Raw genomic sequence first — 72089 nt, 5'->3', positions numbered from 1 at the left:
CATAATATCTACCTTCTTCTCCATATATTTATTTGGTTAATTCAATTCAATTCAACTCATCTAGTTATTTATATATTTATCCATTAAATTATGTAATTGTATATAGATTCATATGTATTAATCTATCATTATTTATTAATTTAATTATCTATCTACACTGTTGGTCATAGTGGTGGAATAATTATTTTCCCTCAATTTATGGAATGATTTTGACGATGATCTATTCCTAATAGATCTAGATAATAGTATACATTCTCAGATTTTATTGAATAATAATTATTTGTGAGTGTTTGTTTTGCGTGACTGCTAAAGCATGTGTGTGCTACTATGCTATACCTAGCCCCCGCTGCGCACAGTCATGATTCAGTGGCTAAGCAATGGCCTCATTCCTGTGAGCCCCCAGGATCAAAACCGTGTCGATGTGCTATATTAGTGCCCTTTTATTAGGCATTAATCCTCATTACTGCCAGTTATGACCTAAGGACGTAGGTCCCCTAGTTAATTAGCATAGTAGCACACACAATCTTTAGCAGTCACGCAAAACAAGCACTAACACATTATTATTCAATAAAATCTGAGAATGTATACTATTATCTAGATCTACCGTGTGAGTCAAAAAAAGTTTACACCAAGAAAATGGCTAATTATTTTAAAAATCTTCTATGAACAGTAAATTATTATACATTTTATGAAAGAGTGTTTTATCCCAACTCATTTGGTACCATTTTTGTGTGGTATGTGTACACGCTTGGATGAACAGGTGGCATTGTTTGCGAGAGTGCAAAAATCAACTTGCGCCAAAGTGATGCCTTCAGTATGAATTATGTTGGGATTAGCGGAGTGAGAGAATGGATTGAATGTATCAAATGAAATGCATTGCATACGTTTTTTTGCAAAGGGCAAAGTCACACACACCCACACACACGCCCACAAATGTTCGTTGATATTTGATATTCGATATTTGATATGTGTGACATGATTAGTTTTGTTAGGGGTGTTATTTGGATGTGCAAAGACCGAATTAAAACCCAAATCCCAATTGTTTTATTCAAACATCACATAGGCAACTTTGGCGCAATTCGATTTTTGCACTCTCGCAAACAATGTCTCATGTTCATCCAAGTGTGAACACATACCACACAAAAATGGTACCAAATGATTTGGGATAAAACACTCTTTCATAAAATATATAACAGTTTAATGTTCATCTATGATTTTTTGAATAATTAGCAATTTTCTAGGTGTAAACTTTTTTTTGACTCACTCTGTATTAGGAATAAATCATTGTCAAAATCATTCCATAAATTGGGGTAAAAGATCTGAACACCATGCTGAAGTATGGGGGGAAATGGGGTAATTTTATTCCACCAAATATGACCAACAGTGTCAATCTATCTGTCTGTCTGTCTATCTATCTATCTATCTATCTATCTTTCTGTCCATGCATCATCGGCTATCTTTCACCCGTCTCTGTCTCTTTTTCTCTCCCTCATTATGGGGTAGTTTTGAATGATATATTCTCGCCAAACTCTATGCAGGAAATAAGATGCTCAACAGGCTTTGACAAGTAGAACAATAGAAGTAGAAGTAGACCGGTATTACCACAAATCAATCATTCTACAATGGAACCTAACTACTTCTTTTTTTCACGGTGGTGGCGTTGTCATGCTCTCAGAGCAGGGATGTTTGCTCATACATTGTCCTTTTTGTTTTATAAAAATACATCCTTTAAAGGGGTATCTCACTGAGCGGTGAATTTCGCCAGGGTTCTTTAAGACTAATAAGACCGGGGGGGGGGGCATTTGGTACCCCCTCCACGATTTTTCTGATTGTTCGGGAACGCATATGGATGGCGCCCCGCCGTTCGCTAACTCAAATAGCCTGGCCCCTTTAAGGTTAAAGGTTCCAAAAGTTTCGCAAAATTCCGCAAGCAGTTGCAAGCGTTTGCTAAAACAGTCGTAAGCCTTGGCAAACGGTTGTAAGACGGTGTCGCTGAAGTTCTTTTTGATTCGCCAATGCTAGCGACCATGTTACCAAATGGTTCCTTTATAAAATTGACCCATTGAGTTAACCGGAGTGAGCAAAAGGTCCCAAACATTGAAGAATAGTGGCAAAGGGTTGGCAAATAGTTGCTAATCTTCGCAAAAACATTCGCTCAAATGTTGCAGAGGCGAACCCTGATTTTCGCCAACATTCGTCAGAAAGGTTAGCGAATCCAAATTCGCTACCATTCGCAGCTCTCTCTTTCTCTCTCTCTTCCCCCCTCTTCCACGCTCTCTCGATCGTTCACTCAATCTACACCTGATGATTTGTTTTGTGATAAGGAGCTTGTGACTTCACTAAATTGTATTTCTCCTCAAATTTCTGATTGTTATTAAGAGTTATTTACACATTTGTATTTTTGTTATTAAAAATTTATTTATTTATTTATTTATTTATTTAGACATTTGTATTCTTGTTGTTATTTCCACATTGTGTATTCTTGTTATTTTAATTTGTATTATGAATTATATTTGTTTTGTTTATGTATATTGTGTGAATGTTTTTAACGGACTTGCTGAAAAACAGCCTTGTGGCTGATAGCAGGTGTTTTTAACCGTGGATAAATAAAACAAACAAACAAACAAACAACAAACAAACAAACATGGTTCATCGTGATCAAGATCAAGATATTTCCTTATACTGGAACTGTAATGAAATATTGTATAATATAGATTATTCTCTCGCTGTTACAATAGCGTTTCGGGGTGCCTATATTTAATGTTTATTTTGTTTAATGGAGGACTATATGAGGACACTGAAAGAGAATAATGGAGGACCAAAGACGTTGGAATGAAGACGTAAATATTTATTTCAAGAAATTTCATAACCAATATATTCATTTCAATAGACAAAACCATTATAAAAACACCTTCAATCATCATGATGCGAAAAATATACAAAATATATACATATATGCCTGGATATCAGAGGATTATTAAAACAATATATACTCAATCAACAAATATTCTAACAATAATAATAATAATGTCAGGCTTATATAGCACATGATATGTTGCCATCTATATGCGCTTAAAGGGATAGTTGAGTTCTGATTTCAGACCGCAGATGCTTTCAAAGTGCATGGTTATTGCTCTTATTCTTATCTATGACATTTATAGTGCCCTTTTATCACCTAAAATTGCTATGAAGGTAATTTTAGACCCCAAAATGTGTGAAATTCAGCCAATACGATCATACCAATTCAGCTCCATTTTTCGAAAAACACGGTGCCCGTTAATTAATTATTTAATTAAAAATAACAATACATGAGCCGGCTAATAGTAGTTAATATAAGCAACACGAAAATGACAACAAAAAAGCCAACATCGGCTTTGACTGAAATACGACGTAAAAGGTGTTATATCGTTTTTTTCAACGGTTTTTTCAATTTTTTTCAAAATATCTAATATTTGTGGTGGTACACAAGTATTAGAAATCGTTATATTTCAGCCGTCTCTGAACCGATTTTGATCAAACAAAGATAATTTTGTCATTTAAATATTATGTTCTTTCAAATTTGACCCTCAGTTTTTCATTATCTCACCAAAAAATTATTTTGTGTAGCCCCCTCTGCAACAGAACTCAACTATCCCTTTAACAAAACCAAAAAATAACAATCTAATATAACATATGAAATAGCTACAACGACTTAATTACATCAATTAAGAAAGTATGGCAATACATACACATTCCAAACACAATACTTAAAAACAACGAACAAAACTAAGATTAAAGATTCTAAGGCATCGTCGTAGGTTCCTCACTGTAATGGCTTGGTTTAAGACGAATTTAATTGAATGTATACGAATATAGATTACCCCATTTTCTCCCATACTTCAGCATGGTAGTGATTCAGATTTTTTTTTTTGCACCGGTATAGTGTTCTGCGTATAGTGTAGGCGTCGCCTGGCTGGCAGAAGGACGTTACCTCTAATTTCAGGTCAATATTGAAACATTAAGCAGAAGGGCATTAGCACTAAATCGCCTCAAATTTGTATAAAACTTATTTATTTTCGAGAAGAAAGTTGTGGCTGTCATCTACTACAACATTTCTATTAGTCTTTTATGTTTTAAACCAATTTTCCGGACGGAAAGCAGTTTAAATATAAAACAAATCTTTAAATGCGAATAATTTAAAAAGTAGTTTTCGAGTCGCTCGCGCGCTAACGCCCTTCCGCCACCTGGCCGACGATTTACCTATAAACATAATCATTATGTATATTCTTCTGAGTTAGAAGTATAAGTGCCCAATCATACGTATATACATCATGTTACTACATTCTATAATATGTCAACCAATGCATTATGTTTCTTCCATGCGTTCAGTATATAATTCCTGGTGTAGTCAAATCGTCAATAATTATTCATCGCTTTTCACATTGTCTCTGCCTTTCATTGGGTCTCATTTCTTTAAACCTGTATACCTGCCTTTGTTATACTACTATCGTAGTCGTGATATTTACAACATGAATGAGAATCATGCACACAAAAAAAGAAAAGTTAATCCAACAAAATCTTTATATGAGCATTAATTAATAATTAGGGTCTATTTCAGATTTCAGTTGAATACATACATTCAGTCAAATATTAGTATAGAAAATCATTTATTACGACGGACATCAGAACATTATGCAATAAGAGGTTAATAGTTTGATCTGGATTAAAAACTTACAGAGTGTTCATGGAAACTTTTTGATGTGAATGTTTCCATCCTCAGGTTCCACACAACATTGGTCTATACGCAATTGGCTCCAAGCTCACATAATAGGGCTTGGGCTTGGATCTGGACCTGGACCATGAGGGGTTAGTGACTCGGGATTAGGTTAAGGGTTAGGTTTAACGTTAGTCTTCGCTTTATCTATTGATCCCCTCAGTGATTCGATGGTTTGTTTTTACCTGGCTGTTAAGAAAGCATGTGTATGCTTGTAAGTAAGCAGCCAGGTAACCGACGGCTTTATGTCTTCTCCGAGGGACTAAGTAATGAGGATAAATGCCTTACCAAAGGGCACTAGCGGTTCGACTTGGTTTCGAACCCGGGACCTCACGGTTACAAGACCACTGACTCTACCACTGAGCAATCGCGTGTTTAACACGGAAACAATCATGGAAGCATGAAACTAATGGAGAGAAATCATACCGAATATTAAAACAACAACAACAACAACCACATTCATTCTTTATTCAGACTGGCAGTATGCTACGTCAAATCAAATAATGCACTTTCTCATATAATCCCGAATGTACAACCCAAAAAAAAATTCAGCGATAAATATATAAAAACAGTACATTCTTCAGATGAGTACTTGCAAAGGCAAGACGTGTATATGGTGCCTGATGTAGTCGATAGTACTTTTTATTATATCTACAGGAGGAATTATGGTCTCGTATATTCTCGTCCGGCAAGGATACATTTTCCTATTAATGAAATCAAACTATTCGCTAATAAGAATAGACATAAATTTGATGTAAAGTAAGAAAATACATGGGATGTCTTTAGACGTATAATATGTCGATTATTTAACACTCTTTCGTACAATAAATCCGAATTTTCAATGACTTCCGACTGTCCCGAGTTTATGTATCATAAAGTGACATTTTCTTTCAATATGAATATATTCTGTGCTGAAACGACTATAATCCAATGTACACGCCTGTCATGTATCACTCCATTACAACAGTTAATCAGTTAAACATAATTATAGTCATATGAAAATATTTGACGGCACAATGTGTGCAAAAGCATATTTCTTGTTTTCCTTTTGAAAGCATCCCACTACAAATTTGTCCAGATAAACTGGCTTAACTCATATGAGGCTTTACAATAAATAATTTCCAGTGAAGTGATTTCTTGTTTGATAATCATATTTAACATCTTTTGTTTTTATAGAGTATATAGCGATTACAAAAAAAGAAAGGATGAAACGCATCATCAACATAGTATTACGTGATTTGTTGTGGCCGCTTTAGCGCATTTTTTGCTTTGATTTAATATGTTGGCATCACAATTTTGAAGCAAGTGGCTTTATACTCCATTAGTCATTGGAAGGAGAGCTGTAAGGACTTCACATAATCGAACAGATGCCTGTGGATTCTTTTTTCTCCTTCTTCCGGTGTCGAGGTTGTTTCTTAAAAGAGAACCGACGTGACAGACTCCTCTTGGTATAACGCTTGGGTCTGAAGGGGGCGTGCGTCAGCTTGGAACGAGCATCAGCAGGGTTCGTTCCGTTCGCTGCTCCCGCCGGACCGTCTCCTTCAGTCAAACTTGGAATTGCGTCCATGGGATCAGCCTCGGGGTACCGGATGTGATAGACAGCTTCGTAAGGTCGCATGAACCAGATCAAATCCGGGTCACCTATGCTAGGTCCGACGGTATCAACCATAACTTCTGGAGGGAACTGGGTATTATTAAAACAAAGAATACAACAATAATCACTTTAACAATCACCTCATATTTTGAAGAAAAACAAAACACAAATTCCTTTGACAATACCCTTTGATATGCATTAAGATAATTATTTCATTATTTTAAGTGGCGGGTCTGGGAGGTGGGACACAGGAGACATTTGTCCCATGCTTCCTTGCCAAAGCTATACACAACAGTATACAAATACAGATTTTAAAAAAACTTTAAAAAAAAACTCGTGGGCTCTCACATGGCCAAATGTTAGAGCCCTTTTTTGTGTGTGTCATCATTTTCTTATAACTGTGCCCCTCTCATCTATCAGACACGTTTAGATCCGCCAAAATATGACACTTTAATAATATTTGCTAGTGGAAAGGGTATCTTATCTTTCAGAGCCTAAAATTGTGTCACACACTCACCTGACATTGATGGCCTGCCTCTTTCATCAGCTTTGTACTTTGATCAAGAAACGTCTGAGGAAAATATGAATGAAAACGAAAGTCACATTTAAAGGATCTTGTGTTTCTTCTAGTTCTATACTTCTTCTTCTTTACCCCCCTTTTCTCATTCTTATTCTCTTTTTTTCAATCTCCTCCTCTGTTTCTTCTTCCCTTTCTTCTTCTTCTGCTTCTTCTTCCCTTTCTTCTTCTTCTGCTTCTTCTCTTTTTCTTTTCCTCATCCTCTTTTTTTGTTCTTCTTTACCACAACTTCGCTCACAGATCTTTCTTAATCATGCATAATAACTGCAATCATAATTTTAAAATACGGCCCCCTTGTTGAAATACCTTGCAAGTTGCAATCAGGCGCGTACGCGGGGGGGGGGGGGGGGGGGTTGGGGGTCGTACCCCCTCATTTGTTTATTATGTGTGTGTTTTGGAGGAACCCCCCCCCTCAAATGTTTTTAATTAACAAATTTCAAAAAATTGTTTGTGCTAATGGGTGACCACAAAACGGTGACCTTACCCCTCCCCCCTCCCTCAAGTGAACGAAATATCGGTCGGCCAAATTTTCAAATTTACGGAACAAAAAAAAAAATTAAAAAGTGCCCCCCCCTCCCCCGCTTATTTGACGGCTGGCTGAGTCGTTGCGAAATTTTCGGCCCGATTTCCAAATTTTAAAGCCCCTTTAAATCCTGCGTACGCCCCTGTTTGCAATGATAAACATTTAAGTGTGTGTGTTTAAAGAAGCCGGAGCTTTAAAACACTCACCTTATAGTGGGTCCCTGATGCATCCCTATCCTTCGTTTTGGGGCCGACGTAAGGACTGGGAGGGGCGATGAACCTGCCCTCTTTGAAGGTAGTTGTTAGCAAGCTATCCCCTGCAGGTGATATAGAGGGCCTTGCCTCTTCCTGTAGGGTGCCGACGTATTGCCACTCCGATGTGATGGGGTCAATTGTGTACTGAGACAAAAAAGAGGGGAAAAAGCTAGCAATGAACACAAGATGAAAGGAGTCTAATGGAGGCTAAAGAAAACCAACTATTTAAATCCAGAACATAAAATGCAATTACATTTTTAACCAAGAATATTACTGAAGCATAAATTATGTTCCTTCTCCATTTTCTCTGTTGCTCCCTCTCTCTCTCTCCCTCTCACTCTCAACCCCCCCCCCCCTCTCTCTCTCTCTCTCTCTCTCTCCCTCTCTCCCTCTCTCTCTCCCTCTCACTCTCTCACTCTCCCCCCCCCTCTCTCTCTCTCTCTCTCTCTCTCTCACACACACACACACACACACACACACTCTCCCTCTCTCCTCCACTCTATCTCTATCTCCCCCTCTCTCTCCACACCCCTCTCTCCACACCCCTCTCTATTTCTCTCTTTCATAACAGATAATATTATTATGAAAACGTTCTTGAATACCTGTGATAGCATTTTCCAACCGTTCGTTCCGATATCATCTACCGCTTCAAGTACGTAATTGATGACGTCATCAGAGAAGAAAAATGGCAGATTCAGCCTCACAAACCCAGGTCTAGGTGAAAGGTGGATATCAAATATTTTCATTTGCCGAAAAGAAAAAGGTTGGGTACATCTGAGATATTGGTATTATATAAGATTGTTATGTTATCACTAGCATTCGCAGGGAATGAATAAATGAGAAAAGTCCATCACAATCTAAGGCTACACACAAGGCTAAGTCATTCCAATATATTCAGAATATGTGAGATATAATCACAAAAATTTAAGAAGAAATTCGTTTACGTTTGTCAATACCATATTGACGTACACATTTCAATAACACTTTTATTTATATAGGCGAACACATATTATTTCCGATCTTTTTAAAACCATGGTTTAGATTTAAACCACTTTCCTCGATTTAGGCCAATTTTATTTTTAGAATAATTTTCAGAATAAACTTTGAAAAGGCTAATCATAATTAGACTTACTTCATAATTTCCATCGGCGTTTTAGTCTTCTTCACCTTCTTGAATTCAGACGCTGTACTATCAGTTCTCTTTCCATTTCTTCTCCGTCTCGTCTTTTCTTTCTTTTCTTTACTGTTGATAAAACCAAACATTACATACATAAATGAAACATACATTATGAATTACCTAATCTTTTTACTTCCTCCTAAAATAAAGTGATTTTGAACACATGGCGATATAGTGAAATTGGTTGGATGAAATTGTATTATAGTACATCCATTTACGACACAAAATCAGAATCATAATTCCTATGATAATATTGTTGTCAAGGAGGCATACCAAAAGCCTCCACATGAAATTAAAGAGTAACAAAAAAGAACAAACACTCCCATAATTATACACGTGATACAAGAATTTCATATGTCGCATTTTGTGCTTACTCGCAAGAGAACAAATAACATAGCATTCTTGTTATAAACATTAAAGATAAGTTTATTTTATTTCTCGATAGATGGAGGCACGTCCCACTTATTTGAATACTAGAATTTTTTTTAAATTTTACCTACGTCTGTCAAACGTATGTATTCATCAATTAGTACATTTGCTTATAATGTTTTATGCTTTAAAAAAAATTGAATAAAGACTTTATTTGAAGAAAGAAGAGGAAGATTGTCCTTTTATCATTGATACAACGATCTTAGACGCAATAAATAAATTCAACTAACCTCTCATCTGTCAAGAAGTAGACGAATCTCTCAGCGAGCTCTTCATTTATTCCAAGTAAGTCCTAAATTGTATTTGGAGGAATAATAAATAGCTCTAATATTAGATTGGAAAAAGCACACATTGAATATCATTTGGGATATATTTTCCAGTTAATAATTTCGACATGGTAGTTTTCACATAGTTATATCAGGGCTTCACCTCCCTGGTTATATTATGTATGAGTTTACACGCGTTTTAGGGCTGTGTAAATGCGGTAATATTTCGGTTTGGGTCCTTTATAAAAACACACTGAAACACCATAACTTTTCACTCTAGTCCAGAATCTGGCCGATTCTTTTTTTTAAAGGGCAATTTACTCTAATTACGTAATCTTCCCCCAAACAGCTGCCAGCCAAAGATGGCGTCATTTCTAAATGTATACGCCAGGAGAATGGGGATATTCCCCAATTAAAATGAAATCAGTATGATTATGGACTATACCTTCACCCCAAGGAAGGGCTGTCTGGTTCTCACATTAACATCTGAAGTGATCTCTAAACATTCTGACAAGCAACGCTCCCTATAATAATCATTCCAACCACTCTAACAACCTTGACTACCACCACTAGTACCCCTACCACTATCACCTCAAGCACTTCCACTACCAACATCACCACAATCAAAAGTCGTCCCCCGACACACACACCACTACTATCACCACCATCACCACCACCAACTCCATAACCACCAATCACCACCACCACCACCACCACCACCACCACATCATCACCACCGATGGAGCCCTCATCCTCCTCCTCCTCCTCCTCCAACAACAACGCGGTCCCTACCTGAGCATAGGGTCCAGCGCATGCACAGCCACCCCTGGCCTGGATACCGTAGAGATCATTAAGGAGGACTGCCACGAAGTTATGATGAAGCATCTTGCCTGTCTTCGGATGGACAATCATGAAGGAGAAGATTGAAAGACGGTTGGCTCGGCTGCTCCCTAGAATCAATATGTTGGGATTCTTCTTCCATTTGGCAAAGGCAAGCCTATCAGACAAAGGAAAAAATAACCGAGTTTGTGATTGAAGCTATTAATAGCATTAGCAAGATAGACGGTTTTAAACAAAGGAAAGTTTGGTACGGTCATTAAAAACATTTTGACAGATTTGTTTTATTTCAAGTAAAAAACTAAACAATTACTTTTCAGCCTTAATTGGAATATTCATTACGATTTGGCATTTTTTTTTTTTTACATTTTATGTCCACATGTCTTTTACAGCATCATTACGTAAACGATTTTTTTTTACTTATTCAACTCGTTTTAATTTCGTGCACATGATTGGCAAATATCATGGCTATCAATAATTAATTAATTATTGTTAACGACTTCCCGTTTATATTCCAATTTGTTATGAAGAGTGATAGATACTTTGCTTCTGTTCGTACGTAAGTAGGCGTAATAATGGCACATCGTGCAATATTGGCATTAAACTGCGAAGCCATACAATTCAGTTGAATACAAGGTAAATTGCAAAGACTAGTGATCGGCTAGGACAAACAGCGTGACATTTCGAGAAGTCATTTTATTTCTTTGCACTAGTTTCCCTCTTAGTCTATCCCGCCATTTTCTTTTATCCCAATCTCTCTCCCTCTCTCTCTCTTTTCTCTCCCTCCCTCCTTCTTTCATCTATCTATCTATATTTCCCCGTACCATTATATCAGTAACATTCTTTTTTGTTAAATTTATCTTATATTCTACTTACTTGGTAAGCTCTTCTTCTCTTCTTTCAATGTAATCTATTCCGACTGACTGTAAAGGAGCAAAATTGGGATACAGTACAATTGTTAAGATATCTTCAAAATGCAATTAACCCGTTGACTACTAAATTGTATAGGTCCCATAGGCTAAACACAGGGTCCACCAGGTTCCCGTAAGCAAAGGGTTAAGAGGTCATAAATAGATTGCAATCTATTCATTATAGTCAAAATGATTATTCTGCGCAAAACTGCCTCATGTGAAAACAGCCCAAACCTCTCTGGCATTGTTTCGCCATAAGAGAATTAATAACTGTAGCCCTCACATCATTCCTGATAATCGGAATTGAGCACTATACAATGTATAGAAAATTACAAAATCTCCATATTATTTTGTTGGCTAAGGGGCAATATAACTGATTGCTTAATCATTATGGGCTGCATGATAAAGAAGAAAGACACATACAGCAATGTTAATGAATAGTCACGCTATTTTTGTATATGGGCGTTGGCGAACAGACGAAAAACACGAGTCAAGTTTTTGATTGTTTTCAAGAATTTTAAGTTAGCGTTGGCATGAATAGTTCATCATCATGTTCACTTGAAAAGACTGAGTATTGCTTCAATATCAATTGAGATCAAATTCAATAATAGCCAACCTGTCTGTCATTTTTTGCAGTGTAGAAAAAAATTAAAGATTTTCATTCAATAATACGGGTACATGCAAATATTCGTTTGTTTATATGTTTTACTTGTCTGATTCTTTGTTTATTTCAAAAATCACCTCTTTGAGTCTGAAAGTAAGTCCTGCTCTGATAGATTCGACAATGGCGGGCGTCCCTCCTTCCTCTCTCTCTTCTATATTATGAATGTAGTGGTGAGTTTCATTGGTAACCTAAAAGAAAAACAAAAGAACATCCGATTAGCATTCCAGTGCAGAGCTCGGCCGGCCAAATATAGTTCAAATATACAAGCGAGAAGGAACAAGATCAGAAAGCCTTTCAAGAAATTAATTTTAGGGCAATTTAAATACCCTGTTCTATTGTCTTCCAAAATCATGTTCGGATTATGCCATGTCGGAACATTTAGATAAGTGACTCACAAGGCTTTTGAGAATGCCTTTGATTTTGTTGAGATTCGGATAGACGGACATAATTTTCATGCGACATTAATTATAGAGCAATTAAAAGCTATTATAAGATCTCTTCAGCTGTGACCTCCTGTCAAAAGATCAAGATTGAGTGGAAGTTGTTTGCCGTAAATAGATTATTTTGTAACCGCAGCCAATGGCTGAATTGCAAATTGGATTGGACTAGCGAATTGTGTTGAATCATTACAGTTAGGAATGGATTGTCATATATATGCATTTTGGAGAAAGATATTCAATGTACTAGCTGTATATAATGATCATCTAAACTCACGTAAAGGACTGTTCCACCGCCTACAGAGTGAGGTACTTTGTTCAGAAAGTGTTTCTTCTTGGCTATCAGGATTCCTGAAAACACAAACAAAGAAAGAAAAACAACGGTGATGATTTCCAATTACGTAAACTGGTTACTCTTGTCAAATCGAAATATTATATCATATTATTATATATTGGATTCAATTGCATGAACTGTCTAGTAGTACAAGAGCTTGGCATTTAAAAAGAAAATATGAAACTAGGTTTTTGAATAGTTTAATGCGATAAATTGCCTTTCTATTGGCATTTTAAGCAACTATGATAATAATATGTTTTGACTATTGAAGTCATTAATGCCTTCGCACATAATCATTATCACGAGCCGCCTCACTACAATGTGTGTGAAGTGCCCAGACACACAACCTCCTATGGCATTGAGGAAACCATTTTTGTCCAGTGACACAGTATAGCATTTTCGTGGTTGTTATGAGGAACGTCTAACAGTTCAAGAGAAGTGTGTGCCATTATTAGAAACTAGAAGGTTATCTTTCTGGTTTCGATTCTATTGATATTAAACATGTATGTCTTTAGTCACTTACTGTTTGAGAAAGTAGACTTGTTTGGAAGGTCAACATTTCCCTACAATTTTGTAATAGAAAAAACCTTTCTATCATTCCGTTTGGGTGCTAAGATCATTTTTCTTTCTTTTAATACTATACCTGGTGTACCGACGCCACCGACAAACTTGTGAGGTGACAGATATACGGCATCTTTGCTGAAATCGTCATCAGTTCTATGATAAAAACAGAGTAAGACCATCTAAGGAATTTTCATGGTACTCCCCGTGGTAATCATATCAAATTACTTTACATATACCCTTCCCTCACCGCTGTCATGAAATGACATTATTATTTGCTTACTCGTTTATTATAAAACAACGCCATAAGTGAATAATGCGATCTATTGCATGACAAAAGACGTAAGCAGAGAAGATACTAAGTCATTTTGAAAATACAAAATGCACATGTTAGCTGCATAGTTACCGCGTATCTAAATTATTGTATGTCATTTCTATGTCATTTCTAGTCACGATATATATATATATATATATATGAAAGACAAAAGTGATAACTGAGTATATAAAGGAGCATATATAGATAAATCAGAGCCAAACGTTTACTGAATGAAAGACGGTATATAAACATTTCTGTCGCACACAAACAAATATGAAAAACAAAGCAAAAAAGAAAGAAAATTTACCCATGGGAATCTGGATTCATGTCAATGGCAAGATAGGGACCTAGATAGAGAGAGAGAGAGAGAGAGAGAGAGAGAGAGAGAGAGAGAGATAGTGAAAAGAGGGAAGGTTCCTTGAGCATACACTTTTATTGTCTGTTCATTCTTGCTATATGCTCCAATGAAAAATAATAATTATAATAATAACAAATACTACTACTTCTTATACAATCAATAACAATAATAATAATAATGAACACATTAATATAATAATTACAATAATAATAGCAGAAGGAATAATAATACTAATAATGATAATAATAACAATCATACTGATAAAAATAAAAATCATAATCATACTAAACAAAGATAAGAAGATAAATGAAAATGAAAAGTATAATGAATTAAAATAATAATGATAATAACAATCATGAAAATAGTAATAATGATAATACTACTACTACTAATAATAATGACAATCATAATAATAATAATAATAACAAACGTTTTACCCAAGTTCAATGTCATCTTAACTCTAAAGTTTATGCATTCGCACGAATTCAACTTTAATTCTTGAAAATTCTGAAAGCTGTTCTCACCTGCCGTGGCATAGTCCCAGAAAGACAGGGCACCATATTTGTGCAAGAGCGCCGCCACTTGGTGAGTATCCGAGATGATACCCGTGACGTTGGACGCGGCGGAAAAACAGCCGATTAGAAAGCGATCTTTCTTCTGGTGTTTCTGTTGGATGATAAGAGAGAAAAAAAGGGAAGTGATTTAATACGGATAATCATTTAATATAGATTAATAATCAGTTTGATGGAATAAACATACGTTTCTTCCCTCGTAGAGAGCGGTTGTTTGTAGTTAAATACTTTCAATACCTAGAATCACATTAGAAATAGTTTTATTTCATAGGTATGATGGCACCCCGGCCCCCACTCAGAGGTCGGAATGACCGCATGCGTGTTGCCAAAATGTCCGGTAAAGGGGTACTTTTCGTGCGACAAAGTCCGGCCCAAAAATTGTAAAAAAAGGGGTGTATTTAACTTTTCACCCGGAGATTTCTTTAAAAAGGGGGTGTTTTTTCTTTTTTCTCTCATCTCTTTGGACTCCTGAGAAATTATTCCGAATTTAGGGGGGTACATAGAGCATTTTTCCTGATTTAGGGGGTCTCCAAGGCAGGAAAAGCCCGCGAAAAGCCCGCGAAAAGCCCGCGAAAGGGGGGTTCGCAAATGTTGGCAGTCCTCAGATAGGGGGTGCTTTCAAAAAGAGGGAACAAGTATATGGGTACCCTAAATAACACTGAGTGGGGGGGGGGGGGGGGGATGGCACATGGCTTCGTATATCTATCGGCAACACTATTGCATTAAATCTACTATAAATAAACCAATCGAAAATCTAAATATACTTTATCATTGCAAATTCCAGTACTTTTATCTTAATGTGATATCTTGGACTTGGCTTTTCAACACATTCTTCTGCCGACAACATCACAATTACTTCCAATGCCATTGGCGAATCCACCAACAGAAGAAGAAGAAAAAAGCGCGGCTCCCCTTCTTCAAACAAAAATGTAATAGTTGCGTAATCGCTACATTTTGTTACGCTATCTACAGAATTTCCGTTTTCAAACATTTCAACAATTCCCCTTTTGACAATCCTCTTGGATTTTGACTACTTACTTATCAGCCTGATTACTTTCAGCAACCAGTGCCATTTTTGTATGATGTTGCTACCTATTATTTCTCTCTTACCTCTAAACTCTCCTCCAGTGCCACCATATCAATCAGACCTCGACTGTTGTCACGTATTCTGATCACCTAGAAAATAAAATCATTTAAAACGCGATTAGCATGACTGACGTACTACAGTGAGCGTGTGTGTGTGTGCGTGTGCGTGAGTGTGTGTGTGTGTGTGTGGGGGGGGGGCCTCGAGAACTGGAGCCCCCGTAAACCATTTTTTTCCCCTTTTTATCACAAGGTTCTTACGGTATCGCGGTGGTTCTTTTATCACAGCCATATATGTTCGATTCGAAATTCCATTTGCCTTTTGGTTAATCTTAGGGTTCTTATTGTCACAGGGTATATTCCGAAGGTGCTCTATTATAAAGTTATTTCGTTGCATCGAATATTCTTTGAATCACAAGGTTCTTTGATTCGTTATTCTAAAGGTTCTTTGAATCACAAGGTTCTTTGATTCGTTATTCTAAAGGTTCTTTTTATCGGAGGGTACTCTCTGATTTCTAAGGTTTCTTTTGATCTCATGGTTCTTTTGTTATTCTAAGGTTTTTTTCATTTCATCACGATTTTCTTATGATATTCTAAAGGTTTTTTTTAAATCAAATATCAGATAAATTTACGCTGGCCTTCAGCCAACGAATGACGCACTCTCCAAGCGTGATCAACACAAAGACCGGAATGTGTGCCTATTTTGGGGGTTACGAACATTCGGAATTATATATATCGAGTTTCCAGAATACAGAATCGAACATTTGGAACTCAGTATTATATTGCATTACTGGAAACAACACCGCAATACATTAGAAACACTATTAAAATAAAGAGGGCGAATCAAGGCTCTATACCTTTATTACTCATGGTTTAAAAACGTATTTTAAAGCTGATTATATCATCAATCCCTCATCAATAGGAATAAAGATGGTAGACGGGAATATAATAATAATAATAATAAAACCGTTACTTATAAAGAAGTCTCTAAGCGCTATAGAACATAGAATAAGAAAAAATGGCGAGAGAAGGAACATGAAGAGAAGACTTACAGGGTGGGACGATGAACATTACTGATACTGATTACGGTGAAAGGGGGAAGATGAGGAAAAGGAAGGAGACAGAAATTGAAAAATAGACAATGATAGAAGAAAATAGAAGAATACGGAAACGAAGCTAAAGAAGAAGAAGGGGAAGATGGGGGGAGATGGGGGAAGGGGAATAGGTTACCTTAGCTCCTGTTTCTTTCCATGGCAGTAGGTTTGAATGATGTTCATAAGGTCCGACGAAAACAACCTATCAGAGAAGAGATATGATGTTATAAGTACATAACGACAAAAAACAAACAAGAAGAACAACAATATCATCACATCTTTTCTTTCTCCAGGCGTGAATATTGTGAATATGAAGCTCGCTGTTTGTCGTCTACAACAACACCAAGATAATTTTGGTTTCACTCGCCTAATGTTCTTGAGAATAAACAAATAATATTTTCATTTGCAACAAATATTTCATAATTGTCATTTCATTAGCGATTATTTTTAATAAGCAACGTTTCATTCACCATCACGACATCCCTGTCCTAATCATCGCTACCATAATAGCCACCCCCATCCGATGTTCTGGCAGATACGGTTCCTTAGCGGATTTGATGACGGTCATTCATTATTTCGACAAGAGCAACACAAAGTTGCCTGCAGAATATTGTCTTTAGTTTTAATCATTGATCTGATTCATTAATTTACCTCCACAAAAAAAGATCCTAGCTAGAACTGAAAAAATCATGGAATATCAAAAGAGATAAAGCGATCCATACACTAGAATATAGACAATATGACAATATACGTCTCGCCCCGTTGTAGTGATGACGACGATCTGTTTCGTCAAAAGCAACAGATCGGCCGGGCGGATTGGGTGACGGTATCGATCCCGCCAAAGGAACTATATCTGCCGTGACACCACACAAGACTGTTGCTGTTATTGGAATAGATATATGAGACATCTCACTGTTTTCTTGGCTCGTTCTCCTTTGAGCAGGAGGGCTGATACCAGTTTGTTGACTGCCCCAGTGGTCCCGCTACCAGTGAAGATGAGAGCATCATCATCTGTCGCATTCACACACTTCTTGATGATGTCCCTGTCAAAATAACAATACTAGTTATATTAATAGTTCTTTTCTTGTAAATCGCACCAATCTCCCTTGAAACAATGAACAGGATAGGGGATACTTCATTTTTTTTTGTCCTCTTTCTTTAAACATCATAATACCATTAACGTAAAAAATTCATTATATCTGGGCTGGAAAAATAATAATAAGGGAGAGGGTTGGGGCACTTGTCTCTCTATATGGATACAATAATCCATAGGGGGTAATCGGAGGGGTCCTGTCATCCGTTTTGACATTCCATTTTAACTCTACCTTTCTTCTTTCTTCTGTTTTTCTGCAGTTCGTTAAGGGGGCACATGTCCCATTCCTCCTTAGCTACGACACTGTAACATAAACACATCAATATGTATTTTTCGCGTGATGCACCTTTTTGAAGATACTTGCTTGTCGTTATGATAACAAAATGATGCAAAGTTAGATAATCAAATACACAAGCTGACTGATTTTTAGATCGACATCTAATCAGCCGATTTTTTACAGGATACTCGCAATTTACAACACGGGTGCAACGCCTTAACAGAACAATATTAGTGCTTAATAAAATCAATTACAGTATTTAACAATGTTACGTAAGGCTTATGATCGGATGCTGTACCTTGCTTCTTTCCTAAATTTGGTTGTTTGTCTTGCCATCAGACCAGTGGTTGTGTGAGTGTTGGCGTACAGAGGTTGAACGTGTTCTGTGATGTAGTCTTCGATGAATTTTACCGCTCTGGAAACAAATGAAACAAAATGATACAAAATAATGCAAACTTGTCATGTTTAAAAAGAATTAAAGACGCATTCGACAAATTTTTCACATCAACCGACTGTTAAGATGATTGATTAAAAATGTGGCCATTATATAAGTTATAGCCACATCAGAAAGAGACATTCGACAACCATGCCAACGGTCACATCAAGTGATTAAAAAATCATTATTATTTATGGGTAAAATACTGTTTATGAAAATTAAGTCGTGCAGGGCACAGGGACACTTCGTAAGACAATGTCACTTATTCGAATTAGGCCTCGTCACCCCAAAAGATAAATCGCTCTAAGAAACAAACAATTGCACGCAGTATTATTAGAACTCTGTGATTATAGCAAAATAAATACCAATCTACCATTCGTGTGTTCGCTAGACTTGAAACTATTGTGGAAATGTCTTTTTGTCTAAATATTCGGATTCGCTCTATATGCGAATGTGATGGTAATTTGTCAACCTACTTCTTTTAACGATTTGGAGGGCAAAATGGGTAAATTGATTGGAACTTTCCAAAAAATTGATGACAATATAATGGAATGGAATGAAATCTTATCAATATTCATTCATTGAAGTTGCCCAAAGGTAAAACCATTGTATTGTGTTCATCTTTTTAATTAAATCATAACCGTAAAAGTTGCTCTATTGTAATACTTCGTTTTATGTGTTTTTCTTCCATTGTAATCCAAAATGATTCATGATTTCTTGTCGTGATGGCGGAAATTTGGCAACCATTGTGTATTTAGTTTGAAGAGAAACTCATAGGATCTTAGCCAAACCCCGGAAGTAAGGTCGTTTCTGGGCATCCATGTTATCATCACCCCAAGAATCATCCCACTTATTGCAATGTAACAGGGTTGACTCAAGACTAAAGATTAAGGAAATTCCACACGGTAGTCTGTGTTGTGAGGCACAACGTGTCTACCAGACTAAAATAATACCAATAGAGACGGACGAGGGAGAAATGCAAATAGCAATGAGTAATGGGGTAAAAAGGGACTAATCTGGTAACTATTTAAATAGTGGCCCATATACTGAAGTAGCATGTGGGAGTGTATACACTTTACCCCTTTATACCAATATTCTAGAATCATGTATGTGCAATCTGCAGTTAATGATGATATAGAAATGAACTATAACTGAATGCAGTAAGAATAGAAATCTTTTAAAAATACAAAATTGTGTCAGAATGTAAAGAATAAATAAAGTAATATCGAATAAATTTCATAATGTTTGTTTTTACAAATAAAATGTACCAATGGGCCTTCTATCCTGCCAATAACCAACGCCAAGAAGAATCACAAGTCATGGTGGTTTTTATCTGTTATGTAATATCTTGTCATAACTAAAAAGAAAACTGTATTTTATTGCTGTTGCCTGTTTTCCCGTTATTTGGGGGTTATCTTCACATGTATTTCAACCAGTTGTAAAGGTTGGGATTATTTAATGACACTGTTACCAAACCGAATTCAGTCTGTCAAATGAATCAGGAAGTCCGCATCATATGGCATCTTGATTACGAGTTTTGATTTTACAGTTCAACCGGTGTACTCTTGGTTGGCTTGCGTTCAGTAGGCATTATAGGATATAAGGTCAGTCAGTCAACAACTATATAGGCCTGTCTAATCCACCCGGCAAAGAAATCAATAACAGTTATACAAAGACAAGGAAGAGGGGATTTACATACCTTCCCGAAGCTGTATAGTCACAGTAGACAACTGTCAAGAAAGAAAAAAAAAAGGAAAAGAACAACAAATATTACGTATGTCCGGACAAGTAGGCAATTTTAATGACAACAGACTATTGATTCGGGACACTCTGAACAGTATATGAACTAAGTATTCATCTATAAAGTTACTCTACACTCCTAGTTCTCTGTCAGTGAAAACTTTGGAGATAAATATGTTATTCATTATTGTAGTTAACACTGGTTTCAAATTGACATGGAGCTTACGTTGGTAATACAATTAAGTTACGATTAATAAGTTTAATGTATGATTCAATAAAATAAACTTATGATTATATGAATTTCAAAACGTTTCGGTAGTTTTATTGGAAATTTCTGCTCATACATGAACACGATTTCACTATTTATGTATATTAAACTGTGCAACTAATTTTGTTCTATTCTGTCAAGGGGTCTTTACTTTAAAAACAAGCATTGTCTGTGCGCTATCCCTGTAATTCAATTTAATCAATTTATACAATCTTAATGATGGCTGAAATATTTATGATGTAAGTTCTATGTCTTTTGATACATGTATAATGATTGTTGATGACAGAAATTGAATACAAATTTAGTTCAAATATGATGCAAAGGTTCAGTTTTGGAATGAGTATTTTATCGCACAACAATAGTCATACCTATCACATCTTCTTTCTCTTTAAAAAATTTGATTTTTGTTTCCATTTCAAATTTAACCTTTTCAACTTAGGAACCGGGGTTTGCGATCAAGGATTGATAACATGTCGTCCTTGCAACAGTTATATCGGCATTATCCGGAAATAATCGGAGGTCTTCGGAAGTGATCAATCCGTTGAAGTTGTGGAGTGAGTTATTTTCTTGTATCGTCCGATATCAAATTATTTCATCGTGTTCTGTAGTGGTTAGCCATATACGTTTCGTAAATAGGCCTACTTTCAAAACAATATCTTATTATTCATACTGTTTAAAGTACGTGGATGTGTATGGAGAGGAGATTTTGCTGACCAAACCATACATACAGAAATCGAGCAATTCATGTGTAAAATTATGCAAATTAAAGAATAGATAACTTCATCAGAATATTCAAAAACGTGAAAGAATTGAAGAAACGGAATGGTTGTGATGATGATGGTGGTGGTGGTGGTGATAGTGGTGGTGATGATAATGATGACGAAGATGATGATGATGTGATGACGACGCTGATATTGAGTTTCACCAGGATAGTATATAGAAAATACGAAAACATAGAACGGAATGGTGGTGGTGTGGTTATGATGACGAAGATTTCGATAACGATGATGATGACGAAGATGATGATGTGATGACGACGCTGATATTGAGAATGATGATGTTGAATGATGATGATGATAATGATGATAATGATTCTTAGGGGAAAATCTATCACGGATAACGGAACATGAATTTTAGTCACAAAACCTTTGAATAACGAGGATATAGGGCTGTATTCTACAACCTCCGAAAATAACAGAAATCAAACTGAGTATATGAGTAAATGCTCCTGCTTTTGTCACAGAGATGTCTAAAAGTGGATGATAATGATTTCAGAGAGGGGAGAAATACGTCGACTGGTCTCACTAGGATAACATTCTAAGACAATAGAAGAATACAACAGAAGAGCTGAACGCAAGTATAATTTATGTCAAATGTGTCGTCATTGTCATGTTATAAGCATATTTATTATTTATGTGATCATCTTGATAGCATGGCGTGTGAGTGTCATAAATCTGTGCAAGGAAGTAGCTCTTGATGTGTCATAAAACCCTACTTTGGCTACCTAAGTTCTCAGATAAAATTCTTTGAATTCCTTTGACTACATACCAGAACTACGTCTAAGAGTGACCTTTGCTTGATGTATAAGACATGTAGGTGAATGAGGTATCAATAAATGAAAAGGAATCAATAATGAAACTGCAAAGTGCAAACTAATAGGCCGCTGTTGCTGACTGGTCCCTTAAACACACTTATGTTCTGATGTTAAGAGGACTTGAGGTGATCGAGGACCCTGTTTCTGTTTCTAATAACCTCCAGTGGCGTATAATGATGATATGAGTGGAATCATCCCCAGACGGAATAGATAGAGGTGGAGTATACCTCAGGAGTGCCGCCCCCTATACATCTCCTAAAAAAAAATTGAGTCCTAAATAAGGATGTGACGTACAAGTACAAAATACAACATATACACGTAGACCTAATCAATGGTACACCACTACCGTCTCTTGTGGTCTACATTGGGTATACCATATGTTTAAAGAAGAGGTCCTTACTATTCTTTCACAATGAATTATTTTATCAGAAAACTTTATCTTCTACAGAGTACTTATTGGGAGTGGGGGCTCCAAGGGGCGTATACGCCTATTCCACTTTATGCTGGATACGCTAGCGCGCCACTAAAGACGTTATATACTACAGACGGACACGTTGGTTTCGTTTAAATTGCTGATTACCAGGTTAAATAAACATTAAGGGATCGTGGTCAGATAATAATGAATCCAAAAGCATACAGCAACGTTTTCCATAGCAGCCAAATTTCAAAGGAGACACCCCCTTCCGCCCCATACTGGTACTATAGTGGTAGTTAACAAGGTTTTTTCCGCAGTTACAATATTTCAGCTTCTGCGAATATTCCAATTTGTATATTACGTTTTGATATTTTATGATCAGAACTGCGGTAAAATATCTTTCATGAGTACTTTTTCCCTTCATAGATCTATATTTCTATGTGATAGTCACGTACAGACTGTTATCAGATTGGTATTGCCTTTTACAAAACGTTTCATAAACAACTTTATGAAATCCGGAACGGGAAGTACATGTATGTCTTATTTGTTTATAGTCCGTGAAAGAATTCTTATACTTTGACAAGACTAAATGTTCATGGCTCAATGTTCAAAGCTCAAGAGGCCTACACATTACACCACATTATCAGTACAGAATAGTAAAGGGTTGCCTTTGTCAGATCATGTATCATAACCAAAGGTAAACATGGGAGTAATATCTACAAGAAAATGTAGCATTATTGAGTTTTTTTTTTCTTTCTTAGGTATTCCAAAGTATACGTTACTGCATTCATTTATACGATAAAGACATTTATTGACTTATTGTAGCCCCAATCAATTATTCATGATAACAAACTGATGCCAATTTTATATCACAAGTTCACAACAACCCTATGCTAGTCTTTGACCTTGTTCCAATTTTCTTTGTCAGTTTCACAAAAGACACATTTTCCTGTTGAGATGGAATGCAAGTACGTGTGAAGTGCATGTAGGGAAATCTACTTGTACAAGTCAATTTTCTTAAGAAAAATATGTACTTTATTTATAACATCGAAATCTTCGATGCTTAAACATACATGTAATCATTTCATGATATAAAGTAGCGGTCACAACCTTACACATAGTCCTGAATATTTCTACATCTTCTTTGAAAAGATAGCTTACCAAATGTGCCAAATATTACAAAGAAAGAGGGACGGGGGAAGGGACACATCAAATACATCATATTTTCGAAGCGACCGTCTGCGTGTTGCCTTCTACCGTGACGGAGCTAACACAGTAGAGCAAAGGATATACTCGAGGCAAACACTGTCAAGACTGTTTACGATCAAGTCTTAAAAAAAAAAGGGGAGAGAGAGAGAGAGAGAGAGAGAGAGAGAGAGAGAGAGAGAGAGAGAGAATGATACTCTTAGTATATTAAGTGAATATAACAGAAAAATAACAGGCCTACAAAATATTAAGATTATCCGAGGTTCTTATTGAGTGTTTATACACGGTTCTGACTTATAATATAAAATATCGAATTAGGAATGCACCCGCGGCAAACACTAACACTGATTCATGAATAAGTGAAGTATTTTAAACTATAAGAAAAAAAGAAAGAGAAAGAGAAATTTATTGTACGGAGATAGAGAGTCAGAGAGAGAGAGAGAGAGAGAGAGAGAGTCAGAGAGAATGAGAGAGGGTGAGAGAGAGATGGGGGAAAATAGAGAACGTACAAAGAAAATAAACAAGCATACATAATATTTTCACAGTATATTTCGTGTTTACACGTAGCTGACCTAATAGACCAAAGGATAAGAATATACCCGAGGCAAACAAATGTCTCGTCAACAGTTGACGGAGATCTTAAAAACTTTTTTAAAACAAAAAGTGGAAAGAAAGAAATAAAGAGGGGGAATAGAGCGAGAGAGAGAGAGAGAGGGGGAGGGAGAAACGTAGTATTCATAATATATTGGGGGCATTCTTCTACCCGCAACTGACCTCATAGACCAAAGGAATATGAGGCACAAACACTGTCTCACGAATATATAGGCTACGTAAGTCATAAGAAAGAAATGAAGAAACAAACAAACAAACAAACAAACAAACAATCAAAAAGAGAATGCATAACATTGACAATAGTATCAGCGTTCATCACAGAACGAAAGTTTAAAAAACAAAAATCGTAATATTTTTGAGAGCACCTTACTGCGTGTTTAAATGACCTCATACAAAATTCCTTTAATATAAGTAGAAACTATATACCCGATGCAAACATTTAACTGAATGGGTGACGTAGGTCATAAGCACGGTATATAGTACAGGCTTCTTTAGCCCTGATTGTGCGTCTGTGAAAAGGTACCGATCCAATAAAAATACCAACAAAATGGCTTATTCATGTCTTCGTCAGTGATACTGATAGCCGATAAGAAGTATAGAGATGAGGCACATAAAACAGGGGAACAGAACCCAAGAGAGGGGTAGGGGTAACCAGGGAGAGGGGTGCATGTAGAGGGGTATAAAAGCATGACAGAATGAGAGAAGTGGGTATAGAAAGGGGCGGGAAAAGGGGGAGGAAGAGAGGTTTCTATCAGTAAATCGTGGGTATTTGCATGGCGTCCTGCCGTGCAAAGGTAATAGGCATAATCCTAATCCTGATGTGTAATCCAATCCCACACGTCAATGAACAGACGCATGTAATTATATGTCCATGAAATGGAAGTTTGAAAGGTCAAAGTGGCATAAACTTCCACGCGAGTGATACTAGTATAGATATTTCATTAGCTTTTCGATGAATATAATGATAGCTATAGTGCACTATCCACTTGGAGGTTATAAGATAAAAACAATACAAGAGGTTAAGGACATCAGGGACATAACTAAAGAAGTGAAGTAAATACAGGGGGTGGAAGGATTATTTTGATAGGCCTATGGAAAGAGAGGCGGTCGATATTTGAGGGTTCGTCAACTTAATTACTGGGAGAATTGGTATCCGCCCGGTTTTACAAAAAATGATACAGGTATATGCAATAAACAATAATATTGAAGTAAGATTCATCATAAAATGATATAGTTGCAAACTCAAGATAAAGATGCAAACTCACTCTCTCTTCCTCCATATGGTCCTTCGAATATCGTTTCATTGCCTACTACATTCTCTTCGATGTGCTTTGCGATGGCGGCACTCTCGTTGAAAGTTTCATCATCCTCAGTCAGTTCGTCTTCGTCTTCCTCCTCGATATCACTCGCTGCTCCTTGGCTTGAGTTGGCCACCGACGAAGGCTTTCGGATGCGCGACGACGAGGTCAGACGGACCGAGCGACGAAGACTGCCGAAGACGTATCGGTCGACGGCATCGTAGTTCTCTGCTGGCGGGATCACATCATCCGTGTTAGCGAACGAGACCTTGTTCTCGATCTCGCCTTCCATCGAGGGGAGGATCGGTGGCATAGGCTCGCTGCAAACAATATTTTATCCTCCTTACATGAAACCTTAGAAGAATAGACGCGGGAACAGACGACCTTAAAGAAACCGTACCGATCGAACGTGCATGTAGTCTGTAATTTAACCAAACCGCTCTCAAACGTTCAGTGAGTGGCTAGTGGTATATATCTTTTACAACACATCGAAGCCTACTAATCCACAATTGAAGCTACTGTGCCTTGAATACCCTTTTCATGATGTTATTGTTAGTATCTCTTTTGGTGTGCAGCGTGCATAGATTTCTCTGAAAGCGCACGGACGGACTCGAGTGACTCTCCACTGTTCAACTCGAGTGACTCTCCACTTATGAATGTTTTTGTGTTGTCTACAAAAGTTTATCAAGTACACCCACGCACGGCGCACCGCCGCGCCGTTGGAAACCAATGACAGTTTGTAGATATGGCAATTCGGAAGTAAAAATGGTATCTTCATTATTTTTAAAATTTGTCTTACTTTTGACTAAGTGTCTAGACGGTCAATGTCTCAAATAGGTGATTTTCAGAACACATAGATCTGTCTACGCCTTCCGCAAAAAAAGAGATTCCTCGATTTGTTTGTACTCCTAGCTCCTTCCTCGTGATATTTCCCTCAGACCTGTCAGTCAGTTTGAAACTTTGAGCGACATTTCAAAGTACCCAGTTATGAAATTATATAATCTATCCCTAAAACTTTGATCCAATGAAAACAAGGGAAGGACTTACCTCAATGAAACTGATGTAGACAATTATTATGACCAGATTCTTTAGACTTAATTTCATTAATTTGCTTTCGCGTTGCGATTATAGCATAATTTTGTCACTCATATAGTTATGAAAACAAATTCACGTATCTCTCTCTCTCTCTCATCCTCCTCTCTCTCTATTCCTACTTTCTCTTTCCCAACAGGCTCCCTCCGTCACATATCCCGTTATAGACAGAAACGTAGTAGACGGCGTTAGTCACCAGAGGAATGGAGGATATTCCTCTGGCTTCGTTGGGCTTTGTGGCTGATGCGGTCACTGGTGACCAAGCTGGTCTGGAATGCACCCATAAATACAGCTAGGGCTTAGCATTACATCGATTATCGCATCCGGGACCACGGCTCAACTTAAGTCTTAACCTTAATAGAACTTAACCTTAACCTTAAGCTCAACTTTTAATCTATAACCTGTGATTGTGATGCACGTAGACCCTATTACACATTCATGACAGTTGCACAATAACACAACCTGCCCTGTTGACAATTCCTTCAGGTTTTGCGTCAGACAATACTATCTGACGAAAAAAAAATCCGGTATCTGATCATTATTTAATACCACAGGTAAGTTGGATCCTTGCCTTCGATGTAGCCGCGAACTGTTGAACTGGAAACTAATGTTACCTTTATCGAGTTGGTCTTTCATAACTCGTTTTGTCTCCTTCTTCTTCCTTGTCTATCATAATATTCTCTTTCCTTTTCGCTCTCCATCCTTGCACTAACTCGTTATTTTTTTCCCTTTATTCATTCTTGAATACAATTTTTTTTTCTTCCTAAAAGGGAACATAAATGTATAGCCTCACAAGCTCTGCTTCTTTTATAGGTTCCTCCGCTTTTTCTCAAATTATGATGTTAATAAGAATGATTATATTATCTACAATTCTTTATACTGATGCAATGTATAATGTTTACTAAAGAAGTATGCACATCATTTAATAATTGTACCGATTTCGGTAATGTACAACTTTGTTTTGCTTATGATTTATCATACATGTATATGTAATATGAGAAAGTGAAAATAAATTTGAAACCATGATAGCCTGAATCTCATTTAATATGAGAGCAACTAATCATTTCTAATTGTTAAAGTTAGATTGGATATTCATGTAATGCATGAAGTGCCCACTTCCCCTCTCCTATTTTCATGACTTTCCTCTTCCAAATAAGATGTATTTCGTGTTTGTTCTCGTTTTTTTGTTTGTTTTGAAGGGTTAGTAAAAGAACTGAAATTGCTAAGTTATTTAGAATAAATCCTTATTTTTTACACTTATGAACCAGCAGCATTAACGCTTACTGATCTCTTTCATACAAATTGGATCAAAGACATAATCGGTTTTATTCGGACGCATTCTTTGTGGTCAACCGATGCATAAAAAGATTAAAGGAGGCGAAATTAAAGGCATGACAAAGGCGTTGAATTTGTTGTCAGTGGTGGTGATAGGGGTGGTGGTGGGATTGAGTTTGAAGAGGACAGTAGTAGTAACAAACTAAAATTCTAACAACTTAACAAGGGTCATATTTCGCACTTCCGTTTTTCAATAAATTGTGAAATCACATTCAACAGTATTAATAATAAATAATAATAAAAACGTTACTTATAAAGCGCTTACCACCGAAGTCTCTAAGCGCTATAACAAACAAAATAGACTGATAAACAATCACCTATTAAACAAAACAAAGACTCCAAAGACGCGTGCCCCCTCCCCTTCCCCACACGCCAGTGCAAATGTATGGATATTATATATTCAACTCAATTTATTTCTGTTTCCAACAAAACATTACAAATCAATCATAATCATTTACAACATTATTAAGGAATGCATATTGGAAACAGAGGGGTCCACTAAAAAGCACTGCTTATATATTGTGGACCCGGCCTCAAAATAGTTAGGAATATTGAGTAACTAAATTAACAAATTCGTAACTACAAAATAGAACTAGAAATAGGGGGAAAAGGGGGTGCCACAGAGACGAGAACGGGACAAGAGAGTACTTTACAAGGCATGACAAAGATAGGAGAACACGGTCACAATACAAAAAGTAGACGATGCAAAAAAAGAAGTGAGAGATTGGGGGTACAGAAAATAATACATAAGAATGAGCTGCATGAGGGGTTGAGAAGAGAAGAAGATGAGGAAGGATAAATGCGCATTAGAAAGGAGATATGCACGAGAGGGCACAATATAATACATTAAAAACACTCGCAAGTTTCGTGTGTTTTTAACTATATTTAATTATTTTCATTGTATCTAATTATTTTCAAGGTATTTTCCCCCAATATAAAATTAATTTGTGGCGCGTTCACTTTGAAAGAGTGCAGATTATTATTATACTTATAAACCCATAGTTTGCATGAATGGTCTTATCGAAAATAATGGGAAAAAAACGATATTAAGAATCTATGATTATCATCTGTACTTTTTAATGTGATGTCGGAATGACTACTCATGCAGTCATACGAGCATGTAGCGTTCTACTAACTAAAACATATCTGACCGCATGTTTATAAGGATACCATACAACAATACCGCCATGCTGTCCCATCCCACATGATAAAGCGTGTGTGTAACCATGGTTACAGGTAACCTACAATCTTCCAGACGTCTGATTCACATCATGTCTTCGTTTTCATGACTCACTATGACAGAAGACATTTGATGGCGTCTAGAATGTCAAAGTTTACCAAACAAAAACATTCGTAATCGCTTGATGACGATTTATGTTCTTTTGCTATTGTATTCCCAACATGGGGTCCCGTCAATATCAGCAAATTATTTTGTGACACATGTTTGCCTTTCCCCATATAGATGTCATATGATACCACTGACTTATATTTTAGCGAGATGAAGTTGTGATAATTCTGAAAGGAGTGGGCGGGGGTTCCCCCTAAAACGATAGCAATAAACATGTTTACTAACACAATCATTCAATTTACGGATGTTTCTTTCCGTGGAACCTAGTGACGAGTTATTTCATTAACATGTTATTAATGAATGAACTGCAATTGTGTGTTGCTATGTCGGGCAAGCTTTCAGGTAGTCAAGGAAAACCTTTGTTTAAAAAGTATGCATAAAATATGAACTTAGTAAACCATCGTGCCTTTCTAAATTTTGTTTAACATTATACCAGTTTACGAAAAAATTTCAAACTGTCGAGATGACACTTTTTTTTTTTTTTTTTTTTTGGGGGGGGGGGTCTCGAAATTTGGAAATTTTCCGTTGGGGGGGGGTAAGGTCACCTTTTAAAGGTCAGCCATGGGCAATTTTTTTTTTTTTTTTTTTTTTTATAATTAAAAAAATATAAACACAATTTTAAAAAATACCAAAGGGGGGGTCAACCCCCAACCCCCAACCCCCTGTGTACGCGCCTGAAGTTATCTCATCTCAACCCATTTAATTCGGGATTTGTAGAGTTTCAAACCGAATTTTATCATGAAACCAAAAGAAAAGAAAAGAAAAGAAAACATCATGAATAGGACATATACATGTAAAAGCAAAGGAATTTGTTGAATTTCATTTCTAGTACAGGAGCACCATCCCTCCGGATGGCGGTACGTATTGCAGACAAACGAAGGGTTTGAGGAAAATTCATTAATTAAACAACTTGTAGGAAAGTTGTGGACTTTTTCTTAATGAAATGAAAAAATTATGGAAAGTTATGGACATCACTATACATGTATATGCGGGAACTTGATTTTGAGTTTTAATGGCAATCTCTCACCATTGATTAACTGAACATTTTCAACGAAATTCACTTCCCTTTCCCTTAAAAAATTAAATTCCTCATCCTGCCTTCACCAAGGTTATATACCACATACTGCATGCACACTAGCAGAACCTTTAATGAAGTTAAACAAAGGAGAAACTATTTTTCATAATATTGAAGTATTGTCATTATATACATCTTTTTGGAAAGAATAAATGTCATTGTTTGTCACGTCATTAAAGGTCCAATATAACTCTTTTGAATTTAGACCGATTTTCCGAACACAATAATAATAAAAATAATAAAAATACATTACATTTATAAAGCGCTTAATACAATGTTTCTAAGCGCAATAGCAAAGACTTTAAAGAAATCAGCTCGTGGGCAATGTTAAAACCCTATTTAACATCCCATAGGCCAAAAAATCACGTTCAGATGAGGCCATAATTATGAATGTGATTGCAATGTTCGCACATTTTGATGAACATGGGCAAGGCTATTGAAACTGCCTTAGTTTGATTTATCGGAAGTATTTGCGACGTGTTTCTCAAACCTTCTACCTTCTCTCTTTTTTCCTAATTGTTTTTTTAATTTGTTTGTCTGCATTTCTGCTTGAATTTCAAATTGAAATAATATGGAAGACAGTAGGAATTCTTTCACAAAAGCAGAACAGTAGATGTCAGAGAGAGAAAGAGAGGGAAGAGAGCGAGATGAGAGGAGAGAGAGAGAGAGAGAGAGAGAGAGGAAGGGAGAGAGAGAGAGAGAGAGAGAGAGGGGGGGGGGGGAATTCATTCTCTACCGGGCGTGGTATGCAGAGACATAATAATATTAATCATATTGACGTCTATTGGACATTGTAAGATTTCTATCCATAATAAATATTTCCAAGAAGATTGAAACAAGGTCTGGAATGTCGCAACCGGAGCTTTTCGCCTCTTGACCTCTGATGAAAAGGTCAATACCGAATCTACAGTTGGCATGGCAACATGTATATAGCCGCATGACTTTGACCATAACTTGTGGAATTTATGGCGTGTACTGGCTGAAGAAGCTGAATAAATAAAGACACGTACACGACTTCACGAATCAGTGGCGGATCCAGCCGGCGGCAGACGAGGGGGCCCAACGGTGAGAAAGAAAATTAGTGGCGAAACAGTGAATAAGCGGAAGGGGGGGGGGGGGGGGAGGGTAAGGAGCACTATTTTTTATTTTTTTTTGCTCCCGAAAATTTGAAAATCGCGACGGCCGATAATTCGCTCAGTGGGGGAGGGGGGAGGGGGGTAGTGAGCACTCCCCCCCCCCCCCCCTGGATCCGCCACTGTCACATGGCTGGTTGGCATTGAGCGCAGTCAGCGCTCTGTTAAAAATGAAAATACCCTACATTTATAATAATAAGAATAATAGTTGGTTCTCGAATGGCGCTCATGTCTGTCAGACTTGACACGCCTGGCGCTCCCGATTATTAGGGACTTTTAGATTCGCACGAAGACAATGGGGATTGCTACGGTCGACGTCCTTTTAATGCACTGCCTTGAATGGACGACACACGTATCAGTCCACGCAAATCTAAAAGTCCCTATTACCTTGGCATTAGCACGGCTGCCATTACGACGCTCTAGCATTTCAAGAAATTAATGTAGGTCAATGTCTTGCCAAAGGACATCAGTGCCACGGCGGGACTCGAACCGCGGACCTTGTGATCCGACAGTCCGGTGACATATCCACTCAACCACGACACCTCTAAACATGAGTGGAGAAGAAGCAAATAAACATCAACAGATAATCTTATGCCGGTGATAAATAATAAACGCAATATTTAAGGGATAAATACGAAGGGGGAATTATTACTCTAAACTATCACGACCTCCGTCTGTTTTGATGGAATCCATTTTCAACTCAATTCGTTGCTGTGTCGGAAAGCATAAGGCAAACAGTTGGTCAACTTTTGGTCGTCAATAACAACACGTGGTGGACTTGAACAAGTTTGCGGAATTATATTTGTGTATGTCCTGTTTAAGGCCCGGTCACACAGAGGGGACGCATGGGGGACGCACGGCCGGCGCATGGAAAATTTGCAATTTTGGCCAGTGCGTTGTCGTGCGCCCAACTTTTGTCGAAGCTATACAGCTAGCCGACACCAAATGCATAGCGCGCTGGACGCATACAGGGCGTACACAGGGCGCACACAGGGCGCACACAGGGCGCACACAGGGCGCACACAGAGCGCACATGAAAACAACTTCCACGAATGCACAGCGTGTTGCTAGCGCGCTGGACGAATGGTCCACGCATGCACCGCGTTCTACGACGCATGGCCAGCGCATTGGAAATCAGAAAAGAACGTGTGCCTAACTTTTGTCATAATTTTGGAAAAGCTAGCGAGCTGACACAAAATGCACGGCGTGTAGCTAGCGCGCTGTGCGTATACAGGGCGTGTGCTCCGCGTTTGTCTGGCGCTGGTCTAGCGCGCTCCGGCGCATGGCTGGCGTGCCTTTGGCGTGTATATTCATGCGTCGAGCTCGGCGCACGTTTTTGAGCATGCTAAAAAAATCCCGACGCACACAGCGAATGACGACGCATGCATAGCGCTGGTCCAGCGTTGGTCCAGCGCGCTCGACGAACGAGTAACGAATGATGACGCACGCCTAGCGAACGACAACGCACTGGCCCAAATTGCAAATTTCCAATGCGCTGGCCGTGCGTTCCCCATGCGTCCTCCCTGTGTGACCGGGCCTTTACAGAAAAAATGAAATTAGGAAGGATGACGTGGATTTTTTGAAAATACGTGATTTCCTGCTTCTAGAGGATTGTCCACCGCCTATAGACTCAACAACCATCTCTCTATCTTATCTTGCTTCTACTGCTTCATGGTCATACACCCCTTCATACTTATGGAAATGATAGTGCATAATTAACACACCAAATATTCTCTTCATGCATAATACTCTCTCTCTCTCTCTCTCTCTCTCTCTCTCTCTCTCCCTCTCTCTCTCTCTCTCCCTCTCTCTCTCTCTCTTCCTCCCCTCTCTCTCTCTCTCTCTCTCTCTCTCCCCCTCTCCCTCTCCCTTTGTCGCGTCAATCATTCGGAGTGGTGATGTCATACCAAGTTGCTGACAATTTGACCGAAAGTGTATTTATGATTTGAATTCGATAAGCATTACTCAAGAAATGGGCAGGGGTACATGAATGAAACCAAGCTTATACAACTGTAAACATGTTATGATAAAGACGAATCACATTTTTATCTAATATTAGATTGGGTTTGTAGTTTGTACATTGTTTTGTTTTACACTAATAGTTTGGCAGTCCATAACTTTTAAGCTGGCGACACGAAAACACAATTATAAGGGTGTAACTCATTTCACACATGATAGTTTATTTTTAATCATTATTCAAGGGCAACTTTTTAATGAAAGTAAGAGTCCGACTAAGCAGATATACTAAGCTATAATGAGTTCTAAAATTTAGACGCCAATCACATAATAGACATTGTTCTGCTTCATTGGCAAAACTAACAGGCATATCCCACCTCGTAGCTACCTATAAAAAATAAAATCAGATTAAAATATCTCACAAGGTAAGAATGAAATCAGGAAACTGATAAGAAAGTTATGAATTTTTTCATTTCTTCTTTTATATCCTTTCTTTCTCCATTACAAGGTTTTTACCTCATTAATACCTATTGTATGTACTTTTATATTAGAATATCCCAACATTTCCCCTTTATTCAAGAGCCGGATTTCCAGTACGCATTTGCTAACATTTCTAAAGCAGTACAATAAATCACTAGAGCAAAGACTACATTGTTTGAGCTGGGCAAGACATCACTGTAATATTCCCCAAAATCGAAAGGCAAAGTACTATTGGATGACTGTTACCCACAATTAAATGTTCTTGATACGTCTCATAATGTTCAAAACTGGGTTATGAAATTCTATCATAAGTACCTTTCCACAGTTAAAGGAGTGTAGAAAAGCAAATTCTACATATGTCATCTGCAAACATATCATATTCTTGCATGATTAAATTCAGCTCAATTAACCATGAAAAGTTTGCCTGTTCAAGAAAACCTTTGATCACGAATTAAGATCTGTTGCCAGATACATGTTTGCAGTGGCGGATCCAGGGGGGGCCCGGGGGGCCCGGGCCCCCCCCCCTTGAGAAAAAAATCATGTAAAATCACGTGATTTTTACCTTTTTGGGGGGTTGGGCCCCCCCCCCCCCCCTGGCGCTCAAGGGGGGGGGGGTGCAAATTGAAATTTTTTTGAGGATCAAAAAAAAAAAAAAATTGTGCTCTGTACCCCCCCCCCCCCACCCCCCCCCCCCCCCCCCCCCCCCCCCCCCCCCCCCCCCCCCACCCCCCCCCCCCCCCCACTGAGCGACTTTTCGGCCGGCGCGATTTTCAAATTTTCGGGAGCAAAAAAAAAAAAGAAAGTTGGGCCCCCTCCCCTAAGAAATCCTGGATCCGCGCCTTCATGTTTGTACTGTGAAGATGAACAACTGCTCAGTACCATCATGTCTAGTTGCTACACTTACAGTTTAGCGAGAGGGAAATACTTATTTCACATGACTTACATCAATATTACTAACAATTCCTTGACCAAAAGCACTCTACCATAATACCTTGGAAACCGAATTTGATTACAATTTCGCACTTGCATTGCACTCTCCCCACTCATTTTGGAGTATTCATTCCAGCCAATCACCAGTCTAAATGCATGCATGTATTAATGTATAAGTTTCCAACTGACTAAACTATCCATTTATTCACCCATGTAGAGAGAGTCAATGTACATGAAATGCCTTGTCTAAACACAAGTGCCTAACAAGGGCTGAAACATTATGCTTATGTCATTAAAAAACCCACAATCTCAAATCACTTAACTCAACATTCTACTTTTAGAAAGGTGGTAAAAACATTGTAATATCATTAAAGGAAACCAAAACCTTCATACTAAGTCACTTTTATTGTAAAGTTTAAAAGATTTGAATAAAATCAGTGAAAATTTGAACAAAATCGGGCAAGGAATAAGAAAGTTAGAGCATTTTGAAATGACCAGTCACTAGAGGGCGGTATTCAATTTGATGACATCATCTGTGAACAACTCTCCATGCCTTTTGTACATCAAATTTCACAATTTCTTTGTTTTCTTCGTATTTATTTGTGTTCTTGATCCGACTTCATAACATGTGAAGTAGAATATCATTTTGCATTCTATATCTTGCTTTCAGGGGAGTACATTATCTCAATCACAAGAAAGAAGGAAAAACATGAAATTTGATGTACAAAAGGCATGGAGAGTTGTCCACAGATGATGTCATCAAATTGAATACCGCCCTCTAGTGACTAGTCATTTTAAAAAGCTCTTACTAGGCGTTGTGGCGTGCGCCTGTAATCCAGCTAAAAAGTGGAAGTTACAAACTGATTCAGCCGAGGACGCAGGTTCGAAACTGAGTCACGTCTTTCGGATGGTGACGTTTAAAGGTCGGTCCCAGACGTAAATAATCATATCTGATTGATACACGTCTGTAAAAACCCAATACACACACACACACACTCTCTTACTTCCTTATTCCTTGCCCGATTTTGTTCAAATTTTCACTGATACTTTTCAAATATCTTAAACTTTACAATAAAAGTAACTTAGTATGAAGGTTTTGGTTTCCTTTAAACCTGAAAAATGACTATATATGTGCACTGGTGGTTGCTTTTACAGGATGAGACAGACAGCTGTTGTTGTCATTTGAAAAAAGAAATATAGTCCTTATTGTCCCTAGCTCTGAATTAGGAGAAATCACAGGTTTGGATTTGTGGTGAGGAAGAAATATATGACTTCACATGGGACTTTCCCTGACAAGTTTGAAAAGTTGTCCCTTATATGTCCCATTTGCAGGCCAAAAAATGAAAAGTTTAAATTCCACCGGAATTTAAAAGATAATACTAATGTATAACTTCCCTCTAAATAAAAGGGCTCGAAAATGTCTTTTTGTGGGAAAATAAAGATAGTTGTCAAATCGACTTTAGGGATTGCAATTCTGATTTTCAGACACTTGTACCGAATGGTGTACATTTTGTGCTGGGTAAAGATTCAATCAGTTTAATTTTGGCCATTATAAGAAGTGGGTTATTGATGTAGACAAATGTTTATGTACTCCTTACAGCTCATTTTATGTATGTTATTACCAAAGAAAAATGAAGCCAGTCAGTCGATAGTATCTGACTGACAGTCAAGTCTAGAAAGTAAACGGTTTCCTTGCATCATTTGAATGACACTGCTAAAGTTTAAATTTCACAGATAGGACATTATGTGACATATTCATAATTCCTGCAAAATTCTACAAAATTTGATGTTGGCTGCAAAAGTGACATAGTACCTTTAACGAATTCCAAGGCAAAATTGATAGAGAATTTGGCAGAGACAAATTTTTTTCAGTTAAAGGTATAGACCAGTTCTGGTCATGCAACTGCATCGTGAAAGAAACGTTGTGGAATCGATCAGAAAAGGTTGATCATCTAGCATTAAGTATTGGTGTGTACCTCAAGGTTCTGGAATCATCAAGATCAAAATGATAAGAAATTTGGCCCAGTCTTGGTAAAGTTACAAGCACTGTACACAGAAAGATGTATATGGGACTACGCGATATCTATCCAGTCCAAATAGATAATTTACCAAATATATCAATTAGTAGGTGGTTATTAGTCACTGAAAACATATTCTTTTACATGATTGGTAATAAGAGCTTCCATTTCATTTTTGAGAGGGTGGGCGTTTCCAAAACTGGTCTATACCTTTGAAGTACAGGTTATCTACTGGCAAGCCTGTTAAATGAGTGACATAGGTCTTGTTCTGTACACTGTGTGTGACGAGGCCATTGTAAAGTTTGTTAAACCTCGAGTCAAGACACTGCATCATCTGCTAAGAGCCAAAAGGGCATTAACTCATGTTTTGTTTTTACAAAGAGTAAATACTCTTCTGACCCTCAGTAGATGGTATTTTGTTCCAAAGTAGAGTCCATGCTTGCAGAGGACCACGCATAACCTTCCCTCCAAAGCCATAAACCAGTCCATAGTTACACCCTGGGCATGGGTGGAGCACAGGACATTTCTACAAACTTGTGAAATCCATCTGAGACAAAAACTCAGTATGAACTCGTGAAAGTTATGCATTTATTTTTTGTCTACATTATATGCTCTCAACGGTGCATTCTGTGATGTTCAGGGCTGTTTGAAAGGGACACAAAAGATATGCATGGTGTGCAACCATCCACACCTTTTGTTTGGGGGGGGGGGGGGGGTGGTTATTCTAAAATGTAAAGCGTTGAACCTCACCATACTTTTAACAAATCTCTGGTAATTTGAGGTCTTTGGTGGCATGTCCTAACGTTAACAGGTCTATAGTATTAGACAACATGTTCATGAAATTTATTTGTTTATTGTTTGCGTTTGAATTGCTTCCAGCATTTACCTCCATCAGGAAGCTGAAAACATAACAGAGAGGATGTGCATATCCTGCAAATATTTCACAACACTGATGTGGATGTTAAATGGGTGAGAACTCAGATTGATACATGTACTTCACTTTCCATTATGTCAGCCCCAACCCAAGTTCTTTTATCAAGGCAAAGTCCAAAGTTCTGATGATGTAGAAACATCTCTCTCTCTCTCTCTCTCTCTCTCTCTCTCTCTCTCTCTCCCTCCCTCTCTCCTTCTCTCTCCCTCTCTCTCTCTCTCTTTCTTTTCCTCTCTCTACTGTCTTCCATAACATTTCAGTGAGAACAGTTTCAAGGAATCAAAACAAAATAGATTGTGGGTGAAATATGTAATCCCCTTTCATAAAAGAAGAGACAAAAATTAAACAAATGTATTAGAATTTAGAAGCCATGCTATCTACGCTTTAATAAATGAGGCAAGACTTTATTCATAAGACAGGCATGTATATCAAAGCGTTAAAAGGTAGTAGAGCTTAAGGATCTGATAGTGACAAAGCCGTTTGTATGTTAGCACATTATCCTCTGTGGTTGTGAGAAGTAGAAATTCTACCTCCCCAAATAATTATTTTAATACAAAACTAGATGGAACTTCGACTGCGCGCAGTCGAAAATGATGCCTCCGTCATAGAGCAATTTTACAAACCAAAACAGAAGAAATTTTTCGAATTCAAGTTCAATTGTAATCCATTAACAGGTTCTCAGAATATTGTGATTACAAGCTATGTTTGCATACATAATGAGCCCATGACCTTTGACCTTATGAACCAAGAATCTACTCAGTTCATTGGCTCTGCAAGAAACATACATGACCTAAGTTGGCAGGAATCCATCAATCAGTTCTTGAGATAATGCGATCACGAGCTGTTTATGCATACATAATGTGCCCTGTGGCCTTTGACCTTTGACCTTGTGACCCCTACATCTAATCAGTTCATCGGCTCTGCAAGTAACATACATGACCTAAGTTTGGCAGCAATCCATCAATCGGTTCTTCAGATAACGCAATCACGAGCTCGTTTTGCATACATAATGAGCCCTGTAACCTTTGACCTTTGACCTCGTGACCCCAAAATCTAATGAGTTCATCGGCTCTACAAGATACATACATGACCAAAGTTTGGCAGGAATCCATCAACCAGTTCTTCAGATAACGCGATCACGAGCTCGTTTTGCATACATAATGAGCCCTGTGACCTTTGACCTTTGACCTTTGACCTCGTAACCCCAAAATCTATTCAGTTCATCGGCTCTACAAGATGCATACATGACCAAAGTTTGGCAGGAATCCATCAACCAGTTCTTCAGATAACGCGATAACGAGAACGGGACGTACGGACGGACGGACAACCCGAAAACATAATGCCTCCGGCTACTTCGTAACGGAGGCATAAAAATAAGCAAATATGTCAATCTTATAAATATTATAAGCCGGTCTGCTCAGAATTCAAAGTCCTTCAAAAGGGAAGGATGATGAGAATAATAACAGAACTTCCTCTGAAGATCTTGAAGAACCATGAAGTACCTTGGAGATGATGCTAAACTAAGACGATCAAACGTGTGGTGACGTCCGTGTTATTCTCACTGTCATATATGGATTCTGCCCTAATTAGTATTATTTACATCTTCAGTGTGCATCACGTGGTAACCTCCAATGTGCTTTACCCTGTTATTGTTTTCCTTGGTGATTGGATTTCAAGCCAGCACACAGTGTGCACCATCTCCACTCCCTGGGAGTATTCCTGCCACCACTCACAGTATTCACATGCAGGCATGTGGAAAAAGGAAGTCACAATGACTCTTAGTCTTGGCAACCCTCAAAAATACCAATTTAGTGCTGGATAATGGTATCGTAGAATAAAATAGTATGTAAGTGTCACAGCTGCCACTCAATCCACAGACTTTTCCTTTAGACAGAGTGTACTGGGTTCAAAGATTGTCTTCCACTTTGTTCCATATCTCTTATTGGTCCTTTACCATCCTACATGGACATTCCTGATCCAAATAAACATAGGAAGCAGGAACAAAGTACTTGTCGAGATATTAAAGCAACCAGCTATTGGATCACGGTTCTACAACAAACCATTATTTCTTCTTGATCTTCACATTGTGCTTCTTTCTCCAGTTTTGAAGTCAGAGCTGAGAGGGAGGAAGGAAGGGAGGGACGATAGGTCATACACTCATCAGCAGTTCCTTTTCTTTTCTCCTTGTTTCCTGGGAATTGAAAGAAGAAAATAAAAAATGTTTAAAAAAAAATATATGTTGAATCAAAACTTGTTAAAAGAGAAGGTTGAGTTATGGGAAGAGGTGAAAAATAATTTGTGAGCGTTATCATAATTGTTATTATGCAAATGTGGAAAAACATCAGATAAAACATGTTCCCTGAAAAGCATGGCTCTTCAAATGCCTTCATATTCTAAATATGGCATGTAACATCGTAAAAAATCTGGACAGGTTTTTACGCCACGTGTTTGTGTACGTGTAGTCCCATATACATCTTTCTGTGTACAGTGCTTGTAACTTTACCAAGAATTGGCTAAATTTCTTATCATTTTGATGATTCCAGAACCTTGCAATACACACAAATACTTAGATGCTAGATGATCACCCTTTCTGATCGATTCCACACCATTTCTTTCACAATGTTCTTTCACAATCTTTCGCATGACCAGAACTTAACTTTATCTTTAAGCTAATCTGACTTCTTGTAATGGACATGTTTTTTGATAGAAACTGACATAGAATGGAATTGTAATTGTTCATCATGAACAGATGTTCATATAAAAAAACAAATAATTGCCGGAATCACATTTCCCAGAAAGGACAGCTAGTATGTATTTGCATATTATGGTACCTCCTGATATGTACATGATTGAGAATATTATCTTGATTTACTTATTTTTCCTTGCTCCTCATACAGCTATCATACATTCTCTACCCTACTCATTTGAAAGATTTGAGATATCAATTATTTGTAGCCTTGAACATTCAGTTAAACTATTGTTTGATTCCGAGAGGATATATTTGTCAACACTCCCTCCCAATTACAGCAAAACAAAGAAATGACAGAAACAATTGCAAACTAGACATTGAATTTGTCACAGCGACAAATTAGGTGATCTGCTGCTTTGATCAAGACATAACACATGTAGAAACTCAATGGGAGATTTGGTCTTTATAAAAGAAATTCCACCCTCCACTCATAGCAGGCCTATGTACAAGCTCATTTAGTAATCAAGGATATAGAAACAGTGGTAATGAATGACAGGAGTTGGCGAATATGTCGGCTCGTACAGAGCAGCAAGTAGAGCGACGTTGACAGTTGAGAATCGTGAGGAAAAAGGTGAGATGAGAATTGTGTGAGAGATGAAGTTTCGATGGAGAAAAGTAAAAACCATGAGGCATTCACCGAAATGAACAACGAGACCAAAAGGCTGGACTGGATGTGTAGATTTACGACCCAGCCAAGTATCATGTGTTGACGGTGGCTTGGGTGGGTCGGTGAAAAGGATAAGGAGTAGAAGGAGCGTTAATCATAACCAGAGGACTTGTTGTGGTCAGAAGTTTATATGTCGGCAAAAGTAAAAGGAGAAGAGGAAAAGAGATGGAGAGATAGACAGAGAGAGGGAGGGAGAGGGAGAGAGAGAGAGAGAGAGAATGTTGAAAGACTACACTCATTAGGAGATTTGCTACACCACGCAGATGATCACCTAATAACACAGAGTCAGCGAGAAATAATCCCATCATCCATTCGTATAACACGTACAACAAGAAGGTCTGAAACGTGTAGACTATCCATGACGGAAATGTAACACAAACTCAATGGGAGATAGCACATACAAATAAAAACCATAATGTCAGAGTATGCAGTCTTCACCTAAAATCATAATTTTGACCACGATGCAGTCTTCTGATCAGAAAATCAATTCATTATACATAGAATTAGGTCTTAGCTACAACATAATAAAATATTGGAGACATCAGAATAGGGATAGACAAGATATATTCAAAACAACAACAGCTAATATTACCTAATCAAATCAAATTCCTTTTTTCACTTTAAGTGCCATTTTGTTAACATCAAAGCATTCTAACAGCAAACGTGATACATGATATCGCATCTCCAATTCATACCCTATCAGAAAATGAGAAAAAAAATTGGGGGTAAGGTAGCCATTCTGAGTTATAAAGGATTCAAAGTTGGTACTTTTTTCGGATGAAACCAATAGGTGCTTCGCCATGGTTCGCGGCAGGTCACCTAATAAACCCCAAAATAGAATGCTTGTGGCATTATGCTTACAGAGTGTTTCAAGTTTTTACAAAGAAACAAACATCTCTAGTAACCGCAATAATCAACAATAACAATTCTTCTTTTTAATTAATTTTACCTCTCATGCATGACTCCTGCCATGCCCGTTGCACAATTGTACTCACCGTGAAATCAAAGTTGCTTCATGTATATATAACAGTAACTGAAAGTTCAATGACTCCTCGTGGTTTTTCTAATTTTAGGTCGATTTATAAAGTCTGAATATTTCCTTATATAATAGTCTGAAATCTAAAATGCTGATGGATCTTAGTGGTATTTCTGATTTTAGGTTGATTTATACAGTCTAATCGTTTCCTTATCTGAAATGACCTACAAGTAAGACCACTTACTAGATAAATTATCCTGTGGAAAGACATTAATCTACAATTTCCACTCGCTATCCAGGTGTAGTGAGTCAGTTCCTCAGAGGTAGGATGAAATTCCTAGAATATTTGAGACCCTCACAAATGGAATCTTAGTCAAAACTGGGTACACTGTATATGTATAATAATTCGGCAATTTGTAATCCCAAGGTACATAGCAGTTGAGTTATAATTATGATTATGATTATTATTGTCATTATCAATTATCACATCAGCTCGGTCTATGTTAATTCTCATAACATCGCACTTTCATGAGCTGCCAGTCTACATGCATAACAATCTGATCGAGTCTTACACCCAACCTCAAACAATTATTGACATTTTGTCAAGAAACCAGACAGTTATCCTCATGTCGTGGTCTACATGTCAATAATTCTAACTACTTAATCTTATTTAAACTTTATTCTCATGAGAAAGGCCATGAATGGTCACAGGATACTGAAACCCGCTAAACAGACAAAACATGAAAGGGTTTTCCTACATCAAATCTCTGCAGCATGTGACAAAGCTTATAACCTTACACAAGGCTAGCTCATGAATACCAATCCATACTACTACTTGTCTGTCTTACATAATTTCGTTATTTATTCCAATATCTTCACAATAACTGAGTAAATACACTGGAAGAAGTAAACAGCTTAGTATCATTTTAAGTCCCACATGCATTGAAGACATTTCTACGACAGGAAGCTTTTCACTTTTAAGTCAAATTGTGCAATAAAACCAAGAACATACAACCATGGAAACACCTGCACATCACAAAAAGTTGGTGCACAAAGAGATTTGTCTCCCAAAGCATGCTCAAAAGATTAAACACATTTTTGGATAGATTAGTCCATGAATGACTGAATAAAGTTAATGATCCGATGATTGGCTGAATACAGATTAAAAATAGACACTGGTAAACACAGTACTTACATTCCAACTGTCACACTTGATGTCACATTAAATCTCTTTTTAGCAACAAAGAATCAAAGATTTTTCCTCTTCCTATAAGCACTTTATTTAAATGCCTTTCAGCCATCAGATTTCTACCCTCCTATAAGACATCATTCTTCCCCTCAATCTTATGATTTAAAAAAAAAGAAAATCAAAAAACTAAAAGTACATTTCATGACTAGATGATTGAGGAAAAAAAAAAAGAGAAATGGAAAATAGGTACTCTGCACCGTTAGGGATATATGAAAAGACAGACACAATGAGACAAAGAATGATAGAAAATTGAAGACACAGAGAGAGAGAGAGAGAGAGAGAGAGAGAGAGAGAGAGAGAGAGAGAGAGAGAGAGAGAGAGAGAGAGAAAGAGAGAGAACGCGAAAAAGAAACATAACGGTAATGGAAAACACACAGTGATGAGATATAAAATGCATATCATCCAGATCAACATGTTTGTGAGCCAATGAATGGAACACCTAAGCATCTATATCAATAAAACATTCTGAGGTTTAAATGCAATTTTCAAGGACTCACAATTTGTATTAATGACAGACAGTTTCAATATTAATGACCCAGAAAGTCAATACAAAACAATTATGTGCAAAAGAGAATCACATTTTCATGCTTGCATAAAGTCAATAAACAAGCATGAAAATGTGTACTCTGCACCATTAGGGATATATAAATAGACAGACATAATGAGACAAAGAATGATAGAAAGTTGAAGAGAGAGAGAGAGAGAGAGAGAGAAAGAGAGAGAACGTAAAAAGAAACATAACAGTAATGGAAAACACACAGTGATGAGATATAAAATGCATATCAGCCAGATCAACATGTTTGTGAGCCAATGAATGGAACACCTATCGGTAAGCATCTTTAACAATAAAACATTTTGAGGTTTAAATGCAATTTTCAAGGACTCACCATTTGTATTTATGTCAGACAGTTTCAATATTAATGACCCAGAAAGTCAATACAAAACAATTATGTGCAAAAAAAAAATCATATTTTCATGCTTGCATAAAGTCAATAAACAAGCATGAAAATGTGTACTCTGCACCAATAGGGATTTATAAATAGACAGACATAATGAGACAAAGAATGATAGAAAATTGAAGACAGAGAGAGAGAGAGAGAGAGAGAAACAGAGAGAACGTAAAAAGAAACATAACGGTAATGGAAAACACACAGTGATGAGATATAAAATGCATATCAGCCAGATCAACATGTTTGTGTTTGTGAGCCAATGAATGGGATACCGTAAGCATCTATAACAAAACATTCTGAGGTTTAAATGAAATTTTCAAGGACTCACAATTTTTGTTTATGTCAGACAGTTTTGATATTAATGACCCAGAAAGTCAATCCAAAACAATTATGTGCAAAAGAGAATCACATTTTCATGCTTGCATAAAGTCAATAAACAAGCTAGAATCTGTAGCCCATTGGGAGGCAAATTCCGCATTTTGTTTGGACTAAGGATTTAATTGCCCCTAAAACAGAAAATGCAAGCCTTATGTGAACTTTATTAATAATAATAATAACAGTCGCAATTTATACAGCTCCATTTACACTGGATACAAGGTGCTCTCGGATACCATCCATGAGTCCTATTAATTTCTATGGAATATAGTTTAGTCAAATTTTTACAGTGAAACACCAACTGTACGTTTCTCTCTGTTCACGCTTTGTGACATTTCTTTTTCAATATCATGCATCTATTGTAATGTTTTTGCAATGATTGTTGAAAATTGAAATCCAATCTGTGTTCACTCTGTTACATTTTCACTATTATCAACTCCTTATTTATGGCCTACAATAAATGGTTCTATTATTTCTATATTAGTTTGCCCAATGTAATTGTATTTTAACTTATTTATTCTTTGCAGCAATTCCATACCTATATTCAATTCATCCATTTTGTCTGTTACCCAGTAGATCTTGTCTTTGTATTCTGTTGTGTTTTTCTCTAGAGCGCTTAGGGACATGTTTTATTGCTATGTGTTATGCGCTATACAAGAACGGTTAATTATTATTATTATTATATTGAATATTATAACATTAATTGATTTGGTCTTACTATATAATATCATAATATATTTATATCTCTTATCATGTATTCTAACCCTCTTCTTCCTCAATTTTCCGCCTCTTCTTTCACACACTCTCTCTCTCTCTCTCTCTCTCTACGTCATATTCTTGTTTGACTATGACATAAATGTATGGATTTGTAAGACATTTTGTTTTTTGTGATTTATTTCATAAACTCCATGCAATTCAGCCGTTGGGCTGCCATGTGGATTTTCACATATGAATACCATTTAAATTCAATTCATTTTTTAATTTTTTACAGAAGTTCATTTGTAAGAACTGTTTTAAAAACAAAGGTTATCCTATTACGTTATCAGTCATTTTGCAGCTGTCACATGGTTCTCTTTGTGAATATTAAATGAGTTTAATAAATGAACCAGTTTGAAACTTGTCTGTTTGGAGATAAAAAGGCATCAGTTAATTTTATTTTAAACAGAATTCACATGATTCTCAAACAGACAAAATTCAATTTCCCCCATATAATGTTCATTCTTGCTTGGGATGTTTGTGATGAGGAGCATTCTGATACACTTTTTTGTGCAGTATATGGTTTCTTTCAGATATCAGATGAAATTGCAAAGGAACTGGGTTAGAAACAGCATTTTCCTTCTTCTCTATTCATTTTTGTATGAGGGTATAATAGTCACTAAGTTTGTGAGGGATTCATTTTTAAGGACGGAATGTATGGATTCTGAAACAAATATTGTTTCTGTGGAACAGTATATGATGCAAACTGTTTCTGTATTGACGCAAATGGCCGTGACTAGAAACTTGATTTTCCCATCATTATTAATCATCCATTATTCTCTGGGGATTCCTTTTTGTAATGTGAGATGTACATATTTTGTAAGGTTTCTTGAAATGCATATAGCATCTTAGTGCACATACAACCAGATTTGGTGAAGTTAGTAGGAAATACTAGTTGTTGTGTGTATAGATAAGTGGTAGCGACCAGGCGCGGATCCAGGATTTCTTAGGGGGGACCCAAATTTGAAAGTATGCGAGCCAAATATTGGTACGTAATGGTGACCAGCAGTGACGTAATGCAGGGGGATGTAGGGAGGGGCGAGTTCCCCCCTCCCTCCTCTGCAAAGCGCGGAAGCTATATATGACGATTCATTAAAGTATTAGAGAAAGAACACAATTCGTTGTACCGTTCTCGACTCTTAATCCTTCTCTTAATTCAGCCCCCCCCCCCCTCCGTGCAGCGCGGAAGCTTTGACGTTTCATTAAACTATTTTAGAAAGAAGACGATTCGTTATAGCGTTCTCGAAAATTATCCTCGTTTGAATGCAATTTTCCCCTCCCGTGCAAAGCGCGGAAACTTTTACGTTTCATTAAATCATTGACAAAAAAAAAACGATTCGTTGTACCGTTCTCGACTCTTAATCCTTGTCTTAATTCAGCCCCCCCCCTCTCCCCCCCCCCCTGTCTCGCGCGAAGCGCGGAAGCTTTTACGTTTCATTAAATCATTGGAGAAAGAAAACGATTCGTTGTATCGTTCTCGACTCTTAATCCTTGACTTAATTCAGCCCCCCCCCTCCGCGAACCGCGGAAGCTTTGACGTTTCATTAAATTATTAGAGATAGAAGACGATTCTTTGTACCGTTCTCTATACTCTCAATCCTTGTCTTAATTCAGCCCCCCCTCCGCGAAGTGCGGAAGCTTTGACGTTTCATTAAATTATTAGAGATAGAAGACGATTCGTTGTACCGTTCTCTATACTCTTAATTCTTGTCTGAATTTCAAAGATGTTTTTTGTTCGCTCATTTTTCTCCCTACGTCCTCTTCCTTTCCTCTCCTCTCTATTTTTGTTTACCCCCCCCCCCCCCCCCCCCCCCCCCTGGCTACGCGCCTGCGGTCAGATAAACAAATTTTGATACCTTGTCCGACCCGAGAAGCTCAGGGGTTTTAGGCATTTGATTACGGTCAGATGAACATATTTTTATACCTTATTTGTGACACTGGCAGGACACTAATTGGCGTGAGGTCCAGCGGGCGAAGCCCCCATAAAACAGGGGTTTTAGGCATTAAATTTCCGTCAGATTAGCATCCAGGGGAGTCTAGGGCCCTAGGCGGGGTGCAAGGGACGGAACCCCGGAAGCTCAGGGGTTTTTAGGCGTTTAATTTCGGTCAGATGAGCAGCTAGTTAACCATTCTTTCTTTCTTGCTCTCTTTATTTCTATTTCTCTTTACTATACCTTTTTAAAAAAAATGGAGGGGGGGGGGGGGGGAGCTCGAGGCTTGCGATTCCAGCCGATCCCCGGGCCCTAACTTTTCTCAAGAATCATATTTCTTGCCTGGCTGTAAATTTAGGAATTTGTCATTTTCCAACAAACGCATTTCTCTTTTTTCTTCTTTCCCTTTCTCTCCTCCTTAAGGTTTGCGGAGGGGGGGGGGGGGGGGGTGGGGGGGGCTCTCCTCTTTTCCTTTTCCTTCTTTCTCTCTTTGTTATAGCGGGGACGGGGGGGGGGGGGGGGGGTAAGGGCCTTTTGCCCCTCCTCGATCCACTGGCGGGAAAATTGCAAATGATATCCCCTTTCTTTTCTTTTCTTCTTTTTCCTTCCCTTTATCTCCTCTTACCCTTTCCCTTTCCTTCCTTCTCTCTTATTTTTTTATTGGAGGGGGGGGGGGGGTGCAACAGCCTGGGAGGCAAGGCCCTTTCACCCCCCCCCCCCGATCTCCTTCTTCACCCGTTTCTTTTCTTCTTCCTCTTCTTTCTTCTGGTGCTACACCTCTTACAAAAACAAAATGCAAAAATATCCAAAAAGAGAGGACTGCAATGGGGAACTTTGATTTAAGCTACGCGACCATTATTCTCTCATTTCCTTTCACATTGTATCTCATAACCATGAGAATTGCCAAGCTATTGTATACGTTATTTCGTTACACGAACACACACAAACACACGCACGCACACACACACACACACGCACACACACACACACCACACACACACACACCCACACAAGATCATAACCTGCACGAGTCTACAAGGTGTGAGAAAACTCTGATTCAGGAAAGAATGCAAGGGTGAAAGTAAAAGCGAAAAAAGTGGACACTCTCACATGGCTTCCATGGATGCCGTCTTTGTTCTCTTTTTGCCTTCTTCTTACTCCTTGACCGTTAGCGCATATATTTTTTTACAAAACTGTTTAGCCATATATAGTACATGTGCAAGCACGTATACCCAGGGAAGAGAAGGTAATAGAAAAGGTAAAACAAAAAAATACATAAGGAGAGTGCAGAGAATATGGAGAAAGAAAGACAAAGAAATACATAAGAAATACATAACGGAAGGGCTTTTAGGCACCAAATTACGCATCTAGGGACCCGCCTTAGGCCCTTGGTTGAGTACAGAGGGCAGAGCCCCCGAAAGCTCAAGGACTTTAGGCATTTAATTACGGCCAGATGAGCAAACAGGGGCCCGCCTTAGGGCCCTTGGTGGGTTCCAGGGGGTAGGGCCCCCGGGAGCTCATGGAAAAATACTGCCATTTTAGCAATACTTGTAAATCACTGGTATCAAATTAAAAATAACCCATGTTTAAATTGTATTGGGGGGGGGTACTGCCCCCCCCCCCCATCAGTACGCCAGTGAAAGAGGCGGAGGTGACGGAAGGGACTACCCCCATAAAGCTGTATGATAAGTCTTATATGTAAACCCCTCACAGGTTTTTGAAGTTTTGTTGTGTTACAAAATTACATTCTTTAGCAAAACTACAGCATAAAAACAAGCAATATACTTTTTTCACGCTTCACTTTTACTTTGCCGATATCTAGTGTGCAGTCCGAAGGGTTGTAAATATTTACTAGGTAAATTTTAGTTTGACTGAGCAGGAAGGGACTTCTTAAAAGAGCAAGCTGAATATTCATTTTTGGAACACTGATCTATTTCTATAACTTTTAATCTTGTTATTATACAGTGTAATTTGTACATACGTGATACCAACAGAATACATATTTTCTTCAATATTTACTTGTATATTTTTAGGATATTATGCGAAGGAGCGTAGCGACCGAGCGAGAAGATTTTAGCATTTCTATTAGTCTAAACGCTGTACTCTTGGGTCCACCAGAGCCTTAAAGCGTGTTGCAGTCTTTAGTCAGTATTTGCTATACATTTTGTTGGTGTGCACTTTTTCAAATTATCCATGGGGGACGATCCCCCTCAGAAAATTGAAGGAAGACGTGTACCCCGTCCTTCCACCTATTTTGTGTTTTGCTCAAAAAACTATCCACAAAAAAGGACTATGTATGCCACTTTTGTGAAGCGACCTATCAATATTAATGTTCACATATCAGTCCCCCCCCCCAAGAAAAAATATTATCATATTGTTACATGTGTGCACAATATATATTGATGTGTCAACCTTACGAAAGTGGTGTTTTCATAATGATTATTGACCTCCTTTAAATTTATATTTATATGGAAGACTTAAGAAGACAACTGTTTACAGTCCAACTAAGGGTGTAGAGCATGCCGTGTAGACTAAAATGTACAATGTTGTTCAATTTCTGAATTCTTTGTTTAAAAAACTTGCTTGCTGTCAATAGTGTATACATTTTTTATACGTTTCAAATGTCTAGTCCGGTTAAAAATAGCACGTAATGATTTCATTATTTGACACGTACTTCACATTGATTTATCTTATCGATAAGCGAAACGATTTGCTTTAGTATCATATAACAAATATAACAGTAATGACAAGTATGGTTTTCCTGAAAATTGCATTATACAATGTATATTCATCATTATGGAAAATGTTGTATAATATACAACAATGGGCCTTAACATTTTCCAGACCATTGATTTAATTACGTTTAATATTGAAGCTGTTGCCCTTTGTATATACATGAACTTGAAATAATAAGTAGCCTTGAAAGTGTCGCAATAAATCATGTGTGAGTGAGCTTGAAGTTTAATGGTTTAGGTTTGTTTGAAACTGTATAGCCTTTACTCTGTTTTTAATGAGATATATCTTCAATCAAATCAAATCAAACTGAGTGATGTTATCGTACAACTAAACAATATCAATCTTCTGTTCTCCTAAATAAGCCTGGGAAACTTAAAAATACCATTTCAATGTGAATTCATTGTCAGCGAAAATGTAATACAATACACAACAATGGGCAAATAATTGTTTCCAGACCAATAATTTAAGTAAGAAGAACTTACATTTTATATTGAAACTGTTGCCGTTGTATATACATCAGGTGCGGATCCAGGATTTTTAAAGGGGGGGGGGGGGCAAAATTTGAAATTATGCGAAACGCGGAAGCTTTGACATTTCAATAAATTATTAGAGAAAGAAGACGATTTGTTGTACCGTTCCCAAAAAATAATCCTCGTCTGAATTGAGTTTTCCCCCTCCCGCGCTAAGCGGAAGCTTACGATTCATTAAATCATTAGAGAAAGAAGACGATTTGTTGTGTCTTTTTCCCTATTTTTTCTGTTCTTCTTCCTCTTTTTTCCTTTCTTGTATCTCCTCTTTTCCTTTTTTCTTTCCCTTTCCTTCCTTCTCTTTTTTTTTTGATTGGGGGGGGGGGGCAACAGCCTGGGAGGCAAGTCCTTTTGCCCCCCCCCCCCTCCGATCTACTTCTTCCCTCTTTTCTTTTCTTCTTCCTCTTCTTTTTTCCCTTTCTCTCCTCTTTCCCTTTCCCTTCTTTCCTTCTCTCTCTCTCCTCTTTTTTTTTTTTTTTTTCGGGGGGGGGGGGGGGGGGGGGGGGCCAAGGCCCGCTCGGCCCCCCCCCCCCTGGATCCGCGCCTGGTAGCGACATTCGGTGTGCTACCAAGAACTTGCTTCAAGAGACTCAGAATTTTTTCGGTCATCTTTCAGATAAGAAATTCACAATGAATGGCCTTCCCTTTATTAGAATTGGGTGGAGGGTGTGTCCATTGTATCATGCCTGCCAACCTTTCATAGAAGAAAGAAAAAAAAAAAAATCTCTCAAGGCAAAATTGGGAATACAGTCCATTTTGTATACTCTTCACACAGAATATCTCTGAAAAAAGAAAGAATCTAGGGTTTGAAACAGCTTGAAGGCCAAAAAATTGGAATCATATCTCCAAAATAGGAATGATTGGCAGCTATGATATTCAAAAGTCAAGACCCATCAATTTTTTAAAGTAAAGTATACTATTGGTGATTTATAACACTCATTAAAAGGTACTGGTAAATAGCTGAAGGGTGTTAACTCAAATTACCCATGAGAAGTTGAGAACCCACAACAATCCACATAGCAGGAATATTATACAAATTCTTTCACAGTGAATCAGTGCAATTAAACCATTTGTGTTTGCCGTTACTTGCTTTAATGAAAATGAGAAGAAGAAAAAAAGCAAATATTGTAAATTATGCAAAATGTTTCGGAATGATGTAGACAAAGAGCATACAATGGGCTCAGATATACATGTAGACAGAGTGAGCGTAGCCTTCAAGTGGAAAGTCTTGGTCCATATTCTACTGACTCTGTATCTGAAATCACCTTTAGCAAAGAAAAACTTAGACCTCACATCAACTTCCTAAATGTCAAACCTCTTTGTGAACAAAATCCTAAAACCATCGTCTTGACTAAACACTAAATTTAAGTAGAATATGGGGCCCTTATGTCTACACTAAACTAAATAGAATTCATCAAAAGTGAAGGAGGCTCATAATTACTCATAACAATACTTGGCATGGGTCTCTTGATAGTCATGAAACACGCGATCATGTTCCATACCTCTCCTTCCAATTTTTTATGTTTATTTCCAATATATTTGTTAATATCATTACCGTTACATTTAATCTAGCTTTTTTTTTTAATGCTCTATAAATCCATATTTACATAAATGAACAAATAACATTTTGCATAATTGTTTTTGATACCATTACTGTTACATGTAATCTAGTTCTTTTTCAATGCTCTATATTCACAAAAATGAACAAATAACATTTTGCATAGATTTAACCTTCCTGTAAATAGTGTATTACAATGCAAGAATCAAAGACACAGCCTTCTGAATAGCCTTTGCCGTATTTGATCAGTCTGTTTTTAAGCTACTTTTCCCACTAAATTTGATATATCCCAGATGACAATCATTTCCATGTGTCAAAGTAGGGCAGAAAAGGTTAATTGTTAACCCAGAACTTCTTCCTCTTCTTCCTTTGAAGGATATTCAATCTTGTTTCCATGAGTGTTTTTCTTTATGGTTAACTAACTTTCATTATCATTACCAGATACAATACACTTGAACTACAGAACAAAAGATGGACCAGTGTACTTGAACTCTTCTTCAAACAAGAGGTATTTGAATTGAATTAAAGAAACAAAGTGGCAGGGTTACATTGGTACATTTACTAGGATTTGTGTTATACGTTAGATACGTTATACGTTAGATTTATAAATTTCTACTGTTTGATTAGTACACAAGTCACAAAAATGTTAACCTCGAATAGGAATATTTGTCCTCATCTTTTAAGATGAGCTGACATGTACATGTACATGTATATTGTTTGTGAGCTTTCTTACTTGTACTGTCACCTATCCTATTAACTGTATGAATTTATGCTTCACAAAGAAAGATTATCAATCCCAAGATGGTTCTATGGCTTCTAAGGTCATATGCATACATCTTATAGCCTATTAGGCCCAATAACAAACAAAACAAGTCTAGCATCCTGCCATTTGGAAAAAAAAGGAAAGCGGAGGCCCTTTTTTCTCCAAAATGGCCGTTCAGCAGTCGGCACATTTTCCAAGACATCTGGCTGGGCTATTTTTCAAGATGGCCGCCAGCTTTTATAATTTATTCAATTTTTTTTCATTAAAAAAAAAAAACTTAATAAAATTTTTTTTGTTGAAAAAAGCAGGTGGCCTCAAAAAAGGAAGCAGGCGGGGACGCTAAAGGTTTTTTTTTTAAATGTCGAAATATGAAACTTGTATAACAAAAGACTGTATAACAATTCATTGAATAGCAGAAGTGGCAAATGCGCATGAATTAGGGTATCGTACAAAGAAGCATTTAAATGAAACTAGTTTTAAAGAGGTCAATTGATATATTGTCTGGAGCCACAACTCAGAAGGATTTTAAAGGGGGTGTAGCATAACAAATACTGGTCAACGCCATCTACGGCTTTTTTTGGACAACTGCAAGTAAACGTATGGACTTGATTAACGGTCAGCGCGCACTAGCATTCGCGAAACAGACCAAGGTTCTCCTCACGCTTAGGTTTCTCATATGTTGCACGCACGTGAATACTGCAGTCGCGTCGTCCGTAGTCGGCTTATACCTGATTGGCCCAGAGTCAGGCCACAGGAAAGACACATAGTCTCGTCATGCTACACCACCTTTAATCTAACACAGACATTGTATTATAAACTGTATTACGAAAAAGAAAACAAACACAGATTCTTTGCAACATGTCCTTACAAGTTTCAAATAAACTTGGCATTGCCAAGTGATACTGGTAATGATTTTTTTCCCCCCCAATTGTTTTGAGAGGGAAATATTAACAGCTCAACATTTTAACTAAATGATAAAGGTCAAACCATAATCTTTCAATCAGTCACCTTGCATTAAAGGGACATTTTATCATAGATAGTGTATTTAGTAATGCCTGGATCCCCTTAACAGCTCTAGTGATGGCTGCTGCAATATTTCAGGAGCAAATTATGGATGAGACATTTATTTTCATAGCATCATTTTACTTGTAAGATCATATTAGATATCTAACTACTTTATACAAGCAGCTACATGATCTTGGTGTCTAACCATCTTACTATTTTGGCATGAATACCGTAATCAGATCACTAGTACACCCTTGAATTAAGAGCTGTCAGGTATTATAAATGTGTACTACAATAAGCTCATCAACAGATGGCACTGTTCATCTACATACATTTAGTTACAGCATCATCCAATTACAAGCAATAATGTGGCTTGCTGAGTGTAAGGTAACACTACCTCTCTCTTTTACTCACTTTTTACCTGTGAATATTTGGGTCTTTGCTAACATCTCTCTTTCTCTGTTTCTGTTTGGTTGTTTTTCTGTCTGTTCATACATCTGATATTCTCTCTGTCTCTCTGTCTCTCTCCCTCTCTCTGTCTCCCTCTCTTTCTCTCTCTGCCTCTCTCTCTTTCTCCATCTCTCTCTCTCTCTCTCTCTCTTTCTCCCTCTCTCTCTCTCTCTCTTTCTCCCCCCCCCCTCTCTCTCTCTCACTCTCTCTCTCTCTCCTGATATGTCTGTCTGTCTATAAGAAGGAGGGCGTTTTTTTTCATCCTACCAACTGCTATTAATTTTGATTAAGAGTTTCCATTTTCAAGTATTATACAACAAACTGTGTAGAAATAAAGCGAATAATATGGGAAGAAAGAGATGAGAGAGAGGGGGGGGGGGGGGGGGGTGGATTAATATTAATAAAGTGTTCTCACCTCTGCATCTAGTTGATGTTTTACATAGATTTCTTCATCGTCTGCATTCAGTTGGTCCTGTAACCTCTTCTTGTATCTAATTAAGAAAAATCACCAAACTTAGCAAAATATAGTTGCACGAAATGATGCGTCCAGAATGCAATAGGGATAATAATTAGTGATGTCTATAAAAAAAGTTCTTTTTCGACATATGTCAATAAAAGTCTATTTGATGTTAAGTCAAATCAAATTCGTATATAGATTACCAGCTCCATATTCTCACAGTCAATGTGGTTCTAACACTATGTAATAGAATTGTGATTTCAATAACTATGCACTTTGCAGATGCGTTTTTTGTGCCACTATATTTTGCCAATCTACCTTTCATGAAGACAAAATCCCTTTCTCTCTATCCAGAAACTACCAAACCGGGGCCTATAACTTCAAAGATTCACCAAAGCTTACACTGTAGCAATCTTTTTTAAAGCTATCACTTTCTTTCGTTTTCTGGTTCAATGTGAGCAAATGTATAGGGAGAAATTAAGGGAGAAAGGTCCCCTTACTTCATTTCACAAGTATTGTGATATCATCAGGTAGTATCCTTGGAAATTAACTTCAATTTCAATAATATTTTAAGGACAGGACTGAACCACAAGCTTTTTTTTTGGCATTTTGCGTTTTTTGTTTCCTTTTTTTGTTGCTGCTGTTGTAGTTGTATATAATATTGTTGTTCTTTTTGTTGTTACTGTGTATTGTTGGGTGTTTTTAGTCAGTCAAATAATCTACTTAATTTGTATTAATTCTTAATCAAATAAAATCTGAACATTGCAATAGATAGAAATAAGTGATTTGCATAAAGCCCCCATCCCCCCCACCCCCCATGATAAAAGGAAATAACATAAAGAATAGACGGGCTAGCTGGAGATTACAAATGTTAAATACAGTGTAAGCTACTGAGTGATCGAGAGACTACTTACACATGGCTCTCTGGGTTAAGTTCATCATTGCGACACTTCTCAAGCTTCCTCTCCAGTTGTTTGGCAGCCTCTGGGTTGAGCTGAGGCATTTTTCTTACTAACTGTCTTATATCTAGGACATATAATTGACAAGAAAACAGATGGCTGACTTACAAAAATATTGATCATTGCTTGGCAGAGGAAATTCACTATTTATTCCTGTAATTGGAAGTGAAAATTCATTATTCTTCACTGAATAGCAGATTTGTATATGCACTGCCAGATTTACAAATGGCAAAGGGTATATTTGGGCATTTTCCCTGGAGGGCCCACCAGTGTGTTGGCTTTATAAGGGTTGGTAAATTTGTAGATGGATGGCTGGTTCATCAAACAGACATAGAAAGATAAACCTTGTGCAAACTTCTTACCAATACCAGATTGTACTGCAGCCTGTCAATATATCCACTCCTTTATCCATAACCTAGAATGTAAGGCCATGTTCAGCTAGCAGCTTTACAAGATAAACGTTCTGTATACAGTATGGTTAAAACAGTCCAAATCAAATTGGTAAGTGAGAGACCCTGATACCCCCTATGGGCAGCATGTGCAGTACCAAGGCAAGCACCTAGACCTACCATGTTATATAATAAAACCCTTACCAAACTAGCATGAGGAGCCCCCAAAAAAGTTAAATAGAGACAAGAGAGGTTGCGGTGAACACATAAGAGACATGAAACGGAAGACCCTCCGAATCACACAGGGCTAAATGAAGAAAAGATGTCTTCATAGATGATATCTCAGATCACAAACAGAATAAATGTAAATATATTTAGTCAAGCAAATAGGAAATAGCTGGTAGCCTTGCTTCCATGCTCACGTTTGATTGTGTTGACTATATCTGGCAGATCCTTGGGATTATCTCTACCCCTCATCAGATAATCAGTCACATACCTGCAAAGAAATAACATAAAATATAAGAAATTCTGTTAATCATGTTCTTTACCTATAAGTTCCTATATGTACCTATAAGTTTGTTTTGGTATGGGGGGGGGGGGGGGGTGAAATAAGCCAGTTCATACATGTAGTTACAGTCTGAGCTTGAGCAGATAAAGGTTATTGCAGACAAAATTGTGAAATACACAGAGACAAAATACTGGATACATGCTCATGAAAGTTATGTACGGTAATCCTTATTAATGTATGCACAAAGCAGTGCACTCCAAGATACACAGGTGGAAGTATTCTTTGAAAAGGGGAAACAAAGGCTATTTATGTAGCACCTCCATCGCTGTAGGAATGATTATTTCAAAATGTACAAAGTGGGACCTCTTCAAGATTCCGAGTCATTTGGGACATGTGCTAATCGTGAACTGGACTATTGATCAAGCAAGCATGATTGCAGCTAATACTTTGAGTGAACCTAAACCAATTTTAACCTTTTGAGTAAAACAAAGCCAGATCATAACCCATAATGAAACTCACTCAAAATGCATATGGAATTATTATAGATTCAAACCATCAGTAGAGGGTTAATAATATCTTTAAAATGTAACTCACAATAGTAGAATGTTGATTATCTTCTTGTCATATCACATACATATTCATACAGAAGCAGATCCTTAGACATTTTAACATATGCCGCTTCTCTCTAAGTGATATAGTTCTTCTGAGAACTATAAGCTAAGAAAGATAACCAACAGTCTTTTTCAAGACTATACCAACAGTCCTTTTCAGGACTACAAACCCTCAAGAAAGATTACAGAGAGTCCTTTTCAGGACTCCTCAATCCTCCCTATGTGTCACATGGTGCACCAGCAAGCCTACTGCATATTTCAAGATATGTTGATCTACAGTATTATTTGACATACAGTCTTCCTCACATGACCTTGATAAAAGAACTTCACATGGGTGTTAAAATAGAGTGAAACCACCTTGACTGTTTTGGTTTGATGATGTATGCCTCTCCATAACTTTGGTGAATAGGTCTTAAACAGGAAGAAATAAAAAGAAATATGCAGTGACTCACTTATCAATGTTTGTGTCTTGTCTTGCAGAACTCGATACAAGGGCTGCAAGAGCAATCTACAAAAGGAAATAATATGATGTAATAATAGTAAGTAAACATACATACACTTTGGTCAGATTACTTACAAGTATCTTATTCACACACAAAATTGAAAAAAAAGTTAACATTTTAGCTCCGGACACTTAAATACCCATGCAATGAAATTGCATTTCATAAAATCTATCTATCTATTCATTTATGTCGGCTTGGCTGTTGGGCGACAATGAAATGGACATTGAGACACAAGTTCTTCATAACTTCATTATCAAACATAGTGTGTATATATTTCTGGTGAAAGAGAGGTGGGGGTAAATCATTTATTTGCATTTAGGTGAGCAACACCATGCTAGCTAATCAAAATTCAAAGAGTTGTCAATGGAAATAAGCCCTTGGATATTAACTATATTAACTGAGGTTAACCATCGAGATTATATGCATACTCATACTCATAGTTTGGCAATTTGCCAGCTTTTTGGACATGAACACTTTGATTTCCTTTGTAACCATTTACATACCCATGTCTGAGATACTGTGCAAAGATCATATTTCATATTTTAGCTCATCGCAAGTTTTGCTGAGTGGTGGACCATGTGACTGACTGCTTGTATAAGTGTTTGCACTTTAAATTAAAGTTTGCATACACCACATCTTCATGCACAACATGAGCGATGTCAATGAAGAGTTCTACCTCAAATGTAGGTATTGATTTTGTATACAAGCACCATAGAACATTCACAGAACCATAGAAGCATGAAATCTAAAGAATCGACACAAACTGGCACAAAATAAAACAGAACTTCCTGCCCATTGTATGTCACTGCATAGGAGGATTATGCTATTCATGTGGACCTGCATGGCTCTGTGCAGTACTACCATCTTTTGTTCATATTATTTCCTCTTACTTAAAGGGGGTGTAGCATGATTATTGATCGATTCTTCGACTGAGCGAGCACCAAAATAAGGTTAAAATCCACAACATTAATGAACTGAAATCATCTCCAAAGACAAACAAATACACTACAACCAAACTTAAAGGTACTATGTCCAATTTGCAGGCCCAAAAAATGAAAAGGTTAAATTCCAACGGCATTTGAAAGATAATACTAATTTAGAACTTCCTTAAAAAAAGGTGGAGCTTGAAAATGTTTTCAAGTGGGAAAATAACGACTATTATTTGTCAAATCGACTTAGGAGCTATAGAGCCAATAAGTAATAGTCTTGTTTTTTAGACCATTGTACCGAATGGTCATACGTTTTATGCTGCGCATAGATTCCATCAGCTTAATTTTGGCCATCACAAGAAGTGGGTTACTGATGTAGACAAATGCTCATGTACCCTTTACAGCTCATTTTATGTATGTTATTACCAAAGAAGAAAAAAGCCAGTCAGTCACTCAATAGTGTGTGACAGTGAAGTCTAGCAAGTAAACAGGTTTCCTTGCATAATTTGAATATTAGGACACTGCTAACGTTTAAATTTCACAGATAGGACATACATGACATATTCATAATTCCTGCAAAGTTCTACAGAATTTGAGGTTGGCTGCAAAAGGGACATAGTACCTTTAAATCGAAAGGCACTTCTGCACAGCAATACACTCAACTAATGTCAGTGCTAGCAATTACAAAAGCTAGGTTTCATTGCAAAGCTCGCCAAAAGTTGAAAGAAAGATTATTACCTGCGATGGAGAACAAAGTAAACATGCATTGGTAGCTAGAGATCTATTGATAAACTCTTCAGCTCCTTTCCTCAGCAGCTCTGGTTGCTTCATTGCTGGAAACCTTGTCTGTGAGACAGTGGCAAGTAAAAGGTCAGAGTAAGGTCAAAGGTTATGACTTCTGGTATATAACAACAGAAATAAGAGAATTTCAGGATATAAAAATTCCAACCACTAAAGAAAAGTGATGCTCATCAATATTGACATCTAGCAGAGAAAGACATAGATCCATTCATAATTGGAAAAGATAGAGATCTTTTATGATTTGTCATCAATATATTTATATGAATATATTATATTCGTATATTTACACTTGTTATTTTACTCTAACCATGGTGATTCCTAACCGTCTTTATTGTTGCTATTATATTTTTTCACTCAACAAATAAGACTGGTCATTCATTAACTTCTTCATTTTTCAAACAATTTTTTTCTTTCTAATATTGAGTTTTTCTTGCATTTAAAGCCTTATTTTGTGTATTTTTTTACTGACGTAATGAAAAGAATCCCATCGGTTAGAATTGAAAATGTTTAATCATGTTAACCAGACTTCGATGAAAAACAGCTTTGCTGATTTGATCGTTTCTTTTTTTATCCTGTATAAATTTGTCAAATAAATAAATAAAAATAAATAAATCTCCATTTTAATCTGACAATATTCTATGCAATGTGTTAGAGCACAAACCTGTATATACTGGCTGCTAAAAAGAAATAAGTTGTCTTGAAAAGCAGAGGACTATTATAAACAGTTTCCTTTTACACAGGCTTCAATGAGATTTGACCGAGATACCTTTATGTCAATGAAGAGGCCCTCCATGGGTCTGTATGGATTGTGAATAGTCAGCTGATAGTTAAGCTGCTGCATGACTAGCAGCTCGTGACTCAGGATCAACTCCGCCATCTTCTCCTGTTCCTCGGGTTGAAGGTTGCCACAGAACTGTGAGATGGAGACATTGAACTCCTCCACCTTGCACGCCAGGTACACACACGTCAACCTAGAACAAATTTAAAGTTTTAATTCAGATTCAATCACTCACCAAGAACAGACCAGGGCCCCGTCTAACATAGAGTTGTGATTGATCCAAATCAATCAAGTCCTTCCATCAATCAAAAGTTTGCAGTTTCCTATCTCTTATGTACATAGTTGCGACTGATATCAACTCTCTGTAAGACGGGGCCCAGACAACAAAAGGTTACAAAATTATCAAATCAATGTTTCTATGAACATGTGGTCAAATTCAACGTATTTTGCTGTCTCATACGTCACCAAGAATGATGAAAAATAAAACAAGATTTATAAAGAAAGTGTTGTTCAACTTGATATTTAGTCTGCATCAAATTCTACTATAATATCATCAGGTAAATGAAATCACTGACGTAGTGGCAACACATTGGACCAAATACCTTGTACTCGCCCAAGTGACCTTCATAGCCAACATGCTGCTGGTAATGATTAACAGGGTATGGTTTCACCAAACCGTCCTAAATACAAGTACACCGAAATCCCATTGAAACATGTGTTGAATTTAATACCGGTAAACAAATTTCAATGGGTCGTCTGCAAACTCGTTCTAATGATGGTTTCGTGAAACGATGCCCAGGTAATAGAACAAACACTAGTCAGGTCAACTCCATATTAATCGAGTGAACCTTCTTCTCAAGAAACCAGTGATTTATGACAAAAGTCAGAACTGACTACAATTGGTGTGAAAACTGAACAAAGTCATCTTTTTTAATTTTGTCTAAACTTACATGATGTATTTGGGATGGTAGTCCATTGCCGTGTTGTAAATGTAGAACCTCTTGAAGTAGGCACATGATGTTCCCTGCACATAAAAGAGAAACGAAAAAGGTCATGGTTATCATACGTACACAAATGCTAACAATATGGCATTTAGCCCGTTGGCCACAGCTAGGAGTAGATTTCTGTACTAAGCCTATGAAAATGATAAAATTTGGCAGTCACTTAATTAATATATATGAATGATCCAGTGGTCAGAGAATAGATTGTCAGAGAAGAGAGCCCTGGATCAAACTCAAGTGTGCGCTTGTAAAATGGCGACTGGCCGGAATGCTCCCCAGGGAGTTGAGAATTTGCATACAATGTGTGCGGGTAAGTCTGAATCCGATGACCTGGGTTATAATATAACGGTAAAGCGCTTAGACACATTGTTGTATCAATGTATTTGGCGCTATATTAAAAAAAAAAGTGGAATAAGTTAATGTGCAAGTACCCTTTGGTAAGGAATCATTCCCATCACCTAGTCTCATAGATAGCAAGTTTTTTTAGTCTCCTTGCCCTCTATCTTACACATTTTCCTCAACCTTCTATAGGAAAAGAACAAAGAAGTTATTACTTCATCATTATTCATGCATGGCTCTTTCATTTTTCTGCTATTAATTGAGTTACAGTTTTGTCAGATTTATTATCTGTACATCATGTATCTTCCTCTACTTGTTCAACCCCTGAAAGTCAACACAAATAAATTTATTACAATCTTTATTGCCATCACCTCCAATATGACAAGTTCCATGCCTGGACATAAAAAGCCATACAATTCGGTTTGGTTCAATTTACACACTTCCTATAGATTCCAGTTCAACTTTGCTGAATCTAAAGATTAACCAAAAATGTGCAGTTCTTTTTTTGGTTCTTTGTTTTATGTAAGCAGATAACTCTTTATGCATACTTGTAATGTAAGATGCTAATACAACTGGGAAAGAAAATAAACTCTATTGTGGGACACAAATACTATTATAAAAGCTAACCCTTTTACACAGTACCTGTAAATAATATGTATAAAAAACAAGGATAACCCCAATAGAGTAACTTGATCATTCTCCCTTGATCTCTACAAGTTGAAGTGTACTTGTACTACCAGCACTTATCAGGATATTGTTGAAATATATATTAACATACCTTACACTAACCATATGGTGAAATACACACAAGCAATCACAATCTAAAGTTCAGTTTATATTGGGACGGGTGCACATACACATGTATACTTTCAAACTGTCTAGCTCCTTGAAATTCACATCTGTTCACGCAATAGTTAAAATAAAATATCTGTCAATTTTTGTGTACAAACAAATGGGAAAATGAATAAATGAATAAATAATGACAATAACTGAATGTTTTGTAGCATATTGAGTCAAGGGGGGGGGGGGGAATACTCAGATTTGGTTTGGACGGGGGTGTGCCGCTCAAGCCTCGAAACCCCTACCCATTATAAGGGGTCATTTCTCTCGAAAAAAGACAAATAAAAAAAAAACTAGATGGAACTTCGACTGCGCGCAGTCGAAATGATGCCTCCGTCATAGAGCAATTTTACAAACCAAAACAGAAGAAATTGTTCAAATTCAAGTTCAATTGTAATCCATTAACAGGTTCTCAGAATATCGTGATTACAAGCAATTTCTCATATACATATATGACCCTTTGATCTTTGACCACATGACCCTAACATCTACTCAGTTCATTGGCTCTGCAAGATGTCCCGAGTTAAATAGTAATCCATCTGTCAGTTCTAATGAGAATGCGTTCACAAGCTATTTTTGCATACATAATGAGCCCATGACCTTTGACCTTTGACCTCATGACCCAAGAATCTACTCAGTTCATTGGCTCTGCAAGATACATACATGATCTAAGTTTGGGAGGAATCCATCAATCTGTTCTAATGATAATGCGATCACAAGCTATTTTTGCATGCATAATGAGCCGCATGACCTTTGACCTTGACCTCATGACCCCAAAATTTAATCAGTTCATCGGCTCTGCAAGTAACATACATGACCTAAGTTTGGCAGGAATCCATCAATCGGGTCTTCAGATAACGCGATCACGAGCTGTTTCAGCATACATAATGAGCCCTGTGACCTTTGATCTTTGACCTCGTGACCCCAAAATCTAATCAGTTCATCGGCTCTGCAAGATACATACATGACCAAAGTTTGGCAGGAATCCATCAATCGGTTCTTCAGATAACGCGATCACGAGAACGGGACGTACGGACGTACGTACGGAGGTACGCTTACCACAACAGCAGGAGGCACAGGGGGCTGAAACTTCTTACAGAAAGCTCTGAGAAGAAACTCGTAGGATTCACAAAGTGTCCTCTCCTCTGCTTCACTCAGGAAGAAAGTGGCTGGATCTTTACCCTACAAAAGATAAAAAGTAATGTACACATGTACGGTACTTGTAAATTTAACTTTACAATGCCTTCACTAATGTCCTATTCTGGAGTTAACTCTGTCTTCAAACCTATCAAGGAAGCATGGATATTTTTTCCTTTCTCTTTGTAATAGCATATTAGGTTTTGATGGTACATCTCTCAGTATTCTTTAAAAAAATAATAAATTCAATAATTACAAGAATTACTGGTAGGTGATATCTGGATAAACCACCTTTCAGTGTTATTAATGACAAATAATTACAGCAGAGCCATGAGTTGGTCCTTGGTATTTTGCGACTTTGGACATTTAAGCTTTAAAATAAATTTTCCTTTGAAATGCCCTCACCAGAAAATTAGAATAACTTTAAGTTATCTTGAAGGAGCCTCTTGTTGTCTCCTAACGCAGTCGCAACTGCATGCATGAGGGACTGCCGTTTACAGCCCGGAAGCGGCAGCTGGTGCAGTATATAGACAAGACAAGATAAAGGACAACTCTGAAATCAATCTTTCTAGCTCTTTTCATCTTTGAGTAGGATTGTCATAATTCATACCTCAGATTTGGCTTGATGCTCCTCCCTGTATCTTCGGTTGGAAGCTGCCCGTTTCTCATTCAATTCTTCTTGGGATTGAAATGTCCATTCCCTCAACTGACTGCTGGTATGATACATCTTGTTTTCCTTGAAGGAACACTGTAAAATGAGGATCTGGATGAGAGAGAAACCAATGAAATTCTATTAATCAAAGATCGATCATAACAATTGATGAATATTGAAAAGACCATGCTATGTTAGTCAACTGTTTCTTTGCACGAGTTGATAAACAATTCAAAGTGCACTAATCACCTACGAATATTCTGCTCTGTAACTCAGTGTAAGATAGGGGAACCAAGGTAGCTTTCAATATTACTTCTTTATGAAGATAACAAGATAGTGCAAGTTAAAAATACACTCTAAGTTTACATAAGAGCTACATTTACATGCGAGTAGACTCGTCAACGCACGCGTACATGCTAGCACAGAATATGGTCCTCTAGGAACCCAACCCAAGTTCGACTTGGTTTCTGTGCGTCTAACTTGGGGTCTACACTCTACAATGTAGCTTTCTATCTGTTCCTTTCTTCATACTCTTTTGCCGTCAGCTCATCTACTGCCAAAAAGTGCCAAGGAAATTATTTTTGTAATGTACGAGACTACGAGTTGATTTCATACATTCGTTTAATTCTGGACACAAATTTTCTTGTTGTAGGCCATGTTTTAAAATGATTGGCAGATCTGCACGTACACTTTTTGATATAAATTCAAATAAAAAAAACTAGCGGCACAACTCCTCCTTCCTTTTTCTTCTCTTCTTTTTCTCCTTTCCACTTATAATCTACTTCTTCCTCTTCCTCTTTTCTGTCTTACTCTTAATATGTTCTTCATTATCAATATCATCACATCCTCATCATCATCATCATATTCATATGAGATTGAGAGGTTTATCTTGTAATCCTTGATCACTTCTCCAGGGTTGGCCAGCTTCAGTCTTTGATAGATGGGAAATCAGTCTTTGTTCTTCTTCTGTTTCTTCTTCCTCCTCTTCCTTGATAATGTTGATTCTCCTCCTTCCTTCCTTCCTTCATTCCTTCCTTCCTTCTTCCTCCTCCTCCTCTTTCTTCTTCTTCTTCTTCTTCATCTTCTTCTCCTTCTTCTCCTCCCCCTCCCCCTCCTCCTCCTCCTCCTCCTCCTTCATCTTCTTCTTCTTCTCCTCCTCCTCATCCTCCTTCTCCTAGTCCTACTTCTTCTCCTTCGTTCTTCTCCTTCTCATTCTTCTCCTTAGCTTAATTCGGCCTTCTGCTTAGAATCTAGTCTAATTTGCTTCTTATTCTCTCTACCGGAAAACTCTTCTTTGATATTCCTAAAGTTGATCAAGAGAAAATCAAGATAGGATCTAGATCTACTTACAATTTTAAATGGAGCTGGAAGATGTTCGTATCAATCGTATAACTAGTAGAGTTTTCACGCGCGGCTACTGGAGTACGAGTCGTCAGCCTATCGCTGACATTCGAGTCTATCCCGAAGCTCCGGCGCACGGCATGGACATTATACCGCAATGATTTCCTCGCCGCGGCCTTTACTAAAACCCTAGAAGCATACTTATGCACGAATAGCTCGATCGACACACCACCAGCACTCTGCCTGTGAATTGAAGCTACCACAAAGCTTGTGCGTCGATCTTGATCCGCAGTACTAGTCTTGCCAATTTGATAACTATTTCATAAATTTAGAGCAAAACCATTGGCGGGGGTTGAACTTGAAAAGGAGTATTTTCCGTAATACTGTGAATGGATCATGTTGTGTGTCTGAACAGTTGATTTAAATCAGTAATTTGGAGAAGTTACATGCAATATTCCAAAAATCTTTCGAGAATTAGTTTAGACTTCAGACAATATTGTACGAGACATATTTTGTCATGATGGTTAGAGCCCCCAGAAGTTCAAGGGGTATAGGCATTTACAGTTACTAACGGTCAGATGAGCATGTTTTGATACCTTATTTGTGACACTGGCAGGACACAAAATAAATTGGGGTCCAGGGGGTGGAGCCCCCAGAAGCTCAGGGGTTTTATACATTAAATTACCATCAGATGAGCATATGAAGAGCTTGATTCCAAAAGGAGCTAAATCCATATTTTATCAAAATTGAGTTATCTGTCTTAAAATAATGATTTCCTACATGGGACAAAATGCACTATATCACATTCATTAGGAAGTATGAACAAATTTAGATACAATATCATGTTTCATTCCAAAAGGAGCTAAATCCAAATCGGTTTCATTCCAAAAGGAGCTAAATCCACTTTGGGTACTTCTGAGTAAATCACCTTTTTTATTTCTCCACTTGAGTCCCTTTAGCCATGTACCTTCATGTTGTGATGTATGTTAAAGGTGTCGCCCTGGACCAATAATATATGATAAGAAAAAAAATCTACCAGTTATTTCTGATTTTTACTATTTTTTTTAGATATTGTGGATTTAGCTCCTTTTGGAATGAAACATGGATTTAGCTCCTTTTGGAATGAAACGGATTTAAATCCTTTTGGAATGAAACTGTGATATGTTGTTTAGGCTTTCTTTTCAAAAGGTTTTTTTATTTGTGATTTCACTTTCATTATTTAAAGGGAAAGGTTTGCTACTAAATTTGAAAAAAATCAGTGACTTTATTGAGAAAATATGAAATTTTCCAGGTACAATATCATGTTTCATTCCAAAAGGAGCTAAATCCACAAGAAAAAAGTCTAAACATTTAGTAAAAATCATGAAAAACTGGTAGATTTTTTCTTATCATATATTTTTGGTCCAGGGTGACACCTTTAACATATATAACAATATTAAGGTACATGGCTAAGGGGAAAGTGGAGAAATTACGTCAGATGAGCATATTTTTATACCTTATTTGTGACACTGGCAGGACACAAATAGGTGTGGGGTCCAAGGGGCGGAGCCCCCGGAAGCTTAGGGGTTTGGAAGTAGAAAGTACTATATGAGAGTCCTATTTGGGGGTACTATTTGGGAGTTGAAAAAAGAATGTGAATTTTTATTTTTGAATTGATTTTTTTTTTCCTTCAAATCTTAATTTAATGAAAACAAAATATTTTAAATCTTTTTAGATAATTTTTTTTAATTTAATTTTTTTTTTTAAATTATAAAATAATATTTTGATGCAGGATATACAACAAATATACCATGCCTCTATTCGAAGTATTGGTTAAAACTATGGGCCTCGCTGACTCCAAAAGTACCATTTGCTACGCGGGCTGTGCCCCTCAGCAAATAGTACTATTGGAGTCACCTCTTGCGCATAGTTTTAACCAGAACCTCTCAAGACAGTGTATATATTTGTATACTAGTGATGCAATTTCTCAATAAAATTAAAAAGCAAAAGAGATCAGGCTTCCGTTTTCTAATTGTCCGCTTCACCGGTCTTTCAGACTCACTCTGCCATTATTAGAAGGGGAATATTGAACAAATACCACATTTCTCCCTTTTCCATTCTTATTTTAAATGAAAAGGATTAACTTCTCGTACCTGAAAAGGATCATTTTACCTAAGATAAAAAGGGGAACTTAAATGCGAATAAAAATGACACTTTTCAAAGGGGAAAAAGGGAATTCATGAGAAGGGGAACGGGCCTTTTTTAATGGGGGAATTGATCATAAGGAAAAGGTGCACTTATTAGAAAGGAAAAGGGGCACATGTGAAAATAAAAGCTGCGCTTATCTGAATTAAAAAGGGGAGGGGCACCTCTTACAAAGGAAAAGGGGCGCTTGTCAAAGTAAAAGGGGCACCTTTCAGATTTGGATAGGGTTATTATCAGAGACAAAGGGGGCACTTATCAAAAGTGAAAAGGGGCACTTACCATAGAGATTAAAAAGGGCACTTATGAGAATAGTAAATGAACATATACTGCAAAGGAAAATGGGAACTTTTCGAAGGAAAGGGGGCACTTATCAGAGGTGACAAGGGGGGCACTTTAACATGATTAAAGGGGCAGTTTTCTTCAGACACATTTATTCAAAATTGCTTTTAATGATTAAGTTACTTTGTTCCCATTGATGTATTGATGTATTGATGCCTTGATGTATTGTATTTTGTAGGTTTATTTGTATTTTTAGTTTGTTTAATATGTAGGCCTATGTTTATTATTGTATTTTGTTTGTTATAGCGCTTAGAGATTACAGTGGTAAGCACTTTATAGGCATCGTTTTATTTATCATTATAATTATCATGTAAAAAGGGGTACTTTTGGGGTAGGCCCTACTTGAAAAAGTGGGGGGGGGGGCTTTGTTCGTAAGTGTTGTGGCAGGGGTTGGAACCCCGTATACCTACGGTCACGGGTTCACAGTAGACCTATCCACTGGAACACCTATACATCACATTTAAACATTTTAAAACAATTTTACTTTTTTTTAAAGAAAAATCCTTACGTTTCGGTTCCGATTCATTAAATTGGCAATAACTGTGCATGTGAACGTGTGCAACATTTGGACAAAGATCTAGAAAGCCTGCGGCCATCACACATTTTGTAAGTAATTTTACATTTTAATCACATTTCATGGAACTTTTCCAAATGATTCTACTCAAGCAATAATTTCTCCACATGGCCGTTATCTTTGATATTTATTAACTGGACGAAGTAACGTTTATTAACTAGTTAAAAATCGTAGTTTCTGGAATTATCACGCGAGTGAGGGCTTTTTATAGCGTGTCGTGCATTTGCATGTGTGCATGCTTGCCGACACGACGTCCCTACATAATACAACGGTACCGCAGCTCGGGCGCATGTGTAGCTGTTGGTGAGTGTGAGATGGAGCTGGAGAGAGAGAGAGAGACGGCCATGAATCCATGATGATAATGATAGCGACTGTCACTTTTTGTTTGACACTCTGTCGTCTTTTATCTGGCCTGCATATATGTCTGTGTAAGTGGACGGGATCGGAAGTTCAACATGTATCGTGTGTATTGCATGTTGTATGAATGATCCGAGTCCGGCTAACTCGGCCCATTGCGAATATCATCAATATACTAGAGTAGATCTAGGCACATTCATGGGGCACTAGAGGGCGCTTCGCGAGCGTACAAAACTCTGAATGGCCTTGCTGCGGTGGGTCGGCAATAATCAGCCCAAAACTTGGATATGGGAGGGTGGAAGGATATATCTTTTTTTATAATGCTATCCGGTCTTACCCCTAACCGTCCTATGTTTAATCTATGTAGAAATAACATGCGAGTACGATAAGAGAAACATCGGGCCCATTACTGATGCAACTTTTTAAATATTAGCCTAGAAATGACCACCAAACGGAAAAAAATGACATTTTTTTCCGACAAATCTTCATAAAATCTGAGTTATAATTAACTCACAACTGGGCTCGGTAATGCAAATACGATTTTCTGAAAATTCAGGTGTGATTTTTTAAGTTCGCCGCGCAAATTTTCTTCACTGCTTCAAAATCACCCTTGAAATTTTTTTTTCAAACGAATTTGATACGGGGTCCGCGAGTGTTCCCCGTTCCTTGCGTGTTGAAAGTTTGGTAATACAAAGTTTGCATTGACTCGCGCACAAAAAGATGGCTCGAAAACAAATGTCAAAACGAGAAATAAACAAGCTTTTGTATAGTTATAAGAGATCTACTGAGGTTTCTTTGTCGATATAATTTATTATATAGTCTCAATTAGAATTCAGAATTATCTCACTGAAACCGACGATGTTCTCGATCGTAGTTATTTTTACTTTGCCCGCAGACGTTCTAGCGTGGTTTTGGCAAAAAGCTAGCCCGCCACCTTCCCACCTCGAATCTTTCGAGTTCCGCTAAAATTGTGCGCTGCGGAGCTCCGAGGGTGCGTTGGTATCGCTGGCAAACTCTCGGGCGGCTAGCTCCCCACGACGGACCATTCGCGGTATGGCGAGAGTGTGTGTGTGAGATACGATTTTGGATTCGAGAACGTACGTACCACAACCGGGTGCGTCATTTTCAGCTGTCGAATGTCTACGACCAATTTTACATGTACGATTTTTAGTACAGATACTTGGTCAGTTTTCTTCTTATATCTTTTGTTTTACAACATTTAAAAATATAATTTCTTCAAATTTGCTCCTGACTCGGTTCAGACTAATTGTCTGATGTGTTTTCAAGTCAATTTCTTGAATATATTTTTTTGCATGAATTTGCCTAACTAGAGTAAAGGAGCCGGTAATCGGCCAGCTCCAGTTTTCGGCCGATTGGTTGGATGCAAGGTAAAATCCCTCTAAAATACATCGCATAATAGCATAACACATATCCCACACATACCATACCATGCCAGTGTCACTGAAGAACCACATTTGCAATGAAAAATATATCCTAAAATATCACATTTTAGCGATGTAATCGGCGGTCCCGCTACCCGAATCTGAAAAATCGAGTATCTTATAAGGCTGTGAAGGGTAGTCGAATGCTCGAGTACCCGCACGGTTGACAACTACTCGGGTATGATTTCTCGTACCCGAATATTCGGCTGCAAAAAAAAAAAAAAAAAAAAAAAATTAAAAAAAAAAAAAATTAAAAAAAAATTAAAAATGTCCAGGCCGACGCTTACCCGTGCCTGGGTGAGCGGCGGCCGCTGGCATGTTGCCGTCGGTAAAAATGTTTCCCAACTCAAGCACTGTCAAACTCACCACTCAGAAACTGGGACCAAATGTCTGGATTTCTGCTTGGACTTGGAGGAAAATGGATTATTCTGCCATCTTTGGTTTTTAAAACAGCATTGTTCACTGTTATTATTATTATTAAATCGGCGCCTTCAACTGCAACTCAAAGTAAAATTGCATGCGTTTTCGGCGACAGAACTGGGATACTGCTCAAGTGGTATGTATGGTGGTGGCAAAAAAAATAAAAATAAAAAATAAAAAATAAAAAAATAAATAAATAATTTTTTTTTTAAAATTAAAAAAAACAAACAAAACAAAACAAAACATGGCGTCCGAATACTCGAGTATTCGCTTGTAAGCATGGGAGTGTACTCGGGTAGCTCATTACACTGTTGTGCACAGCCTTAGTATCTTACGCGTGTCTGTAAGAAATATGGGTACCATAAAATGAGTAAATAGAATTCAAGTATTTTTCAGATTTAGAGCCCGATTTTGTGCTATTCGCAAGCTCAAAAGTATCTCATCGTATGTATTAAATCAATGCAGCCGCACACCGCAACGCACACACGATATCTCTGTCTAATTCAGATTCTGATATCCGATCACCGCAGTACTAGTTTTCGGCCTGGCGAGCTCCGGGGAGCTCCGGCGTGGGATATCTGCTCCGCCCGCTAGTGCTATAGATCAGCGCGGAAACGCACGGCGCGTGCGCGCCCTTCCTATTGACTTTGTACATGCGGCCGAAAACTGGTAGGCTATGCCGAAAACTGACTCCGAAACAGTGAAAATTGAAATGAATATTGTCATGGCAATTCGTGATTTTTTTCTGGAATTCTTGTTTTGTTTAAATAATAATAATATTTGCTTCATGATTTGAACAAAAAGTGATAATAAATAGGAAGTAAAGGGTCCAAAAAATAGGATTTTGTCTTAAGTGGCC

General features: G+C 37.5%; 3 protein-coding genes across 3 annotated transcripts in view; 1 reads left to right on the top strand and 2 right to left on the bottom strand.

Annotated features, from left to right (window-relative positions):
• Positions 1-4970: 4970 nt before the first annotated feature.
• LOC582639 lies at positions 4971-26281 on the bottom strand. Its single transcript, XM_782583.5, has 19 exons — positions 25647-26281; positions 20246-20276; positions 18409-18525; positions 17654-17783; positions 16877-16942; positions 15674-15739; positions 14516-14657; positions 13941-13980; positions 13400-13473; positions 12700-12773; positions 12063-12173; positions 11287-11333; positions 10366-10570; positions 9538-9599; positions 8834-8944; positions 8304-8415; positions 7654-7845; positions 6865-6918; positions 4971-6437 (listed from the first exon to the last, which is right to left on the bottom strand). The coding sequence occupies exons 1-19, from the start codon at positions 25990-25992 to the stop codon at positions 6105-6107; spliced, it is 2313 nt and encodes a 770-aa protein (XP_787676.3). The 5' UTR covers positions 25993-26281; the 3' UTR covers positions 4971-6104.
• Positions 26282-39348: 13067 nt separating this feature from the next.
• LOC582289 (cyclin-H) lies at positions 39349-66154 on the bottom strand. The gene is made up of 11 exons (XM_782248.5): positions 65924-66154; positions 64532-64684; positions 63844-63966; positions 61555-61628; positions 60593-60797; positions 59764-59871; positions 58046-58101; positions 56897-56970; positions 56041-56152; positions 55085-55160; positions 39349-40168 (listed from the first exon to the last, which is right to left on the bottom strand). The coding sequence occupies exons 2-11, from the start codon at positions 64646-64648 to the stop codon at positions 40127-40129; spliced, it is 987 nt and encodes a 328-aa protein (XP_787341.3). The 5' UTR covers positions 64649-64684; positions 65924-66154; the 3' UTR covers positions 39349-40126.
• A 2784-nt stretch (positions 66155-68938) lies between these two features.
• Positions 68939-72089, top strand: part of LOC582326 (glycine-rich RNA-binding protein GRP1A) — a 7302-nt gene continuing 4151 nt past the window's right edge. The window contains exon 1 of the mRNA XM_795081.5: positions 68939-69043. The gene's annotated coding sequence lies outside the window, so the exon portion shown is untranslated. The remainder of the gene's footprint in view (positions 69044-72089) is intronic.

Source organism: Strongylocentrotus purpuratus, unplaced genomic scaffold (assembly GCF_000002235.5).
Source record: "Strongylocentrotus purpuratus isolate Spur 01 unplaced genomic scaffold, Spur_5.0 spur5_scaffold_6, whole genome shotgun sequence".
In the NCBI taxonomy this organism is placed as follows: domain Eukaryota; kingdom Metazoa; phylum Echinodermata; class Echinoidea; order Camarodonta; family Strongylocentrotidae; genus Strongylocentrotus; species Strongylocentrotus purpuratus.
The sequence above is the reverse complement of the archived record's forward strand: the minus strand, read 5'-3'. Positions and strand labels throughout refer to the sequence as shown.

Excerpts from the sequence above, each read along its gene's own strand:
- LOC582639 (XM_782583.5), bottom strand. The coding sequence starts at position 25,992 with ATGCCACCGATCCTCCCCTCGATGGAAGGCGAGATCGAGAACAAGGTC. Across the intron at positions 14,658-15,673 it reads CACTGGAGGAGAGTTTAGAG|AAACACCAGAAGAAAGATCG; the intron begins GTAAGAGAGAAA and ends ATCATCCAACAG. Across the intron at positions 13,474-13,940 it reads ATGAATCCAGATTCCCATGG|AACTGATGACGATTTCAGCA; the intron begins GTAAATTTTCTT and ends TTTTTATCATAG.
- LOC582289 (XM_782248.5), bottom strand. The coding sequence starts at position 64,648 with ATGTATCATACCAGCAGTCAGTTGAGGGAATGGACATTTCAATCCCAA. Across the intron at positions 61,629-63,843 it reads CTGTGCCTCCTGCTGTTGTG|GGAACATCATGTGCCTACTT; the intron begins GTAAGCGTACCT and ends TTTTATGTGCAG. Across the intron at positions 56,971-58,045 it reads CAAGACACAAACATTGATAA|GTATGTGACTGATTATCTGA; the intron begins GTGAGTCACTGC and ends ATTTCTTTGCAG.